Source organism: Glycine soja, chromosome 15 (assembly GCF_004193775.1).
Source record: "Glycine soja cultivar W05 chromosome 15, ASM419377v2, whole genome shotgun sequence".
Taxonomy (NCBI): Eukaryota; Viridiplantae; Streptophyta; class Magnoliopsida; order Fabales; family Fabaceae; genus Glycine; species Glycine soja.
In genome coordinates this window covers 19,386,839-19,440,174 of record NC_041016.1, presented here as the reverse complement: position 1 = coordinate 19,440,174, position 53,336 = coordinate 19,386,839, and the positions used below count along the sequence as shown (strand labels likewise).

The 53,336-nt window shown below is 34.3% G+C and overlaps 1 protein-coding gene and 3 long non-coding RNA genes across 4 annotated transcripts; 3 read left to right on the top strand and 1 right to left on the bottom strand.

Moving 5' to 3' along the window:
- The first annotated feature begins 5,523 nt into the window (after positions 1 to 5,523).
- On the top strand, positions 5,524 to 6,262 carry LOC114387142. Its single transcript, XR_003661245.1, has 3 exons — positions 5,524 to 5,608; positions 6,012 to 6,072; positions 6,183 to 6,262. It is a non-coding gene; the product is annotated as an uncharacterized LOC114387142 (long non-coding RNA).
- Positions 6,263 to 37,556: 31,294 nt separating this feature from the next.
- On the bottom strand, positions 37,557 to 37,921 carry LOC114387439. Its single transcript, XR_003661312.1, has 2 exons — positions 37,880 to 37,921; positions 37,557 to 37,757 (listed from the first exon to the last, which is right to left on the bottom strand). It is a non-coding gene; the product is annotated as an uncharacterized LOC114387439 (long non-coding RNA).
- Positions 37,922 to 40,728: 2,807 nt separating this feature from the next.
- LOC114386450 lies at positions 40,729 to 41,703 on the top strand. The gene is made up of 2 exons (XM_028346454.1): positions 40,729 to 41,329; positions 41,437 to 41,703. Exons 1-2 carry the CDS (start codon positions 40,756 to 40,758, stop codon positions 41,469 to 41,471), a joined length of 609 nt encoding a protein of 202 aa, XP_028202255.1. The 5' UTR covers positions 40,729 to 40,755; the 3' UTR covers positions 41,472 to 41,703.
- A 6,928-nt stretch (positions 41,704 to 48,631) lies between these two features.
- LOC114387134 lies at positions 48,632 to 49,218 on the top strand. Its single transcript, XR_003661243.1, has 3 exons — positions 48,632 to 48,743; positions 48,866 to 49,126; positions 49,155 to 49,218. It is a non-coding gene; the product is annotated as an uncharacterized LOC114387134 (long non-coding RNA).
- The last annotated feature ends 4,118 nt before the right edge of the window (positions 49,219 to 53,336 follow it).

Below are 53,336 nucleotides of genomic sequence, written 5' to 3'. Positions count from 1 at the left end.
GGTCCCGCCAACTTTTTTCGGAGCCACATGAATGTTATTGCTTAGGGTTGTTCATGTGTCCTCCATTTTCGAGTTTGGAGATGTGTTTCATGATTGCCTAAGTGAGGACCCTCAAGGCAATCCTCCATTCTCACCCTTTTTCGGAGCCACATGAATGTTATTGCTTAGGGTTGTTCATGTGTCCTCCATTTTCGAGTTTGGAGTTGTGTTTCATGATTGCCTAAGTGAGGACCCTCAAGGCAATCCTCCATTCTCACCCTTTTTCGGAGCCACATGAATGTTATTGCTTAGGGCTGTTCATGTGTCCTCCATTTTCGAGTTTGGAGCTGTGTTTCATGATTACCTAAGTGAGGACCCTCAAGGCAATCCTCCATTCTCACCCTTTTTCGGATCCACATGAATGTTATTGCTTAGGGCTGTTCATGTGTCCTCCATTTTCGAGTTTGGAGCTATGTTTCATGATTGCCTAAGTGAGGACCCTCAAGGCAATCCTCCATTCTCAGCCTTTTTTGGAGCCACATGAATGTTATTGCTTAGGGCTGTTCATGTGTCCTCCATTTTCGAGTTTGGAGCTGTGTTTCATGATTGCCTAAGTGAGGACCCTCAAGGAAATCCTCCATTCTCGCCCTTTTTCGGAGCCACATGAATGTTATTGCTTAGGGCTGTTCATGTGTCCTCCATTTTCGAGTTTGGAGCTGTGTTTCATGATTGCCTAAGTGAGGACCCTCAAGGCAATCCTCCATTCTCACCCTATTTCGGAGCCACATGAGTGTTATTGCTTAGGGCTGTTCATGTGTCCTCCATTTTCGAGTTTGGAGCTGTGTTTCATGATTGCCTAAGTGAGGACCCTCAAGGCAATCCTCCATTCTCACCCTTTTTCGGAGCCACATGAATGTTATTGCTTAGGGCTGTTCATGTGTCCTCCATTATCAAGCGTGAAGCCTCTGGTGACTAGGAAACACGTTATTCTGTTGTTTTTCGGATCGGTTCCTTCGCCAGATATGTGTATATGTGTATATGTATATTATGTTCGTTGTTCTTGTTGTTGTTTGTATTTTGTTTTGTGCAGAAGAAAAAAAAGGAGTAGAGACGAGAGTCGTCATCACAGAAAGGGCAGGAAGGACGAAATCAGTGTCCTATCTTTGCTTTCCTCTTATCTCCGATGAGAGGTAAGTAAAGAGGGGCAACTGTCATACCCTAATTTCGTCCGAAGATTATTACTTGATGACATGCAACCTTTGGTTAGCCGCTTTGAGATACTTGGCGACCTTTGTTGCACAATAAATGAAGTCCCGAGACATCTCAGAAATCAAAAGAAAGCAGGCTTGCGCGATCCGTGAAATTCCATAATGTGGCGGAAGTCGAAAAGAAGTGTTTTTACGCAATCCGTGAGTTTCCGTAACTTCTTCGAAAGCTAAAAAAGAGTAAATACATAATCCGTAAGGATTCGTAACCTTGCGGAAGGAAAATAAGTATCGTTACGAAATTCGTAAAGTTTCGTAACATTACGGAAAAAGAATTACCAAAAAAAATATAAGGGGGGTGCACTTAGTAAAAAAGGGGGTGCAAATAGCAATCTGGCCCACTTGGGCCTTCCAGATCCTTCCTCCAGAAGGCTGTTGCTTCTGGAGGAAGCAACCTTGCTTGCCTGGGCGAGCTGAGTAGCAAGCTTCTCCCCCATTTTGCTATAAATAGGGGGAGAAGTGAAGAAGAAAAGGGTTCAGCCTCTTAGGCACTTCTCTCTCTCTCGAAATTGCTGAGGAAAATTATTTCCGTGAAGAAAATCCAAGCCGAGGCGCTTCCGTAACGTTTTCGTGAGTAATTACGCGAAGATTCTTGACCGTTCTTCAAGATTCATCGTTCGTTCTTCGTTTTCTTCAGTCTTCAACGGGTAAGTACTTCAAACCGAGCTTTTCAATTCATTTTATGTACCCGTGGTGGTCCACATTTTGTTTCATGTATTTTTATTCTCGTTTTCATTTACTTTTTATACCCCCCTTTTAACGTGCTTAAGCCATTTATTTAAGTCATTTCTCGCCTAATCTAAAAATAAAATAAATTTCCACCGATCGTTTGAATTGTGTCATCCGTTAATTTCGGTTAAAATGAATTCGAACCGTTCGGTCGTGCCGTAACCACGTTGGAAATCAAAAAAGAGGTAAAATAATAATATAATAATCAAAAAATGTCCTTTTAGTAAAATAAACGAAAAATCAATCGGACGTTTTCTCTTTGGGATTTCTCATTCTTAATTGAATTGACTAAATAACTAAAGTGAAATTAAGGCTAAAATCAACTCGCCTAGTCAAGCTCGTCCACAAAAATAGGGTTTTGAAAGTTTATCATTTCAGTTTCTTACCAAGTAAAATGGATCATTTTTAAGGTCCAGCGCCTTAAAATGATCACCCTTCAAGTAAAAAGAATCACTTGATTCACGCATAAGAAAGAACTACGTAGGTCTGATTTCCTCTCCAAAGGAGGGTACGTAGGAGCAAAAGCCCCGCTTTTGTCGACCTCAAAAAAAATAATAATAATAAAAAGAAATAAAAGTTAAGATAACACAATTCCACAATTCTAAAAAATAGACTGTTGTCCTTTGGGACAAACGTGAGAGGTGCTAATACCTTCCTCAAGCGTAAATACAACTCCCGAACTTAGAATTTTCCTTTTGACCAGTTTCCTTCGATTTTTCCGACGTTTTCCACAAATAAACGTTGGTGGCGACTCCGTGCATCTTTCCTCCTTTGGAAAGCGCACCCGTGAGCCTCGCCTTCGCTCGCCCGCGAAGGGCACGTTGCGACAATCGCTCAGTAGGATACATCCAATGTAAAAAGGCCGGCCCACAAAATCAAATATCCTGCACATGGTGAATTATTAAGTGAATCATGATGTAAAAAAACGACGGCAGAAAATACATCTCCAATTCACCAAGAACGATGGAAGCCTTATTCTCCAAGTTATCCAACTGCTGAGGGTCAATAACCTTGCTACGGATAGCATTAAAGAAAAAACACAAGTGACATATGACAAACCTAATATTTTCTAGCAAGATACCATGAACGGCCACTGGCAACAATTGTTGCATTAACACGTGACAATCATGAGATTTCAAACCAGCCAACTTCAAATCCTTAACTCACACAAGGCTTTTAATATTTGAAGAGTATCCTTGTGGCACTTTAAGATTTTTAAGTCAATGACAAAAACTTTTCTTCTCTGCTATTGACATTGTGTAACATGCTGAGGGCAAATACGTTCGATCACCTCATGCAACTTGATGTAGCTGGTCTCGTATACCCTTGTCAACCAAATCTTGACAACATTTCAAACCATTTTTTGTCTTGCCCTTAATGCTAAGAAGGGTGCCAATCAAACTATCACACACATTTTTCTCGACATGCATGACGTCTAGACAATGTCGTACATGTAGATCACACCAGTAAGGAAGATGAAAAAATATTGACCTTTTCTTCCAAATGTTATTCCCAGACGCATCCTTTTTTTGTGTCTTACCAAAGATAGTATCAATGTCTTTCACCCGATCATACACTTCATGTCCACCTAAGGGTTTAGGCACACTTTCAATCTCATTATGTCCATTAAATGCTTTCTTCAATCGCCGATATGGGTGAAAAAGTTTTAAAAATCTTCAGTGCCTTGTGTATACTGTCTTTTTTCCATGTTTAAGTTGAATGTAACTGATGTCTTTCTCACAAATAAGACATGTGTGGTATCCTTTCACACTATATCCGCTCAAATTCCCATAAGTCGGAAAGTCATTTATGGTGCAAAATATCATTGCACATAACCTGAAGCTTTGTTGAACACTCTGATCATAGACATCAACCCCTTCAACCCACTATTTTCTCAAGTCTTCAGTCAAGGGAGTCAAATAGACATTAATATAATTTCCTAGCTATCTTGGACCTGATATCATCATAGACAACATTATGTATTTTTGCTTCATGCACAACCAAGGTGGAAGGTTGTAAATCATTAGCAAAATAGGCCATGAACTATGGTTGGTGCTCAAGTTTCCGAAAGGATTCATTCCATCTGAAGCAAGACCAAGCCTTAGGTTTATGGGATGTTCTCCAAATTCCGGATACAACCGATCAATTTTCTCCCATTGTAGAGAATCAGCTGGATGTCGGAGGAAACCATCATTTATTCTACCATCTACATGCCATCGATGGTATTTTGCATATTCTGCATTACAATATCCTAAACCTTGGTATTATTGGAAAATACCAACAAACCTTTGTTGGATGATTGTTTTTTGTTCTTCCATCATCATTTCATTGGTCATTGTTCAATTTGGATCGTGATACCCCACATGTTGGGTAATTGTGCATTTTCTCAAATTGATTTTTGTACAAAATCAAGTCATTAAGGCCTGCATAAATTTTCTGGTACTCCATACCCATGGGACATAATATTTTCTTTGTCTCGTAGTGACTCTTGGGTAACATGTTATCCTTAGGAAGCATATTTTTCAACAACACAAGCAAGTTAGTGAAGCTTTTTTCACTCCACCTAAATCTGGCCTTCAAGTTGACCAAACCTAACACCGTTATTAACTGAGTGAAGGATGTGCATCCCAAATGCAAAGGCATCTTTGAGTCTGTTTCTAATTTGTCATAATAACTTGCATGAGCTTGCCGAAAACCCTCTTGCCCAAGATCACATATCATGTCTTCCATACGATTTGTTGTTTGTGCATCATTTGACTCAATGTTAGGGGCAATTGACATTTGTGCCAATTTACCATGCCATATCCAATTTGTGTAACTCGGTCTGAAGCCTTCACATAAGATGTGATCTAATGTCATTCACTGACTGATGTCTCCCATTGACACATTCAATCCCATTCAGGAACAACATTTTTTACTTCATTCATTCGTACAGGTTAAGTATGTTATGATCAAGCTGATGAAATTTTGGCAGCATTTCACATTGGTCTCCAAGTACATGAAATGAAAGCGGTCACATCAGCTTACCACATTCAAGTATGCACCCAGAGAACAAAGCAATATGGAGACCATTGAAATCAAATCTAACCCAACATACTTAACCTATGACTGTGAATGAAGTAAAAAAAAAAGTGTTCCCAAACTATCCAAACAGACAATTCAAGATTCAAAACAATGATTAATCCAAACTATTCGTATTAATCACTGTATTGAACCTCAAACGGGAGACTAAGATTCACTCATAATGCATATTATTTAATAATAATAAAAATTCATATATCATGACAATTCTTAGTAACAATTAAGGGGGATACCAACATACATACCTGCAGTGCGGTGATGGTAGGTTAAAAACTATATGAATGTATCTTCACTAAAGCAACAAGAAGATAAATGTGCGTTAACTTCTAATGCCTCTCAAAAAGTATTACCTACAACCAATAGATCGCAAAATGTGTAGGTGACAAACATAAGTAGTAATTTTGAATACATTGAAATGTATATATTGTTATCTAAAAAAAGCTATATACGGATTGACAGAGGTTTTAACAGAGGAAATAAAGAATGCACGTCTAGTTGCTAATCCTGGTTGTTATCCAACTTCTGTTCAACTTCCTCTTGTCCCATTCATAAAGGTCAGCATGCTTACTTTGCACTACACAATGCATATGTGAAATAACTGAACTTTGCACTACACAATGCATATCTAAATTTGTAATGATTCTATTCTAGGACTGTAACTTGTATCTACTAGCTTTGGCTTTGCATTGGCTTCAAATTTATGGTGGGCCTAGGCAGTTAAGCTTGATGAACTTTTCACTTTAACCAGATTTCTCGACTGTTAAGCTAGACTTAAGTACTTAAGATGCTAGATCAAGAGTTGTTTTAAAGGATGGAAGCATTGTCCAAGGACTTAGGCTCCACTTTATGCTTCTTATTTAAAAAAAATGATTTTTCTATATTTATTGATTTTATGATGCTTGAAGTGTTTCAAATCCCCTTTAAGTTTCTTTTTTCTGAGTTTTCTTAGTTTTGCAGGCTAGTCTTATTGAGCTTAAAAATATTATCATTGATGCTAAATCTGGTGTGAGTGGAGCAGGTTAGAATTTTGATGCACATATTTTGTATTTTATTGCATGTATTTCACAAAACATTCTCAGCTCAAGCATGCAATTTCCATGTGGTTTTGTCACTTGGTTCTTGTTGCAGGACGTAGTGCCAAAGAAAATTTATTGTTCACTGAAGTAACTGAAGGTCTCAATTCTTATGGTGTTACCTGACATCGCCATGGTAAGTCTAATATTCTTCTTATTGGATTTATGTATTTCGAATCTTACAACTTCAGCCTAACTAATTCACACAACATATTTTATCTTCCTATTTATACTTTTGTGATATTTTTGAATAAACTAAAATGATATAAGTGAAAGTAATATTATAATAGTCAATTTATGGTTTATCTTGATTCATGGTTTATTGCTTTATCATGCCTGTTTCATAGGGCTGTGGAATGTGCTGTCTTGATTCATGGTTTATTGGTTTATTAGTATACTTTTCGGTTCATGTTTGAATTTCTTGGTTTGACCCTTTATTAATTTCTCCCAAATTTCTGGTGATTTCAGGATGAAGAATTTGTTGTTATGTTGGAAAATGGAGCCATTCCTCAAACTCATAGTGTTAAAAGGACTAATTATGGTTTAATCAATGTTTTTCTAGATCAAATTCCTGGAAGAGCAATCATTATATCTGTTGTATGTTTTAATTTTTTTCTCTCCTGTATATCCAGCTGAAATTGTGCATTTAATGATATTATGATATTATTGTTCATATGACTCTAACTATGTTTATGTGTTGTTGCAGATTGATAATTTAGTGAAGGGAGCTTCAGGTCAAGCTTTACAAAACCTTAATTTGTTAATGGGATTTCCAAAAAATTTGGGACTTCATTACCTGCCTCTTTTTCCTTAGAGTAGTTGTCTTGTCCAACTACAACTCCAAATCTGGAGTCACAGTTCCACCAAAATACTTGATGGAGCAGAGGAAATATTTTCAAGTTATGTATTTTCATCCTCTAGATTGTAATGTGAGATTCTTCAAGAATTTAGAAGGGAATTGGTTATGGCATTGGCAGGGGATACTAACGCAATTTCTATTCTTTCTTTTTTTTTCCCTTTGTCTTGATCGGTAATGTTACAATAAGTCTCGAAGGTGGTGGCATGTAGTTTTCCAAGGTGGGTATCATAAAGTATTTAACAATAAAAAATAATCTAATTTGAAAACTTGTGCCAAAAGATATATCACTCTCATGATATTGTCCAAACAAAACATTGTATCCAAACCAACCCACTTTAGTAAAAGACTGGGAATAATTCAAGCGTATGCTAAATTTTAAATTCTATTAACATATGGTACACATCTTCAACTTTTCAACAAGTGAAGGAACACCGAAGATAAAACTACCTAGATAGTCAAGTTATCATAATTTAAAACAAACTGATTCATGTCAGGAGACAAGAGTCATGATACAACAATTTTATTCGTACAACTAGTGACATTTATGTAGATGAGATAAAATTGTTCTAGCTAAGCACGCTATAGATTTGGATGCTAGTTTAAATGGCCAACATTATGTTCAGAGATTATACAGTACTGATCCAAAAGGATAAATATTTAGGGTCAAATCTGAAATTTCTAATGAATGTTTGTGAGCTAAACTGCAGTTTGTCGATATGCAAGGATTCTAAACCTCTAAGTCAATATTTGTTAAAGATGGTGAAGTTAAAATGAGAGACCGTGCACCTTTAGTTGCTAGGTGTAACATCCAATTTTTTCGTCAATAAATTAAAAAGGGTTTTTTAGTTAAAAAAATAGTTTTAAAAAATGGTGAGGTTTTTATCATTAAATAAATAAGGAGAAATATCTAGGTTAAAATATTGGTTTAAAGGAAAATAAAAAAAAATTTGTTTGATTTATTCATTTTGATAAGAAATAAAATAGAGTTTCTTTTTATAAAATAATAAAAATAAATAGAGTAAATAGTAAGTTGTGAGTACGCTAGCCATAAATAGAGACATGTTAGGTCAGTTTTCAGACTGACGATAAACTCTACGCCTCCTTTTCCTCTTAATTTCATTTTCTCTTTTCCCCTCCCAAAACCTTCTCTTTTTCATGCATACACTCAAACTTGTCTTAGTAAAACGACATGACCACAAGACCACTGACTGGGGGTTGAATTCCCTAGCTCTAACAGGGAGGGAATATGTGCCGTTAGTAGGTAGCTCAAAAAAAGGTTGGCCTAATACTCCCTGCAACTTGGAAACACTTAAGGATGGACCTGGAAAGAATAAAAGATCTAATTCGAGTTGCAAATATCGAGAAAATGTATTCGGGAAAAGGGGGGCCCCCAAGATGGAAGCACATCCAAGAAGAGAAGTGTTGAAAGGCAAGAGGAGGACCGTGTTGCAAATGGCTTTTCAGGTCGGGATTTTAAGTATTATTTGAAGGTAATTAGGTGGTTAGAGTGTGAAGGACACATAGAAAAGAACTTCAGGCATAAATTTCTGACTTGGCACAGCTTAAGAGCCACATCTCAAGAAGTAAGGATTGCGAAAATATACATTGATACATTTCTTGAAGATCCAACATCTCTTGCAGAGCAACTTGTGGACACCTTTTAGATTGTATATCCAGTAAGAGAATGTTGGATCAAATGGCCTCGAAATAATTAAGAAGGGGGGGTTGAATTAATTATTAATGAACCTTTACTAATTAAAAATATATCCTTCTTAATGTTACTAGATTCAATTAGGGTTTTACTATAATGTTAAAAAAGTAAAGAACAGAAATAGAAACTTAACCAAAAGTAAAAGCGATAATTAAAGTGCATAGCGGAAATTAAATAGTATAGGGAAGAAGAAGATAAACATGAGAATTTATACTGGTTCGGCAACAACCTGTGCCTACATCTAGTCCCCAAGCAACCTGTGGTCCTTGAGATTTCTTTTCAACCTTGTTAAAACCTTTACAAGCAAAGATCCACAAGGGATGTACCCTCCCTTGTTCTCTTTGAACAACCAAGTGGATGTACCCTCCACTTGAACTGATCCACAAGAGATGTACCCTCTCTTGTTCTCAGTTACAACAACCCAAGTAGATGTACCCTCTACTTGTACCACAAAGGATGTACCCTCCAATGTGTTAAGATAAAGTTCTCAGACGGTTAGTCCTTTGAATCTTTGTAAAGGGGAAACAAAAGATATCTCAAGCTGTTAGTCCTTTGAAATATTTTGCTTAAGGGAAAAGGAAGAATCAAAAGAATTCTCAAACTGTGTCCTTTTGAATTCTTTGAAAAGGGAGAAGGGAGACACAAAAGAATTTAGGCGGTTAGTCCTTTGTTCTTTTGGAAAAGGGAGAAGAGAGACACAAAAAGAATCCAGGCGATTAGTCCTTGTTGAATTCTTTTTGCAAAGGGAGAAGAGAATGAAAAAGATTAATAGCTCAAGTTTTTGAACAAAGAACTTTTCTTGGAAGAGAAAGTTTTGAACAAAAACTTTTAGAAATATGAAGAGAAGATGAATCAGAAAAAATCTGTTGAAAGAGATGAAAGAAAATATTGAAAGATTAATTGAAAAAGATTATTAAGATCAATAATTAATGTTTCATGTCAAGGTTACATATTTATAATTTCTTGATGACTCAAGTCAAAACTTGTAACTCTTGGCAATTCCTTTAAAACTAATTACTTAAAAAGTTATGACTTTTGAAAGAATCTTCAGAATGAAGTTTTCAAGGTTATTTTGATGATGTCAAAAAATCAAGAGTCAAGCAAATTCCAAAGATTCAAGAATGAAGTTTTCAAGAATCAAGATTCAAGAATCAAGAGAAGAATCAATCAAGATAGGTATTAAAAAAGTTTTTTCAAAACATTGAGTAGCACAAGAAGTTTTCACAAAATCATTACCAAAGAGTTTTACTCTCTAGTAATCGATTACCAGTAGTCAGCATTGTTTTCAAACTGATTTACAAAGCTGTAATCGATTACCATAAACATGTAATCGATTACCAGTGTTTTAAAACATTAAGATTTTCAAAATTCAAAATGAAGAGTCACATCTGTTGATGTGTAATCAATTACACCTTAATGGTAATCGATTACCAGTGACTGTTTTCAAAAAATTCATTTCCAAAAGTTGCAATTCTTCAAGCGACTTGGTTTTGAAGATTCTTTCAAAAGTCATAACTTTTTAAGTAATTAGTTTTAAAGGAATTGCCAAGAGTTACAAGTTTTGACTTGAGTCATCAAGAAATTATAAATATGTGACCTTGGCATGAAACATTAATTATTGATCTTAATCATCTCTTTCAATCAATCTTTCAATATTTTCTTTCATCTCTTTCAACAGATTTTTTATGAATTCTTTTGTGTCTCCCTTCTCCCTTTTCAAAGAATTCAAAAGGACACAGTCTGAGAATTCTTTTGATTCTTCCTTTTCCCTTAAACAAAAGATTTCAAAGGACTAACTTCCTGAGATATCTTTTGTTTCCCCTTTACAAAGATTCAAAGGACTAACCGCATGAGAACTTTGTCTTAACACATTGAAGGATACATCCTTTGTGGTACAAGTAGAGGGTACATCTACTTGGGTTGTTATAACTGAGAACAAGAGAGGGTACATCTCTTGTGGATCAGTTCAAGTGGAGGGTACATCCACTTGGTTGTTCAAAGAGAACAAGGGAGGGTACATCCCTTGTGGATCTATGCTTATAAAGGTTTTCACAAGGTTGAAAAGAAATCTCAAGGACCGCAGGTTGCTTGGGGACTGGATGTAGGCACGGGTTGTTGCCAAACCAGTATAAATTCTTGTGTTTGTCTTCTTCTTCCCTACACTCTTTAATTTCCGTTGTGCACTTTAATTATCGCTTTTACTTTTGGTTAAGTTTCTATTTTTGTTCTTTACTTTCTTAACATTATAGTAAAAGCCTAATTGAATCTAGTAACATTAAGAAGGATAGATTTTTAATTAGTAAAGGTTCATTAATAATTAATTCAACCCCCCTTCTTAATTATTCCAAGGCCACTTGATCCAACAAAGAACATCAGTGGTGCCAGCGGGGTTCTGCATGAAGCTTTGGCATTGACCAGATTTTGTAGGTCCAGCTACTAGCCCCAAGCTTGAGCCCTCCCTGGCTTATCATGCAGTAATTCTTTAGATTTTATATATATATATATATATATTTTTCATTTAGGCAGTTGAAATACATATATTTATTTCAACATTATAATTCATATGATGATGTAAGAATTATAGATTTGCTTTTATTATACAATTACTATTTAAATTGATAATAGTGTATTTTCTTTTCAATTTGCAAATCGGCTATCGTTACACATTTTGGTGGGTAACATTGAAGGATTTAATACTAAATTAATTTATCCGTAGTTTTAGTCTTCTCTAGCTAAAGAGACTCTCAATTTGTTAAAAGTTTTTCGACTCATGGATTCAAGGTCTATTGTTGGTGTGGAACTTTAATCTTCTAACAAATTGGTGTGTTCCTAACTAGTGGAGAGGGCAAACTCAAATCATTCTTTCACAACAGGACTTGCTCACAATGTGGGACTTAGGTATCATATTTTCCCTTTTTTCCTATCAAAATGTCCATGATTTCGATCTATTTCACTCATAAATTGACTGAAACTGAAAGGACTTCCATATAAGTGCATTAGAATGTAAGGATAGTGTTAAAAGGTTTAGGATTTAACTGGCATGATAGGAATCATTTATGGACCAACAATAGGGTCACTTTAGCTGACCAGCAGGCAGCCAACCATAGGGGTCAGGTGCAGTTGAACAACAGTTTCTACCAGTATACCCTGCGCCGCCAGGACCCTAGCCCTTACCCATGGCCTACTCTAGAGTAGTTCGGGGCCACTGTTGCATGGCATGCGGATAGGCCTAATTTTCAGGCGGGGGCAAGTCCCACCTAGGCCCCAGGAGACGAAGACGGAGCTGAGGAAGACAATGACATGGTAGATGTCATGGATTTCTTCCTTTGAGGAGAATGAGCCTCTTGACCGGGACCTTCTAAATTTGTGAACTTGTCTTTATGTTATTTATCGCTTTTAGTATTTTGTTATGTTATTTTGTTGTGATGTCTTGTTTGAAACAAAAAAAAAAACTAAACCAAAAAAAAAATATGCATAGTTTATTTTCTTCGTGTGACCTTTGTTCCTTTGATAAGTGTAGTCTCAGATTACAAATTTTCCTGAGTTTCAAATTTTTCCTATAAACTGACTTGCTTTTTAAAAGAAACAATCATCGGTTTTCTTTGGAAAGTTGGTGGGTCAAAACACAAAAGGTTTTTTTTAAAAAAATGTGAACCTAGAGGGTGAAAACGATGAAAGACTTTCCCGAATGCCAAAATGGACTTGGATGTTTTGTATGACTTGATAAAAGAGCAATCGCCGAAACACTGATTTAGCCTGAATGTGGAAACAGATCCTAAGCCTTAGTGTTTGCGTGGCCACAAAATTTTATATATTTGAGTGTCTGCATGGATATGTGCTATGATTGATTTTGCATGAATTTCTAATTGTCATAATATGCGATTCATAGGGATGATCCGGACATTCTTTTCTTTCTAAGCCCGTGGCCAAATAGTTGTGTCAATATACATTATTTTCTACCATTTGCAAGCCTTTGAGCCAAATATTGATTTTTTCTAGAACCCTGACCTAGGATAGAAGTTTCCAACCATACCTTGGGATAAGAAAGAAGGGGTATCTTCCAAGGGGGGTTTCTATCATCTTTTGGTTAGCGATGTTCATCAAAACAAAAAGCAAAAAAAAAAACATACAAAGAACAAAAACCACAAAGAAAAAAAAGAGAAAAAAAAGAAGGAAAATAGAAAAGGAAAAAACAAATTCTTTGGAACAAACAATGTCTGAACCATGTACAGAGTTGATGTAAAGAGTAAAAAGGAGGAGGAACAATAGTAACTTGGTTAAGACCTGAGGGGACGGGAAGTGATCGCTCGTTTAAGTTACTAACCAAACCTTTGGGTCTGCTCTCTTGTTCCTCACAAAACAAAAGGGAAGAGAAAGGGAAAGACCAAAGCAACCAAAACCAATTTCCTACAAAGTCCGACCTTAGAAAGTCCTATTGATCCATGATGATCATGCATATTATCCTTGATTTGATGGGAAATGACTTGCAAAATCAATTTATGACATATTTGTGATTTGGAATTGAGACGAAAACACTTGCCTATACACCTTGTGCGGTTTTCCTCTATTCGGGGACCCAGTGTTTCTTCTAATGTCCTTTTAGAAACAAAATGCAAATGTCTTAAAACTCATTTTTGGTTATGAGAAATTCTATTTGTATGCTTTCATTCCCCACTAGTCACATTGATTTTAAAAAAATGTGTGTTGTTCTGATCGGTTTCAGGTTTTGTTTCTTTACCAAGCGTGTTCGCGTTTTAGTGAAAGATTTCAAGACTTCAATGTATGTTGTCTAAATATTTCAAGACTTCAATGTCTTATGTCTTTACATTTCTAGACTTCAATGTCTTCTATCTTTACATTTCAAGACTTCAATGTCTTCTGTCTTTACATTTCAAGACTTCATTGTCTTCTGTCTTTACATTTCAAGACTTCAATATTTTCTGTCTTTACAGTTCATGACTTCAATGTCTTCTGTCTTTACATTTCAAGACTTCAATGTCTTATGTCTTTACATTTCAAGACTTTAATGTCTTCTGTCTTTATGTTTCAAGACTTCAATGTATGTTGTCTTTACATTTCAAGATTTCAATGTCTTATGTCTTTACATTTCAAGACTTCAACATCTTTCATCTTTACATTTTCAAGACTTCAGTGTCTTCTGCCTATACATTTCAGAGACTTCAATGTCTTCTGCCATATACTTTCCAAATACTTCAATGTCTTCTGTCTTTACGTTTTAGGACTTCAATGTCTCCTATTTTGCTGTGCAAGACTACAATGTCTTTTGTTTAGTACTTTTGATACTTCATCCGTTTATTCTTTTTTACAAGTTTCACTGCTTTGGTTTTCGCCAGTTGCCGGTTGGATAGCAAGATCACTCGAATGAAATTAGTGTCCTAATCTTTACTTACCTTTTCATTTTCAATGAAAGATAAGTAAAGAGGGGCAACTGTCATACCCTAATTTCGTTCGGGAACTATCATTCATTGATGTTTTGATTCTCGTTAACTAAAAGTTTTTGTTTGACACCATTTTCTGCACAAGGCGGGAGATCATTTGACATTTTGGTCAAGGATGCAGAAAATACCTAAGGGGAGGGGCAAAAGGGTCATTCCAGGCAATTTTCTGGGCCCTGGCTCGCCCAAGCAAGCCTCTGGCTCGCCTGGGCCCCCAAATGGCTTAGGGCTAAAGTAACTAGCTCGCTTGGGCGAGCCAAGTTACTTCAAGGTGAAGTAACAACTCGCCTGGGCGAGCTCCAGCTCGCTTGGGCGAGTTGCAAGTCCACCAGGTGCCCTCATTTCCTATAAATAGGTGTAAGGGAGGCTGAGGAAAGGGTTGGACATTCAGTGATAAGAAAAATCAGAGAGAAGAGGAAGAAGAAAGGGGAGAAAAACGAGGTCGAAGCGCTACCGAATTGCAACTGTAATCGACTTCTACATCATTCTTCGTTCGCCATCCGGTTAGTATTTGTTTTAAGGATTTGGATACGGTCTATGCACCCTTAGGTTCCTCTTTGTTGCTTTGGATACCCTCAATAATCTCTTTTATTCTTGTAAAATAAGTTTCAACCGATCATTTGTGCCGTAAATCATCTTTTTAAAGAGATTGAAAGTTAGTGAACAAAACAAAGATAAAATCAACACATAACCGATTTTTTTCTCCATTAAAGTCACTCGAGATCGTTCAAGGTCCAACGCCTTAACGACCTCTTTTGCTTGTTATTTAAAATGAATCTTTCAAAAGCCTAAAATCAACTCAACACACAACTTTCTCGTTTTAAAGAATTACATAGGTCTGAATTCCTCGTCGCACCTGAGGATACGTAGGAGCAAGGGCAACACCCTTGTCGACCCCAAAAATAAAAAAATATAAAAACGGAAAAGTAAATAATTTTGAAGTCACGTTGCATGTTCGATTAAAGGCTACTATCCCCTGTGATAAGTGCGTGGGGTGCTAATACCTTTCCCATGTGTAAACAACTTTCGAACCCTTATTTTCAAAATCTACAAACCTCTTTTCGATTTTTTCTAATGTTTTCCTTGAATAAACGTTGGTGGCGACTCCCATGTGTTTTCCTTTTTGGAAGACACACCATTTATCTCGCCTCGTCCTCTCGTCGAATGGTTGGTTGCGACAATATGGTAGTGCTAACAAGTGTCCTTTTACAAAGGAGAAGATGCTGAGGTTGTCTAAGAAAGGAAGTTTCTTTAATGTTTTTCTATATTGCAAAATTATTTTCCTTCATTGCTAACCTCTTAAAGGAGACACTTACCTCCTTACACTCCTTCTTAACTATTAAAGGTTGTTCTTCTTTTCTTTTTCTATTCTTTTCCTCATCCCATTTGAGTTTTATTGTACTTGATCCCCAACAACTTGTGAAGGTGTCAAGGGAACAAGTTTGAACTTTTTTCTTCCATTGGTGAGGGTTATTTCATTGGTGAGACCATTGTGGATTTCTTTCTTGTCAAATTTCCATGGTCTACCCAACAAAATGTGCCCTGCTTCCATAGGGATTATATCACATAAAAATTCATCACAGTAGTCTCCTATAGAAAAGGGTATCTTTACTTTTTGATTGACTATAATTTCCCCTTGCTCATTGAGCCACTGAAGCTTGTAAGACTTTGGGTGGGAAATGATAGTGAGACTCAACTTGGATATCAACCTTGTGCTACAACTATTGCAGCAAGGCCCACTATCCACAATGAGAGAACAATTTTTGTTTAAAACCTTGCATCTTGTATGAAAGATGTTCTCTCTTTGGGTTTGGGTTAGGTCACAAGATTGACTCCTAAGGAGCCTTCTCACTATTAGAAGATCACCTTCTTCATAGGGGTAAACCTCTTCAATATGCTCATCACCCTTGGCTTCGCCCTCACTTCCAGTTGAGGAAGGAGAAGAAGTAGCCTCCTCTTGGCTACCATAGATGCCTTAACCCCTCATGATCATGGTTTTCTTTGTGGGGCATTGAGAAGAAATGTGGCCTTTCCCAATACATTTGAAGCACTTGATGTTACTAGTTTTATCTTGTGAACTAGCCTTTGGAGTGATTTCCTCTGTGTTTTTACCCTTAGCATCCTAGGGTTAGAAGGTGGTACTCCTAACACACTTGGAGCTTGGTCCTTCTTTGTATAAGAGTAAGAGGTAGATTTTTTAGAAGATGGCTTTCTCTTTAATTGTTGTTCTACCCTTATAATAAGTTAAACTAGCTCATCTAGGTCCCTATATGGAAGGAGTTTAACCTTGTCTCTTACTTCCATATTTAAACTATTTAGGAACCTAGCAATGCTTGTTCTTTCCTCCACCCTAAGTCTAACTCTTAAAAGAAGTACTTCCACTTGTTTCCTATATTCTTCGATACTCACACTCCTTTATCAAAACCTTTGGAGCTTGTCCATGAGCTCCCTTTCATAGTAGGAGGGAATGTGTCTTTTCCTAAGGGCACTCTTAAGATCATTTCAATACTCTACTGGAGGATCCCCATGATTCCTTCTTTTCATAACAAGGGAAGTTCACCAATAGAGGGCATACCCTTGGAAGCTAAGGGTATCCAATGGAACTTTTCTCTCTTCACTAATATGATGGCAAGCAAAGAGTTGTTCAACCTTCATTTCCCAATCTAGGTAGGCCTCAACATTATCTTTTCCATGGAAATATGAGAAGCTAATGTTAACCTCTTGAGGCCTTTTATCCTTTTCAATTTGTTGGGAGTGATGTTTTGTATGTGACATATGCCGCCCTCCATAATAGTCGCTAAGTTCTTCACTTAAACTCTTGCAAGAGTCATGACTACTATAAGAGTTTTCTCTTTTCATTTCTTTCATTATTTTTCTTATTTCTTTCTCTCTTATTTTCTCTCTTTCATCCTGACTTATTTCTTCCACTCTTTTTTTTTCCTTTTCATTTTCTCTCTTGTTTTTCTTTCCACAATTTAAGGAATCTCAACTCATCTAATATCCTATACAAGGGGTCCTTAGGAGTAGAACCCTCACCATTAACACTAGATGAAGAATGAAGACTCATGTTGGTTCCTAAGTTGTGGTTCTTTCTCGTTGGGTGTTTGAAACCAAAAGGTAAAAGAAACTATGGTTGATACTAGCCAAAATAAACACTAAAAAAGGTGTAAAAGATAAGGTAAAAACTAATTGGTAAAAAGCAAGCTACTAGGAAGTTTGACAATGGAAGGTAGAGGAAATTTAAAGCAAGCTAGACAGTTTCCTATGTCAAGGCTTCGATGACCCTTTGGAGATCCCAACTGACTCTTCACTTAATCTATACGGTTTACACTAACTTATTACACATAAATAGAGGTTTGGGTGGTCTCTTGGAGACTCCCAATACACCCCTGAAGAATGTCCAAATACAAGGAATTGCAATAGAAAAAATTCAACACTCAATTGTTTTATTACAACAAATTTAACAAAGCAATTAAGGTCTTCAAATTTGCCTTTAATGCTTGTTTGCTTTCTCAAGTGTTTCACTCGAAATTTGGTGAGGCTTTGTTTACTTTAAATCCAATGGTGCTCCTAGGATGGTTAACCTCCAAGACTCAAAAATCTTCCTTCAAGCAATGCACAAATTTCCTCTTCCAATCCTTATTGTAGATAACACTTAAACACAAAAAAAGACAAGCAAGAAACCAAAAGATGAAATGAAAGATAAACCAAAAGGAAATTTAACATGAAATTAATTCAATGAGATTAAAGGAAAAATAAAGCAAAAGGACAGCATCACAACCCAAGGTGGAACACAAAGGAAGTCCTATAATGGCACTAGATTAGATAGACAAATTAAAAACAAGACTCAAAGCCAAATTCTAGTTATATCAGTTTGGCAACACATCTAAAGGATGAACAACTCTAAAAAGTCAAATAGGCTTGTAATACAACTCAAAATAATGAACAATTTTCAAGTATATCAAGCATACACATTTTGTTAGATTTTTTTTGTTGTTTTGGACTTGTATTTTGACGTTAATCTTTATCACATTTTCTCGCTCATTTCTTTTTCATTTTTGTTCATTCTTTTTCCATTGTTTTTGTCTAGACATTTATTTTTATCCAGTTAAAATTTCAGCTCAAAACTCAAAGTATTCAAGCCATAGAGGAGTTAAGAAGACAGTTTGGCAAAACTGATAGCAACCAAAATTTCAACCTAGAAATCGAAAGTAGTGTTTATGTTGCTTAAGGCTTGGATAGCTACTATTTGTGTTTGCTTATGCTCAATTATCTTGGATAACACAATTCTAGAGAGATTAAGACTTATTTTGATTCACAAATTCAGCCACAACTCAGCACGACAACTCAATTTCTTCATAGGCATCATATAGGAAACTTAGAAAACAAGAAAAGTTTAACAACAAGACTAATATGAATTGATTTAGAACATGTTATAAAGTAAATAACATGCATGAATTAGACCCAAAATTCAAATGATAGGCTAAAAATTGCAAGAATACATGAACAAATATATCTAGAATTCAATCAACAAAATCAAAATTCAGCACAAATTTAGAACATTATGTGACAATTATTATGACTAAACATAACTCTAAGACAACATGAATGAAGTGATTTACACTTAGATTTTTGTGTTTTCTTTTCCAATCAATATTTTGCAAGAAAATTGAGATATAAGGGTTCAACACAAGAAGACTATGACAGAAAAGTGATAGAACCTAAAATCAACACAAAAATATGATTCAAGAGTAGATCTATAAAATTTGAACCATAGAAAGGCAAGAACAAGTGTAGATCTAAGATTTAATTGGTTTATTTTTTTAATATACTCTAAATAGCACCAAACCATAAGAAAATGGAGGAGATACATGGTGAAGATGATGAAGAACAAGGAACTAAAGTAAATTGACCAAACAAAAGATAGAGGAAGCAAAAAAACATCACCTAGATGAAAATGCTTTTGATACCATGTAATGTAGCTCCATGTAGAACTTGTAGGCCTTGAATATTCTTCATCAATAGAGTCCTTTGCTTCTTGAAGATCATTAGCAGCAGAATGGAGAAGGAGGAAAGCTTATTGCAGATGCCACTTCAAGGAGAAGATGAGTTAAGAACAAGCTCACCACCAGAGGAAGTCATGGATAAGAGCTTGAAGGTATGATAAGATGAGTGGAGGGAGAGGGAGAAAGGGCAACAAAATTTTGAGAGAGAGAAGTGGGAGAATGAGGTCTGAACTTTGAAGTCTAATTTCTCAAAACATCAAAGTTGAAAAATGCACACACAAGACCTCTATTTATAGCCGAAGTCTCACACAAAATTGAAGGAAAATTTGAATTTCTATTCAAATTTCATTTGAATTTGAATTTGAATTTGTGGAGCCAAATTTAGAGCCAAAATTTCCTTTATTATGATTAGTGAATTTCGGCTATGGTTAAACCCACTAATCCAAGATCAAATCCAAGATTCTCCACCAAGTGTGCTTAGGTATCATGAGGCATGTAAAGCATGCAGGAAATGCACAAAGTGTGACCATATGATGTGACAATGGGGTGTAGCAAGCAAATGCTTACCTCCCCCTTAGGCTGGTCCGAGATTTAATTGGATTGGGCTTCTCCCAGTTTAATTAAATTTATCTCCCAACACACATCAAATATTGCACTTAATGCATGTGAAATTATAAAACTACCTATAATAAAAAAACTAGTCTAGGTGCCCTGAAATCCAAAGGCTGAAAAATCCTACATTACTAGGGTACCCTCCCTACACTATGGAGCCCTAAATACAAGGCCCGAAAATATTGAAACCCTAATCTAATATGTACAAAGATAAGTGGGCTCATACTTAGCCCATGGGCCGAAAATCTACCGTAAGGCTCGTGAGAATCCTAAGGCATTCTCCTGCATCTTTGGCTTAATCTTCTTGGAGTCTTCTATCCAATGTCCTTGGGGGGTAGGATTGCATCATTCATACATTTACCTAAAACATAACATGATCATCTTAAATTAGTGCATAGAATAAAGTTAATTACATTATAAAAATGATAAGTCAACTCCATTCAGCAAGAAACATTTGACATTGAAGTTCATTTGAAATGCACGAAGGAAGTTTTGATAGAAACCCATGCTAAAGCGTAACTCTACCAGCGCTTAAGCTTGGTTTCATTTTCTCTTGACAAACTGCACTTAAGTGCATCCTAAAGTTCGCTTAAGGGCCATTTCCTGACAAACCCTCAAACCATGATTAAGCATAGCCCAAAGTGAACTTAGGCGCCATTTCCTAGATAGGTCTACGAGGTCACAATTTTGCTGCTTAAATCCCTTTCAATTGATTCCAAATGAACTCCAACTCAAAATCTTTCAAAGTACAAAATGAATATTGAATTGAAATGCATTTAATGTACTTATAACAATTATTCAACCCACAAAACAAAGATTGATGATGATTTAAGCTTTCTTTACCGATCCAAACTCAAAGAACTAGCTTCGAGAAGAAGGAAGAAAGAAAGTAGGAGACTTTAGGCCCAAGATTGAAGCTTTCTCTCACTCACACAATAGGTTTGCACCATCCATACTACCCAAACCTCCAAAACCAATAGAAACCACATCTAAACCATGAAAATGAACACTTTTATTAACTTTCAAAAGTGCTAATGGAGGAAAAACAAAAATAGAAGATGATAGGAGAAATAGGAGAGTTCCTAATCACCGAACTACCCCTAAAACTCAAATAATACACTGCTACAAGGTCCCTTGAGAAAAAAAATGTAAGGCCTCAAGTTCTCCAATGGAAAAGGTTGTCTTAGAGAAGAAGAAGAGAGTAAAATGAAAGTATTTTGAGTGTGGTTTAGATTTCAACCTCTTTATGCTGAGTATATGACTCTACTTATTCCTTCTTGTAACATGCTAGAAGATATTACCTTTTGTCTCCTTATATTACTAAATTATAAAACTTAGTATATAAGCAATCAAAGTTTAACTAAGTGGAAATTGAAACATAAAACCATACATTGGGAACTAGAAACCATACTAGTCTTCCTCCATGTAAGCAACTCCAAGCTCCAAGCTTCTTCACAAGGCATCATTTGCTAACCTGTAAAACATGAAAACTAAAGAGATGAGTTATAATGTCTCAGTGAGTGTTCTAAGGACTCTATGATGACTTTTTAGTCTAGAGATCTTTTTCCTACCTCTCCAGGCTTCTTTGATCTTTTATTAATTCTCTCTTTCATAACTAATCCTTCATCATAATATCTTTATCTTAGATATGAGATTATACTTTAAATTTTACTTAGGCACTTAGAATTAGCCTACCATGCCAAGTCTAAGGCCATAGGTATACATGAACACTAAACCTTCCTCTAACTCTTTGATCACTCACTAAAGTTACACTTTCCTATCACATCGGATGAGGACATGCCTAATCTCTCTATTCTTTTCTGACTTGCCAACTAGGGCTTACATCACTTCTATATGAGGTATCTAAATTTTCCTACCCCTTAGGGTAGTTCTCATCATGCATACATCCACATCTAATGTGTAGGTCTTAGTTACCTTTCATGCCTAAAAATTAGGCTCATGTATACTCTAACACATACACAAGGAATACATACATACATACATACATACATACATACATACATATATCAAGCATATAGTCATCTTCTAGTTTGTTTATAATTGTGTGGTTTGTGTTATTTTTGTATTTAAGTTACACTTGAGTTTTTTCATTGTCTTATATTGGCTAAGCTCAAGCTAAGAGAGGCATCCCTCTCACTATGATTTCAGGTCTATTACCAGTCAATAGTAACTTCTGTTATCCAAAGACATGTTCAATCCAAACATTCTTCCATCACTGAAGAATGAGTTGTTATTCTTTATGAAGAAACCCCCTTCGCTAGTGAAGCTAGTTGGTTTTACCAATGGGTGTCTGTGAAGGTGGTTGGTTTTCCCCATGGGTGTCTGGGTGACATTCCCTTCGCTCGCCCTTAGGGGGGTCTTCTGACCCTGTCTCTTGCAACTCCTTGTGAGTCTAACTTCCCTTACCTGGAAATCATAACTTTCTCTTTGATACTCTTTCATAATTACCTTTTCATAAAAATTTCATAAACTTATCACTCCTTGGTGACACAAAGGATCCTTAGCCCTTTGCACACCATGATACACAAAGCAAGCAACTCTTGAACATGACTAATATCGAGGAAAGTTCTGCCTTATGTCACTAAGGGGAAACTCTTTTCTAAAAACCTTTATTGAAACTAAAAACCTTTTCTCAAAAACCTTTACTAAAAGCTTAGGGGAAACTCCCCACTCTTTCCTTTTTAGGAATAGGAATAGTTTAAAATGTTTTAGGCATCTTTTATTAAGAAATTCATCATTCCATACAATCCTAAGTATATGCCACAATGCACAAAGAATACAATTACCAACAAGGCAATTATCAACAACAATCAAAACATCATAACATGAAAGATTATATATAAGGAGGAAAGTATAGAATCAACTAAGTCAATATAACTTTTAACTATCCTCAAACAACTCTTTGAACGGTTATTATAAACCTCTTCTCTACCACCCACACTCGCCGAGTGAGCATTACTCGCCCAACTAGCATTGATCACCTAATGAGCATTGTAACTTTGCAAAATCATCAGTTTGTGATATATGCAAAAAAAAAAGGTCAACAATGGTTTCCTAGGTGTCCCTAAGCTCCGAAATCAAGTCCTAAACACTTCTATTACATTTCTAATCGATTAAAATTTTCAAACCACTCATCAATCAAGCCTAATAATCAAAATCACTAAATCTCCTAAATTGGGATTCAAAAGGGGAAAGAAAGGAAAACAAGTACAAACAAGGAACCGATGGAGCTAAGGGGGAAGGACTCACACCGTAACATCCCTGATTTACGGACTTTAGTAATATATAATACATAGACCTTTGATGGGATAGTCTTTATATTTAATGGTAAAATGAGACCCATTGATAGTTTTTCCACTGATGGTTTTCTTGATCCTTCCTTTTTCCATTTTTGTACACTATTCATGGGCATTAGGGAGGATGATGATTTTGAGCTATTTTGCTTTGATATAGAGTTTTCATGTTGAAGTTTAGTGTTATGAAGCATTAGGAATGATTATTTGTGTTTATTAAGAGTTTGGAAGGTTGGGTAGCCATTAATGGTGTTGGAAGCTTGGATTCGCGAGTTGCTGGAAACATAGTTTGACAAAGCAAAAATTTGTGGTTAAGCCAAATTTTACGCCAAAAAGAAGTCTGGAAAAATTTGTCAAAGTGACAGTTTGTGGCTAGGTGAAATTTGTGATAGAGTGAAAGTCTGGAAAAATTTGGCTAAGTGGTATTTTGTTGCTAAGCCAAATTTTAAAGATAATTTTATTTACCTTGAGTACACTTTTTTAGAGTTTTCAAACCAATTCCAAATAGGTATATAATTATTTTACAAACTATATAGAAGGAGTAAAGTTAGTTTTATGAGGATTATTCTACTGTTTAAGATATTACCTTAAAAAGATGAACATAGACAATAATGAGTCTTATAAATGTAGTAGGTTTATCTATCAAATAAGTACTTTATTGTTAAGATGGTTGAATGATTATTGAAATCTTATATCTTAAGTAGAAGAACTTGAATGAAAAATAAATAACTTGTGCGATACACGGGGTAAACATAATATTCATGTTGAATTTGTTTTGTATCTAATGTGAGTTGACCAAATGTAAATATATACATAGTTGTTGCAAACATTAAATGTAGTTAGCTAGATGATATGATGCCAAAACCAAAATGTATCAAAACTTTATTTAAGCCTTTTAATGTTATAGTTAACTTATTTAGTATTGTTTATTTTTTCTTAATATCAAAGTTAACTTATTTATCTTTCATTGATTTCCCAAATCAGTTGTTTTAATCTTGCTCTCTTTTTTTTTTTATATTGAAATCTCTAATCACTGATTTTTGGACGGAAAATATTGATACATATTAAAAGATCATGTATACATTTATTTATTTATTTAAAATTAAAGAAAAATTCATAGTTATTATAATTATATTTTTATATAATTAGAATTAAAATTATAATTAAAGTAGGAATTGAAATAATTTATTGAAAACATATAAAAAATAATAATTTATTGAAAGTAGTAACTTAAGAATTGGATCTTTTAGGAATAATCAGATCGAATATTTTTTTTATCAAACCTTATTTAGAAATAATCATCTTACTCAAAAAATATTTAGGAATAATTATATCTTTTATTAGTAAAATTACTGAAATTTGTAAGGAATATTAATTAGCGGATGTGCTAACTAATATTCAAATTGTAAGAAATTTTTTTAATAAAAAATAAATTTAAACATAATTAACTAATATATAAACATAATAGGCATGTATTAAAAATATTCTCCTTTCCTGGAAATAAAAAATATTCCTCTTCTTTTATCATAATTTTTAACATAAAATAAAAAAGTGAGACATCCTTTAACCAGAGCGTGAGAGTGTGCTAAGAGTCTCGGTCAACAATTGTCTTTTATAAGCATGGACTAAATGACTATTTGGTCTTTCATCTCTTTTATTTTATTCACTTTAGTCCTTTATGTTTTTAAAATATCATTTCATCAATTTAAAATTAGCACCAATAATAATATTTATATTTAGGTACTGACAACTAAAAGTTGCCACAAAGCGACAAATAAGTTTTCCACAAATCCTAATATTTTTCCCAAATTAAAAATCATAAAACCTAATTACATTCTCTTTCACCATGGGAGTTTGGGTTTGGGGTTTTTTTTGGGTGATGTTTTGTAGATTTGTGATGGCAATTGAAAACAATATTGGGTTTTATGAGAGGGGAACTGTCTGATGTGGTGCTGCAGTGGTGTTTCATTTTGTGTGGAGGGAAAAGAAAGGAAGGAGTTACATTTTTTTGGCAATTTTTAGACCTTAATATCATTATCTCATTCATGGTGTCAACTTTGGATGAAGGAGAGGATATTTTGAATCGATTTAAAAATATAAAGGACTACAATAAACTTTTTAAAAGATAAATGATCAAAATAAATAAATAAAATAAAATGAAAAATCAAATAAGTCATTTAAAATTTTATTTTCCTTTATAATTTGGAAGAAGGGAAAACTTTGATCACAGCAATCCTAGTGAATCTTATCACTAATTTTAATTTTCCTTTATAGATTTTAACGCATATAGACAATGAAAGACCATAATTCATAAATAGTTAAAAAAAAGTTATAAACTGTCGACATTCATTTAATTGAAGCATCGTATTGAAAGAAATGTAATTGATTAAGAATAAAATATAAAAGATTGATTAAAGGAGATGTAGCTAAACTATTAGCTAGAGATGAAAGTAGAAGATTGAAGAAAAATATAGCATAATACAGTGTTGATTTGGTAAGATATATGTTAATTAAGCAAGTGAAATATCAAAACCATAATTTTTGCCTCAACTTTTATATACTATAAAAAAAATTAATATATATTTTGGTTTTTGTGAACGACCATGTAACAAGTACATTACAGTTACTAATTTAATAATATCAATTTAATAGATTTTATCTATGAATAGAAAAAAAATACTTTATCACATAGTACTATAATATATATATATATATATATATATATATAATAGAAGATATTTTCAAAGTTCTAATTCATATGCTTTGTAATATTATTCAGTTTCTATTAAAATCAGAACAACTATTGAATTTGAAAAAGAAAACACGTGAAGAAAGATGATTCCATCATGATTTCACTTACTTGTACATTATTCATTGACAATCACTAATGCCACCACCTTAAACTTGTGTATGTTTGTTCTCTTTGAGTTACATATTTAAGATACATATGAGGGAAGATCCAGGAAAGAATTTTGTGAATAAGTTACCAATACAATATTCTCCATCGCTTCCAAATCAAGAGTGGACCAAAAACAATTCCATTGCCAAAAACAAATCCTAATTCAACACTGATAAAATTTCAATCAATTGTACAAGCTAACCTTCCACATTCTTGTCTTGGCAACATCCTTGACAGTTTCTCATCTAGTTTTTCATTTAATGGAGGACCATATAGCTTGCCATTAACTTCAAATGACAAAGCTAGAAATGACTGAATTTGGCTACCTGTTGGGATCTTTCACACCAAATGATTGAAGGAGAGGTTTAAATAAGAAAGGAACAACAAACTTGCAAGTTGCATAGGAATTTCTCCACTCAAATAGTTTCGTGAAAGGATGTCTAACTTCAAGCAATGGACGAGAGAATTCGGAATTGGTGCATCTAATAGATTTCCCTAAAGATTTAAAGTCCACAAACCACACGGAATTGAATCTGTATGAGGAATAGAGCCTCGGAGATTACTATTTTTCAAGTTTATCACCTAAAGAGTTTTACTTTAATCATTAAACACGAGGGAATTACCCCAGAAATAATGTAATAAGGAAACAATGACTAAGAAAATTACTAATAGAGAAAGGAAGGAGAAGGGAAGAGAGAAAAAGAGAGAATATTTTTCTGTTAAAGTTGTTTCCCTTTTTCCTAGCACTCACGAAAAGGTTATAACAACCTTCATACAGGAATTCTTACTGGATTTGAGAACAAGAGTCACTTTTACAAAATTGTAAAATAAACATAAACATAATTCCCTAAATTACTTTTATTTCTGACTAGGATCATATGGGTCAGATGTAGTCTTTTAAATAGAGAGGCCTTTTGGGTCAAATGTAGTCTTTTTGAATAGGGTCATACGGGTCAGATGTAGTCATATGGGTAAGTTGCATTTAACTGAGTTGTGAGAACTCACCTGGCCTTAGACTTTGGTTGTCCCAGCTAGTGAATTAAAAGCTTAGTTTGATAACCTTCAGAGTTTGAAACTTGTCTTTCCCCAAAATGCAAAGAGGCTCGGGTATGACATGGTTTGTGTTGTCCACAGGGAGAGGAACTACCTGTGAAGCCAGTTGGCCATGGCAGGTTTTTAGCAACGAGACAAAGAAGACAGGATGACTGCGTGAAGATGCAAGGAGCTTAAGCTCATACGCGACTATTTCGATTCGACGCAGAATCCACAAAGGTCCATAAAATTGCTTCATAGGATTCTGCGAACTACGATTATGAACAAAGGATTGGCGATAGGGATGCAACTTCACATAAACCTATTGGCCTTCTGTGAATGTTTTGTGGGTCCGCTTAAGATTGCCTAGTTGGGTCTTGCGATTCCTTGCTTGAATGAGGTTAGGTTTTAGTAGCTGGAGGATTTCTTTCTTTTGAGAAAGTAATTCCTCTAACAAAGAAATTTTGGTCACACTAGGTACATGAGAGGCAATAGAAGGAGTCAATTTGCCATATAGAGCTTCAAATGGGGACATACCCATGGCTGAATGATAGGACGAATTGTAGCAAAATTTAGCCAATGGGAGGAAATGGGTGTTGCGGTTCATCACTCACAAAGCAATGCAGGTATGTCTCTAAACATCTGTTCAATACCTTTATTTGGCCATCCGTCTGTGGATGGTCTAAACTTCTATGAGCCAACTGGGTGCCTAAAATCTAAAATAGCTCTTTCCAGAACTTGCTTACAAACAATTTATCTCGATGACTTACAATTGTTTGGGGTATTCCGTGTAAAAAATCTGATAACTATAGCCCAGTAATTTGGTTAACCACTTTTGTTGCTCTGGGGTCTGAATAGCTTGAGTCATAAGGCCTTTCAAGCTCTGCTGATCCATGTAAATTTTGAAAGTGCTCCCCAGCAAATATTGCCTCCATTTCTTAACTGCCTCAATGATATCATACATTTCTTTGATGTAGGTGGAAGAAGTGCAGAGTCATGGACTTATTTTCTTACTAAAAAAGGAATGGGATGATGGTTTTGGGACAAGATAGCACCTATGGCAACATTTAAGGCATCGGTGGTCACCTCAAAATTAAAGGTACTCCAAATTTAGGTAGTTGCGCTAAGGGTAAGTGTAGCATTGCATTTTAATTGGATAAACATCGTATCTGCAGTCGTAGGCCAAGAGAAAGTAGATGATTTTAATAAATCAGTTAGAGGGCTGGCTATAGTGGCATAGTGATGAAAAAATTGCCTATAAAATCCTATTAGACTAAGGAAAACTCGTAGTGTTGTAAAGGAAGTGGGGGTAGACCAATCCATCATAGCTTTGATGTTGTCCAGGTCCACCTGTACCCCTTGATGGCTGATTATGTGTCCCAAATAGTCAACTAATGTTACTCCAAAGAGACACTTAGAAAATTTAGCATAGAACTGGTGTGGGTATAAAAGTAACAAAATTTGCTCAACATGCAATAGATGATCAATCTAATTCAAGCTATAAATAAGAATATCATAAAAACAAAAAAAAAAACAAATTTGCATAAGAAGGGATGCAGAAGGTCATTCATGGCCGCTTGGAAGGTAGAAGGTGCGCTAGTAAGACCAAAAGACATCAATAAAAACTCATAGTGGCCATCAAATGTTCGAAACCCCATTTTCAGAATATGTTCCTCTGCTAATTTGATTTGGTGGTAGCCCGAACATAAGTCAATCCTAGAGAAGAAGGAAGCACCCTTGAGCTCATCCAGTAGCTCATCAATGGTGGGAATGGGGAAACGATCACCATAAGGGCATTAAGGGCCCTATAATCCCCACAAAAACACCACAAACCATCCTTCTTCTTGACTAAGAGAACTGGCGAGGAGTATGGGCTAGGGGTAGGGCGAATGATCCCCTCCTTTAACATGTCAGCAATAAGTGTAGTCATTGTTTTCTTTTGAAAGTGTGGGTAACAATAGGGTTTAATATTAACAGGCTTGGAATTAGGTAAAAGGTGAATAAGATGATCATGGGGTCTAGGGGGAGGTAGGCCAAGGGGTGTGGAGAATACGTGACTAAAATGGTGTAGTATGGTCGCAAGATCGAGTGGTAATCCTTGGAAGTTTAGGGTGGCAGGGGGTTAGGAAACATTTGGGTTCAAAGGTAATGGAAATATGTGGGTGTGTCCAAGGGTAGCATGGTAATGGCATGGCAGGAAACTATGGAATTAGTGTGCAATAATCTAGTAAATTGATGAAATGAGGCATGTATAAGAGGCGGGGAAGAGGTACCCTATAAGGTGAGAGAATTTTCTTGGTGAGAAAAATGGATCATTGTGATAGTGAAATCAGCCTCAAAGAGTCCCAAAGTTTGAAGCAATTGTACCCCTATAACGACATCAACTCCTTGAATGGGAAAAATGTAAAAGGGCACTTGGAAAGTAACTATTTGAACCACCAATGGGATATTAGGGCAAAACCCAGCATATTCAATGTATGCTATGTTGCCCACCATGACCTTAAATGGTTCCGTAGGTGTGGGTACAATGTGCAAAAATTCCACAACACGGTTTTTCAAAATTTTATGTGAGTTGCTTGTGTCGATAAGGACAGAGACTGGGTGACCAAATAATGTGGTTGTGAATCAGAGTGTGTTCAGGGAAGGTTGACCAAGGATGGCTTGTAGAGATAGGTGAAAGCGGTCTAGGCTAGTGTTTTGGGTAGAGCAGGTGTAACATTCCATTTTTCGTAAACTAATTTAAAAATGATTTTTATTTATAAATAAATAGAGTTTTAGAAAAATGATAAGATTTTATTAACAAATAAACAAGGAGATATAATTATTAATTAAAAAAATAGTTTGAAAGAGCATAAAAGGGGTATTTTATTTATTTGTTTGATAGAGAATAAAATAGAGTTTGTTTTTATAAAATAATAAATAAATAAATAGAGTAAACCTAGCTCTAAATAGCGTTAGGTCAATTTTCACACTGACGGTGCCTCTTCTTTCCCTCATTTTCGTTTTTCCCCTTCTCCTCTCAAAATCCTCTCTTTTTACCGCAGACCACCAAACCTGTCTCAGAAAACGACGATTTCAAACTCATTCTCCGTTGGATCATCGTGAAATTTAAGCACCAGGTTCGTAACTCAATTCCGAGCATCCTCCCCATTGGGAATTTTGAAATAATATCGGAGCTGAGAGAAATACCCTTCGCATCGTAGCTTTTTCCTTTCCCATAGAAACCCAAAATTGTTTCACTAAAACTATGATCCGGGACACATTAACCATTGGATTGTAGTGAAATTTTTATATGTTGTTCGAAAGTCAATTCCTCACGTTTTCACCGTTGGGTTTTGCAATGTAATGTCTGTAGAGGGAGAAAGATGAATCTCAAGAAGCAGTATAGAATGAAGACTTCAATCCCTTCTCGTTCTCCCTAGCGTTGGGAACCCTAACAGAGCAACCGGAGGAGGAGCTATAGATAGCACCAAAAACACCACAATTGATAATGGAGAATGCTTTAGCGACTACATTGAGGTAAGGGATGAGTTTATCGCAATTGGGGGTTAAAATAAACATGTGTAGGGATCCTTAGAGGATTAAATTGAGATTTTATGTTGGGATGTTTATTAAATTGCAACTTTTCCTTTATGATCATAAAAACAATATTGATGTCCTGATGCAAATTGGTTGATAAAATAGAGTGTTCTTGGTGTTTCATTATTTTATACCTATGATTTTGATTAATTGATTTGATATAATGGTGCAATATTATTTGAAGGATTTTACTCCCCAGGTTGTGATAACCTTTTGTATAAATTGTTATATTGAGGATAGGAAATGATGATTCAAATTGTGAGTATGTGATAAATTGAACATGTGATGAATGATGAAATACATGTATATTGAGATGTGTATTGTGTTGTGAGCAATGAATTGTGCAATCACACAACTGTAAGACCCTTTAAGGACGATGAGTTTTGCGCGACGAGTGTTATGATGGGATCCATTGTGGGAACCCGACAAGTTTAATCACACGAGCGACGAGTTAAAATAATTTTGAAAACAATTGAGTAGTTGTGTGTATTGCATAGTTCATAGGTAAAGTGTGTATGATTCATGAGATGTGATAACATGCTATTTTGAGACTACACCATTGTGATTGAGATTGAATGTATGTGATAAATTGAGTATACACGTGATTGAGATGTTGTGTGCATTGAATTGTAAACTATGAATTATACAATCGCACGACCATAAGTCCCTTTAAGGGCGATGAGTTAATGCTAAGTCCCTTTAAGGGCGACGAGTTAATGTTAAGTTCCTTTAAGGGAGACGAGTAAATACTAAGTCCCTTTAAGTGCGACGAGATAAACTATTTTGAGAACAATTGAGGAGTTATGTGTTTGTACAGTTCATAGATAGAGTTTGTGTGCTAAAATGTTTTTTGGGTTGGACCTGAATCAGGAGGGAGAGGTCCTGACGGACTCTTCGGAGTGTAGGCCTTGGGGGTCACCCGGTTTGAGTGCTCCTTTGAGCCTATATATGTTGATCCCATATGGTTGGAGCATTCTCGCAAAACACTGTGACCCTGACTGGTCTCCCTATGATCTTACCTAGTGAGAGTGACCTGACTTGCTAGTGTGTGGTTTATCTTGTCATGTACTTCTAGGCGCCCGACGTGGTTTTTCACTGACATGGTACCACATTGCATATAGGATTGAGTCTTAGTGTATATGTTGCATAACGCTTGTATATTGATCGATATTGATTGACTTGGTGATATTGTCAGTTGATCTTTGAGTACATGACTATGGTGAAAATGGATGAAAAGTGTTGTGTTGTGATGTGATGTTGGGCGACAAAATGGTGAAATGACGTGAGCTATATTTAAGTAAGTTTTATTTTGGTTTATATGATATTTATACCTAGCTACATGTTATCTTGCTTCTCTCCATTAGTTAAGAATGTGATAACTCACTCCCTATGTGTTGTTTGTGTTTGGATTCTGTGATGATCTTAAACTTTGTGTTCGGGGGAGAAGATAACTAGGCGAATTGCTTTAAGGAACCTTGTGCTGAAGGACGTCGGGACACAACACTCTAATAGGATGTGACATTGGGGTATAGGGTTTTATATTAATTGTATGAAGTCTTAGACGACCTTGTTTGAGCTGAGATGACTTTATTATTTATTTGGACAAGTTTGAATATGATGTAGAAGAAAGTAAATGTGAGCATTTTATCCCTTTGAAAGGCTTGTATTTTAAAAAAATGTTTTAAAAATACTTTTAATTAATATTTGAATTTCATTCCTTTATTAGGATATATGTGAGGGGTAGAGGGTGTCATAGCAGGGGGTAGGACAAAGTAAGGTTGTAGGCGAGGTTAGCAAGGTCGATGGTATAGGAGGATCCTTTTGATTGAGCAAATAAAGGTTTGCAGGGGCAGAAAAAAGGGAAGGTGCCTCATTATCATCCTCTGTGGTCAATAAAAGCAAAAATTGTTTGCCCTTACAACGATGTCCTCGGTGAAAATGCTCATGACAATTAAAGCATAGGCCGTTGGCACATATAGCATCTTGTTCACCTAGAGTTAGGTATTTAATTTGGAGTGGGGACTTGGTTGAGAAAAGGGTAAGGAGTGTTAATCTGTTGGGTGGTGTAAGTAGCAAGGGAGGATTGGCTTTTTGGGTAGGGCATCCGTAGGGGGTTAGGGAATAAAGTTTGGGTAGCTTGTAGCTTGGTTTCTACTAATTTGGCCAAGCCAATGGCCTGAGAAATGAAGGTAGGGTTGAGGATGGCTAGCTTGTTCCGAATCTCAGGTTTAAGGCTTGAGAGAAACCAATCTAACTTGGCAGTAATAAGTAACTCAACAACCCTATTACCAAGTCATTCAAATTCTCGTGGGTAACCTAAAACTGTGCATGTTTGTTGCAACTTGAAGAGGGCATGTTGGTGATTTTCGAAGGAGGATGGGCCATACCAAAGCTCCAAGGCACGAGTGAATTCTTCCCATGAAGTGAGAAGCTGGTTATGATGAAGCCATTGGAACCAGCCAAGGGCATCACTAGCCATATAACATGAAAGCTGACAAAGGTGATGAGCAGGGGCAATAGAATAGTGTTGAAAAAATTGTTCATCCTGGAATACCCATTCAAGGGGGTTAGAGCCATCAAATGCATGTAAGGATAGTTTTGGGGGTTTAAGCATATTTGTGGGGCAGGGTGGTGGGGTTGGTGGGTTTTGGGTTTTGTTTTTTGTAAGCTGGTCTTGAAGGAGTTGGAAATTTTTGAGGTAGGATTCATGGCGAAAATCCTGGTTAGCTCATAATTCATTGAAGGCCGAAGGCAAAGTTGTAATGGATTCAGTGAGGCGGGTGATTTCAGATTTTTCAATGTGGGATCTAGTCATCATGTGAGGTCAGGGAATGAAAGCACCAATAATAAGAAACAATGGCTAAGAAAATTATTGACAGAGAAAGGAAGGAAAATGGAAGAGAGAGAAAGAGAGAATATTTTTCTGTTAAAGTTATTCCCCTTTTTCCTAGCACTCACGAAAAGGTTATAACAACCTTGACACACGAATTCCTACAGGATCTGAGGACAAGCATCACTCTTACAAAATTGTAAAATAAACATAAACATAATTTCCTAAATTACTTTTATTTCTAACTAGGGTCATATGGGTCAGATGTAGTCTCACTACTAGAAAGCGCGTTTTTAACATTGGTCGAATTGGGTATTCAACATCGGTGTCTGACCGTTCTTGAATGTAACGTAATTGAAAATAAAAACTTTCAACAACGGTTCAAAACTGACCATCGTTGAATGACAGTAATTTCTACAACGCTATCTTCTAAGGCACGACATAGTAACCTGTGGTTTCCACATCGGTGGCTACGCCAGCATCGATGTAGTAAACATGACTTTCTACATCGTTTTAGTGAAACCCCCGATGTAGTAAGCAACAGTTTCAACATCGTTTCCTATGGCAGTATCGATGTAGTAAGCTGGGATTTCAACATTGTTTCCCTTGGCAACATCGATGTGAAAAAACCAAAAACCTGCATATTAAATCATCAGTCTTCTTGATCTAATAATTGTTTATATATATAAAAACTGAGAATCAATGATTCAAATTATTTATATAATGCCTAATGAATACATATAATCAAGTAATAATTAATTAATTAATTAAAACCTAACAATGAGTACTCAAAATTATCTATATTAGTAATAATGAATAAATATAATTGTTAGGCACCTAAAGCAATAGCTATAGATAATCTACTAGAATTATCACACGATGAACATTGCACATTTGACAAGGTTTTTTTATCTATAGAACATTCAGAGATACCATATTCACAAGGAATAAAAAATTATTTTCTTATTAATCAATTATTTAGACATCAAAATTCAAAACAAATAATTTAGAGCTTCTAGTGCAGTAAACCCCTTTAAGCACCACGAAGTGCCTTAAAAAACCACCTTAACAAATAATTTAGATTCAAGAAGTAAGGCTCACATTTTCCTGATCGAGCAAGCAAAACACAGTCAAAGAAAACAATTATGCCAAGAAATGCGAAAAACATGCCGAAACCAATTAGGCCTATGCCAATCCCTGTTCAAGTTCAGACACACGCAGTGTCAAACACTTAAATTAGAATTAACAAAAAAAGAGAACACAGTGGCATTGCTATGCTTATTAATTACTCTTTATCTCAGTTATCTCATAGGCCATAATTGATTAGTCAAAAACTGCACCATAATTGACAAGAAATGGAGAGTAATAACTTCAACTTTTGGAAAATTCACCTTTAATAAGATGAGATGATGCAGAAGAAGGAAGAGGATACTTGATGCTGAATGGATGATGCTGTTTTGGTCTCTATGTTTTGGTCTCGTGGGCTCTAGCCCAAACAAATACCAATAAGCCCAAACAAACAAATTTTTAGTGGTAAAAAAACATAATAATTATTGTTTACTCCGACTACATGAATAAGGCTTTCAACAGTTCTCTAGAAATTATTGTTTACTTCAGAACCTATTGTCATTCTATAGAAATTATAAGAAGAGAAAATTGTTTGTTCTTCTTCTCTAGCATTATAATCTTTTATCTTTTTTATTTATTACTTTGATGTCTTATGCATCATTATTTCTTTCTATTTTTCAACAAGGGAATAATTGAAAATTTAATAACTAATGCTTTCCATAATATATCTCAGGAATCCACAATCAAGTTCTATTGACCGGAAATTTACATATAGCCACACATAATTATTAGAAAGCATCGAAACATTAAATCATGCAATGCTATCTTCAATCTTGAGAATAAAATTAGTCACAAATGGCTGCTCTTGAGAATAAACACTATTGTAGAAGAAGTCCATCCCCGGGTTGAATATGAGTACTGATTTGAGTAAAATCTACCCAATTTAATAAAACATTTTTAATTCTCTAATTAGTATTCTAAGTAATAATAAATAAAACCAATTTAGATATTTTTGAGTAAATTTTTCAATAAACGCCTATAATAGAATAAAACAATTAAGATGATAAAATAAACTAAACTCCTCTAATAAGTTAAAAACAATTTTTGGAGAAATTTAATCAAGAAACTCAGCTATGTTTAATGGTTATTAAGAAGATCACATGAGCATCCAAAAAGAAAAATAACAAAAAATGAAATAAAAGGAAAGGAACAACTGGTATTCGTACTTTTGAGACACCCACTTACTTGAATATTATGTTACAGCTGTCATAACAGAATGTAATATACTACATACTGGATCACAACTAAACCATATTCACCCCAAAAAAAGGCTTAATTATACTTTTGGCTACTTTAATTTGGAATGTAAGATTTTGGTCTCAACTTTTTTAAGTCAACCAAGTCCCTCTAGTCTTGATACCTACCATCTCTCCCAACCCATCTCAGTCACTTCCCAATGCTGCACCTTCCCCTCCCCAACCAGAAACTTCCTCACCTACCACGATTGTATCTCAATCTAATTCTACTTCACCTCCTCCATCCAGACCTACCAATATTCACCTCATGGTTAAAAGGTCCAAAGCTTGAATTCACCCTACACTTCTACTCACACATGTGGAACGCCAAACATGCCCTGCAAGACCCTTAATGGCTTGATGCAATGCATGATGAATATGCAACACTAAAGAGGAATAATACTTGGAGTTTGATCCCTCTGCCCCCTAACAAACTTCCCATTGGCTGCAAATGGCTATTTCACATCAAATTTGCTTAATTATAAAAATAGAAGAACTTAATAGGCTCAAAAATAGAAATCACACAGTCCAAAACTAAAGGAATTAAAAATGCAATTAAGCCAAAAAAATTTAAAAGAAACACTTCATAGAATAAGGCAACGATAATAGACAAGCAACTAAATGGCACAGGTATTATATCTTCTACGATTTGTAGTCATGATAAAATAATTGACTTTGTTTTTAAGAGAAAAAGAGAGATAAATGTGTTTGAGTCCCTGTGTAAATATTTTCATCATTGTTTTCATCCTAAAATACATAATATAAACTTAATTTCTTTGACATATAGGTGACTAGTTCATAAACTTACAGATATATAGGACTAAATGATCGAGAAATAGAAAAGAAAAAAATAACCATGTAAAAAAGATACAACTAAAAGATAACTTGTTATCTCACCAAAAACAGTTAAAGAATTGTGTGTATTATATGCACGAAGGAATTTAAGCTTGAAACATTTTCTGTCCCAACACATATCTTATTCCCATTAGTGAATCCTATTGCATGGTAAGAAGCACATATGGAATCCTCATAGGTATAAGTTCACAAGACAGAAAAAAAGAACTCATTACCTTAAAAAAGGTACACAATTGATGTGAAGAAAATTTCATGATTTTTAATATCAGCAGCAGAAGAAACAAATTTATCACAATAGAAGCCATTGCAAGTGTTTATTTGTTACCCCAAAGATGAAACAAATTAATTTAACAAAAGATATGAAGTGAACACACAACTGTTTTAGTGCTGCTTTTAATTTTCTATATTTTTTAAAAAGTTACATGTCACTGAAGATTAAAATAATCATAATATTCATAGAAAAAACAAAAAAGAAAACCAAGGTATACTAATGGACTATCAGAAGATTTCATTTTAGTATTATACAGCTTTCAAGATGAAGAGTGAGAATGCTTACCACTTGATCTGGGGCATCGTCTTCCTTGCACATCACCCAAGGGACCCCAGTTCCCATTTCCACAGCCATTTTTGCAGCCTAATTCACATAGTTTTGACCAGCAGCTCCTTGCAACTTACTCTGTGCCCCATATTCATTCTCAATCTAAAACAACAAACACATGGTGAATCATGAATGCATCATTAAATAATGAATATTATGTCACATGTACAAGCTATATAAATAATCATGAATTAACTTATTTCATAAACTTATGACCCAACTTAACATAGTTGGGCAGCATTCTCATTTCAGGACATAGAACTGGAAGCAGAGTAAAGTTACACAGCCAGTTTGTCAATAAGTTCTAAATCATCCGTTTAAACTTTTATTATTACAAGATTAACCATGCAAATCAAAATCCAGTGCATGTTCCATTTCATGGAGAGAGAAAAAAACAAAGGAATTAAACATCACATAAAGGTTCAAAATGACAATGAACTTCCACATCTCAAAGATTTATGCATTTATAGCTTCCAACTATTCCAGATCACTGCTCCGGGGTGTCTGAACAAATAGCTGAAGAAAGAAAATTGAACACTTTGATCAGAATACATGAACATAATGTTAGGGTTAATTATTCAGGGGAATGGGGGAGGATTGACTAATATGAAAATAATGAAAAAAGAGAAGAGGCGTACTAGGTTTTTCAGGCTTGGCGTCGACCCATTTGGAGAGAGCAAGCTATAAACAAAATAAAATCAATAGATAGCTAACTTATAGGGATATATGCAGAATTGAAAATGTCACAAGCTTTCTCATAAAAGGCAGCCACATTTTCCTGAAATCATGCCACTTATTATCAATTCAAGCAGCAGTAATACTGTTTATACAAATCTACTTTAAATAAAATAGAAAATACAATTCAAGCAGCAGGCAAATCATTAATTCAACCTTTTGGCTTATCTTTGCTACCAGTAAACTGGTTTCCCATGAAACAAATAGCTTAACTTGCAAGGGGAACAAACCTGGCAAATAGTCCTCTTCATATGGGATGCTTCCAAAATCTTTCACTGCATTATTAAAATCATTATGCCTACAAGAAGAGTGAGATGAATGATGAATCAATTTTCTACTTCTGCAAACAACATGTTCTTAGAATATCTGGCAGAAGATCTTTCATCAGTAGAAAGAAGACTTAAGATAGAAAAATTTCAATTATAGTTCTAATAAATTTAATTTTAGTTAATTACAAAAGACCTCCTTTAAATTTTTGTTTTAGTTCTAGATATTGAAAATTTTCCATTGTTAGTACTCAAATCATGATGCTTTAAAAAACATGTTACCATTAGTCCTCAACTGCATATTCAATAACTCAACTTGCTAAAAATGTTTGTCTTATAATCCAAAGCACACTTATGCAGGGTATTACTGGAGTACTGGATATGAGAATAACAATAAGATTAAGTATCATTGCAAATAAATATAAGCAAATAAACATGAAGGTGGTGAAGATGCAAACGTAGAGGTTGCTCGAGGACTAAGGACTTGTTTGTGCAAGTTTCTCTAATAGTACTTCTAGGAAAAGAAAAATAAGAAGAAAAAAAAAAGAAATGAGTTTCTCCATAAACTAAAATGAGTTCTGTTGGAAGTGCACATTCACCTCCACGTTTTATTAATTAATTAATTTTATTATTTTTGAAAAAATTAGTTATTTTGAATCTGGTCCATTTTCCATCCACATTCATCCCATATCTTTGCAAAATATATTTGCAACCACCTTCAGTAACAAATCATGTACCCATCATCTCACGTACTGATAACTTCTTATCTCACGTCTGATAACTTCCTATCTCACTGATAACAAGTTGAGAGAGCTCTGTGATGGACAGACTCTATAAATAAGATGGGGTGCTCTTAGTTTTGTATCACCAAACCCACTTCTCTATTCAGAAAAAAAAAAATACACCATCTATTTAGAGTGAGTAAGGGTCTGGAAGAACAAAACTGTCTTTCAGGTTCGTGTGTGAGCCGCTTCCCGTTCGATTTGCAATGGCTGGAGGTACACTCGTAATTCCTTTTAATTTTCGTTGTTTGATCTAAATATGCTATTTAAATTTATTTGCATGTTTAGATCAGTGTATGTATATTTTTACATTTGGTATCAGAGCCTATTTGTACCTCTGTCTTGCTTATTGGGTCGTTCCTATGTGGAGTTTATTTTCTGAGTATATGAGTGTTATGTTTTAAGCCTCCTTAATTCAAAATAACATCAAAATTAGGAATGATGTGAGTTTTCTAATTTTTCTATGATTTAAAACGTATTTTTGGGTGTCTAAAATGCATATAATGTGTGGGTTTTTCGAAATTGAGGTAATAATATTTTTTTTTTTTACCACTGCTGGAGGTTGAAGACGAAGTCTTGTGGGTTTTGTTTACTGTGATGGAATTGTTAATATACATTTTAAATCAACAATATTAAACAAAGCATGACTTGGTCTAGTGGTAGATGTGATGTGTATTACCTCATTGTTCTGGGTTTGAATCTTGTTGCTGCCTTTTGTTGTTTGTTTTCGTTTTAATTAATTAAAAGGAAGTATAAATGAAACGAAAAAGCCTTATGCTGGTTTCGAACCCTCACCCTACAAGCATGAAAGGACTCCCTTTGCCGCTAAGCTACTGCAATTTAATTGTTTATTAACTGCAGTTCACGTGTATTTATAACTTTTGAAGGATAAATCATTTATGCACAAACTGTTTAAAAATTGTTTGTCTCTTAAGTTATGTTGAACATGCAATATTATGTTAAATACTGGTATGCATTGGATTTAATCCTTTAAAGTTTATTACATGTTTAATGAATATACGTGCAATGTTATTTTGAATTGGTATACATGTAATTTTTTATGATTCAATATTGAGCACATTTGCATTATTAAGTATGTTTATGCAAGGATTATTTTTTAATGTTAAGTGATTAATATAATTTTATTAAATTAGAGAATAGCCACAACATCTTTAATTGAGTAAAATTATATACTAAATTTATAATCACATTAGAAATATTAATTGTGATTAATCATATGTAATGTGATGAAATCTACCCATAGGAATTTTGTTATATTTGTATGATTAATTAGGATAAATATTAAATTATATTTCTTAATTTACCCACAGGAATTAAGGAAAAGAACATGATTTAATAGTTTTATCATAAAGTTGCATGATGAATCTAATTGAGTAGGACTTTAGCCCACAGGCAAGTTTTGTGTCACTAGATTCATATATTGAGACATGATTTGCATTGGCAAAACATGACATTTGTTTAGTCTCAAACTTTCTTAATGAGCATGTGTGTTTGTTTGCAATTTCACAATCTATGAATATTTCTTGTGACCTTCCCATTTTGAAAGGTGATAATTATAAGGTTTGGAAGGAAAGAGTTCTCCTTCATTTGGGCTGGATGGATATTGACTATGCTATAAGGAAGGATGAGCCACCGGCTATTACTGAAACTAGCGAACCTGATGCTGTTGATCATTATGAAAAGTGGGAGAGATCTAATCGTCTCTCCGTTATGTTCATAAAAACCAACATATCCGCTAGTATCCGGGGTTCAGTTGACCAGTATGATAAGGTCAGAGATCTGTTGAAAGCCATTGATGAACAGTTTACAACCTCTGAGAAGTCACTTGCTAGCACACTCATTATGCAATTCTCTTCCATTAAGCTTACTGGAACGAGAGGTGTGCGTGAACATATCATGCGCTTAAGGGACATAGTGGCTCAGTTGAAAACCTTGGAAGTTACCATGTCTGAATCCTTCCTGGTACATTTCATTTTGTGCACCCTACCTCAACAGTATACACCCTTCAAAATCTCCTACAACACACATAAGGATAAATGGTCTATTAATGAATTGATGACCATGTGTGTTCAAGAAGAGGAGAGATTGATAATGGAAGAGGGTGAAAAGGTAAATTTGACTACTTCTAATTCTGGAAAGGATAGGAAGAAGTCTGTAGGCACCAATAAAGGAAAGATTCCGACTCAACCAACAATTAAAAAGGAGTCAAAGTGTTTCTTCTGTAAAAAGAAAGGACACATGAAGAAAGACTGCCCCAAATTTAAAAGTTGGTTTGAGAAGAAAGGTACACCATTTGCCTTTGTTTGTTATGAATCTAATATGATTAATGTGAATCATAATACATGGTGGATTGACTCTGGTTCTACAATCCATGTTTCTAATACCTTGCAGGGTATGGAAAGCCTAAGGAAGCCAGTGGGAAGTGAGCAGTGCATCTACTCAGGGAGTAGGATGAGCTCACATGTAGAGGCCATTGGAACGTGCGTCTTAGTCTTAAGTAGTGGCTTTAAATTACATTTGGAGAAAGTTTTTTATGTTCCTAGTTTCTGTAAAAACTTAATTTCTGTTTCTAAACTTGCACCTTTGGGATTTTATTTTAATTTTACAGACTTTGGTTTTAATTTACTAAATAAATCTGAAATTATTGGTTGTGGTCAATTGGTTGATGGTCTTTATTCGATTGAATTGCAAAATGACGCTACTTCTATGCACGTTTCTGTTGGGTTAAAACGATGTATTGTGAATGAAGAATCCTCTATGTTGTGGCACCGGAGATTAGGACATATCTCTATTGAAAGAATCAAGCGATTAGTAAATGAAGGAGTACTTAGTACTTTGGATTTCGCTGATTTTGAGACTTGTGTAGATTGCATTAAGGGTAAGCAAACTAACAAGTCTAAAAAGGGTGCAAAGAGGAGTTCTAATTTATTAGAAATCATACATACAGACATATGTTGTCCAGACATGGATGCAAATAGTCCGAAATACTTCATAACCTTTATAGATGATTATTCACGATATATGTATCTCTACTTACTTCATTCTAAGAATGAAGCTTTAGATGCCTTTAAAGTTTTTAAGGCTGAAGTTGAGAAACAATGTGGAAAACAAATTAAGATCGTGAGATCAGATAGAGGTGGGGAGTACTATGGTAGATACACAGAGGATGGACAAGCACCAGGTTCATTTGCGAAATTTCTTCAAGAACATGGGATTGTTGCCCAATACACTATGCCTGGTTCTCCGGATCAGAATGGTGTGGCAGAACGAAGAAATCGAACCTTATTAGACATGGTGAGAAGCATGAGGAGTAATGTAAAGCTTCCTCAATTTTTGTGGATTGATGCTCTTAAGACGACTGCGTATATATTAAACCGAGTTCCAACCAAGGCTGTCTCAAAGACACCTTTTGAATTATTCAAGGGTTGGAAACCAAGTTTGCGACATATACGCGTTTGGGGATGCCCGTCTGAAGTAAGAATCTATAATCCACAAGAGAAGAAACTAGACCCTAAGACTATTACTGGGTATTTCATTGGATATGCTGAAAGGTCTAAAGGGTATAGGTTCTATTGTCCATCCCACAACACTAGGATTGTGGAATCAAGGAATGCAAAGTTTCTTGAAAATGACTTGATCAGTGGGAGTGATCAATTTCAGAACATTTCTTCTGAAAGGGATCACTGTGAAGCTGAACCTTCTGGGACAAGTAATAGGTTGGTAGTCATTCCCACCCCTCAAGTTAAAATGGGTGTTAGACAACCAGTGATTGAAGTTCCACAAGATGTTGAAAGTGATCATGTAGATCGAGTTGTTTGTGAGGAACAACATGATGATATTGAACAAACTGGTGAAGAACCAGTTGAACAAGTTCCTCAGCAAGATGACCAAACAACATTAAGAAGATCTACTAGAATAAAAAAGACAGCAATTCCTAGTGATTATGTAGTGTACCTACAAGAATCAGACTACAACATTGGAGCCGAAAATGATCCTGAGACGTTTTCACAAGCCATGAGTTCTAAGGAATCAAATTTGTGGTATAATGCTATGAGGGATGAGATGGATTCTATGGCATCTAACCAAGTTTGGGATCTCGTTGAGTTGCCTGTTGGTGTAAAAGCCATCGGATGTAGATGGGTCTTCAAAACTAAGAAAGACTCAGAAGGCAACATTGAGAGACATAAGGCAAGACTTGTTGCTAAAGGATTCACTCAAAGAGAAGGAATCGATTACAGAGAGACCTTTTCCCCTGTATCTAAGAAAGACTCTCTTCGAGTAATTCTGGCATTAGTAGCTCATTTTGATCTTGAGCTGCATCAAATGGATGTGAAAACGGCATTCCTGAATGGTGATCTAGAAGAAGAGGTTTACATGAAACAACCTGAGGGATTCTTATCTAGTGTTGGTGAGCACTTAGTCTGCAAGCTTAATAAGTCCATCTATGGATTGAAACAAGCCTCCCGCCAATGGTATTTAAAATTTCATGAGGTCATTTCTTCATTTAGCTTTGAAGAGAATGTCATGGATCACTGTATATACCAGAAGGTCAGTGAGAGTAAGATTTGTTTCCTTGTATTATACGTAGATGACATTCTGCTTGCGACTAATGATAAGGGTATGCTATATGAGGTGAAACAATTTCTCTCAAAGAACTTTGATATGAAGGATATGGGAGAGGCATCTTATGTCATAGGCATAAAGATCCATAGAGAAAGATCTCGAGGCATTTTAGGCTTGTCTCAAGAAACCTATATCAACAAAGTTTTAGAGAGATTTAATATGAAAGATTGTTCACCAAGTGTAGCTCCCATTGTGAAGGGTGACAAACTTGCTTTGAGTCAATGCCCCAAAAATGATTTTGAGCAGGAACACATGAAAAATATTCCATATGCTTCAGCAGTCGGAAGCCTTATGTATGCTCAGGTTTGCACTAGACCTGATATTGCATTCGCTGTTGGAGTTTTGGGAAGATATCAAAGTAATCCAGGTATTGACCACTGGAAAGCTGCAAAGAAAGTGATGAGATATCTTCAAGGAACAAAAGATTACATGCTCATGTACAGACAAACTGATTGTCTGGAAGTGATTGGCTACTCCGACTCAGACTTTGCTGGTTGCGTTGATTCACGAAGATCAACATCTGGTTATATTTTTATGTTAGCCAGTGGAGCTGTATCTTGGAGAAGTGCCAAACAAACCTTGACTGCTACTTCCACTATGGAGGCTGAGTTCATTTCTTGTTTTGAGGCTACCTCGCATGGTGTATGGTTGAAGAGTTTCATATCTGGCCTTAGAGTTGTGGACTCTATTTCTAGGCCATTAAAGTTGTATTGTGACAACTTTGCTGCGGTGTTTATGGCTAAAAATAACAAAAGTGGAAGTCGAAGTAAGCACATCGACATCAAGTACTTAGCCATAAGAGAACGTGTTAAAGAAAAGAAAGTGGTCATTGAACACGTCAACACTGAGTTAATGATTGCTGATCCTTTAACTAAAGGCATGCCACCAAAGAATTTTAAGGATCATGTAGTACGAATGGGACTTGGTTCCATGATGTAATTTCATTGTACGTACATTTGTTATTTTCAATGAAACTCTTATTCAGTTAGATATTTTCTCATATCGTTTTGTGCACATATTTATTTATTTCGAGAAAAATCATTCGATTTAGATATAGAATAAACATATGGTTTATTCATTAAGTTGAGAGCTAGTGTTGAGAGACTTGATATATTGTGGTACATGGAAGATACTACTCATCATCAGAGGACCTATCGCCATGACTCATATATTATGTTTCTTGTTACGGTTGATGTTGGGTTAAATGGACCAAGTGGGAGAATGTTGGAAGTGCACGTTCACCTCCACGTTCTTTTAATTAATTAATTTTATTATTTTTGAAAAAATTAGTTATTTTGAATCTGGTCTATTTTCCATCCCATCCATCCCATATCTTTGCAAAATATATTTGCAACCACCTTCAGTAACAAATCACGTACCCATCATCTCACGTACTGATAACTTCTTATCTCACGTCTGATAACTTCCTATCTCACGTTCTGATAACAAGTTGAGAGAGCTCTGTGATGGACAGACTCTATAAATAGGATGGGGTGCTCTCAGTTTTGTATCACCAAACCCACTTCTCTATTCAGAAAAAAAAAATACACCATCTATTCAGAGTGAGTAAGGGTCTGGAAGAACAAAACTGTCTTTCAGGTTCGTGTGTGAGCCGCTTCCCATTCGATTTGCAATGACTGGAGGTACGCTCGTAATTCCTTTTAATTTCCGTTGTTTGATCTAAATATGCTATTTAAATTTATTTGCATGTTTAGATCAGTGTATGTATATTTTTACAAGTTCTTCATCAACTAACTATTAGCTAATTTAATTTATACACGTCCTCTCATCTTTTAAAGAAATTATATAAGAGAATTTTTAAAAATTAAATTAAATAATTGAAAGCTCATTTTAACTTATAATGAAACTCATTTTCTTTTTTACTTCTTATTTTTTCCCTTATGAAGAAACTCATTTTCTTTTTTTACTTCTTATTTTTTCCCTTAGAAGTATTTTTAGAAAAATACTTCCAAATAGATCCTAACTCTGAGCAAGTGCCATGTTTCTCCCAACGAAAAATAAAAGGTATATAAGTCATTTCAAACACCACCCCTTAATTTAAAAGTGAGGTTCTAAATAAGGGTTAAGCCTCAAAGGGTAGATAAGTTATTGTACAACTTATCTATATAATAGATGGGGTGACCCATGTCATGCACGGGTCAAATATTCTTTTTAAATTTGCATTAATAGTTATTTACAGTTAAAGTATAATATTTCTAATTATTAATTACTGTTGTCCATTATCAATATATAGTTGATTGTATAAATTTTTAACTAAGATTTTTAAAATACAATGAATGATAGAAGTAAAATTTAGTTAGCTTATGTAAGACAGTAATTTAAATAATTATCCTGAAATAATATTTCAAACAATCTAAAATAAGAGTTATTAGTTACAATAAAACAAAATATTTTTATGAAATGACATTTTTAAATTAAATTCTAAATTCAAGCTTTGCATGATATACATGAAGTATAATGTAAAAAAATGATAAAAATAATACGAATTTCGTGTTACATATCAATCATGTATCATAAAGTATAATAAAATTTAAATCATTAATTATTATTTTCCAATATAAATAATTGAAAAAAATATTTGATACTTATTATATTTAAAACAAAAAGATGAGGAAAAATAAAAATAAGAATTGAAACTATTACTAATATTTATAATATGTATAGTAGCATTAATTTTTTCTTCTATAATTAAGTATAATAATAGGTAAGGTATGAGTAGTATACTGTAGTACATATTCCCAAACTTATACTTTAAAAAAAATGACATACCCAAATTCATACATGCGTGAAAGTTAACTTTAATTTTCAATCACTTTGTGTTGAATACCTAATTGTTCATACTTATATTCGTTATCCACACTTTAATTAGTAAATAACAAAATTAGTTAAAAATACGATAGTTATTAACTTAAAATCTCATTTAAGATCTTTCAAAATACATAATCTTTTAAATTGTAATAAGATTTTGGAATAATTAAAAATTATTTTCAATGAAAGTCTGTGCAAGAATTTTGAATTATGATAAAATGTCATTGAATTTTTGTATTTTTCTTTTCTAAATTTTATTACTTAATATATAAATTAATATAATAGTGAAAATTATTTAATTTGCCTAAATTAATTATCATCTAAATTTATATATTTTATCAATTAAAATTATTTGACTTAATTTGCTAATATATATTTACCATTTAAAGTTATTTAAATATTTATTAAAATAAGTCCACTTTTAAATAAAAAAAATATTTAAAGTAATACATATTATGGAGTACCATTTTTTGGGGGGTGAATTTATGGAGTACCATTTAGATAACAACGTAAACAACGATAAAAAAAATATTATAATATTTAATCAAAACAATTACCTTGTAAACATCATCTTTAATTTAATAAATGTTTGCGGAATATTTAACACTTTTTTTTAATCAATCTATATAATGCGTTAAAATAAAGGAGTTTTCATTTTAAATAAAAATTATAATTTAATATCATATTAAAACTATAATAGATAAAATCAGTTAATTTTCCTAAAGTTTTTTATTTAATTAATAAATGTTTAAATATTTAAACTAATTTAATAATGTAAGCGGGGGGGGGGGGGGGGGGGGGAGTACCATTTAAATATTTTATTTTCTGAGTGGAATACCATTTAAATAACAACTTGATAATGATAAAAAAACACCGTAATATCTAATCGAAGCAATAAACTTTTAAACATTATCATTTACTTGATATCATCTAATATATTTTATAAAAACAATTTAATGAATGTTTGCAGAATATTTTAACAAAATACTTCTCAAATTTAATTATTTTCTAACTAAATAAAGGTCATGTTAAATTATTTTTGTAAGTTATTAATTTAATTAAAAAAATTTAAAAATCAATATTTGTTTATTTTTTATAACACCAAGAAGTCATAACACTACTAGAAAAACAACATTCTACTACTAGAAGACGACATCGGTTATTCGGGGACCGTTGTAAAATACACGTGGTGACATTTTTGTAAATATCACAAAACGAACGACATCGTTCTTGGCAAAGACCGTAGTGGTATTTGAGTGGCTCATTAAACGATTACGTTGCCATAAACAATGTCGTAGTATACTCATACAAGCATTCAATATAACATCGCTTGTTAACACAACACATCTTTGATTGTATTTTTTAAATTGTATTTTATCTCCAAAAACCTTCATCTCAGAACCCTAGCTGCGTAACCCCCTTCATCCCTAGCCGCGTAACCCCCTTCATCTCAGAAAAAGGTCTTCATCTCCGCTGTCATGGCCTCCGTCATGGCGAAACTATGTTGTGGGTCATATGTGTCCAATCAGATGTTCCATTTCTCCTCCTTCTTTCGCACCGAAGTTTCAATTGTTGTTGTTAGAGTTTTTCCTTGTCGTTGGAGAGAGACGTGTTGGATTCGTGATGACAACCCTATCCCTGACCACGACCTTTGCCTTTGCCCATGTATGGAGTTTTCCTATCCTCTGCTTTTTTTTTTAGGTTAAATAATTATTCACAATGATTTAACAGCAATGAATGATATCATAAGTCTTCTTTCTACTGATGAAATATCTTCCGCCAGATATTCTAAGAACATATTGTTTGCAGAAGTAGAAAATTGATTCATCATTCATCTTACTCTTCTTGTAGGCATAATGATTTTAATATTGCAGTGAAAGATTTTGGAAGCATCCCATATGAAGAGGACTGTTTGCCAGATTTGTTCGCCTTGCAAGTTAAGATATTTGTTTCATGGGAAACCAGTTTACTGGTAGCAAAGATAAGCCAAAAGGTTGAATTAATGATTTGCTTGTAGCTTGAATTGTATTTTCTATTTTATTTAAAGTAGATTTGTATAAACAGTACTACTGCTGCTCAAATTGATAATAAGTAGCATGATTTCAGGAAAATGTGGCTGCCTTTTATGAGAAAGCTTGTGACATTTTCAATTCTGCATATATCCCTGTAAGTTAGCTATCTATTGATTTTATTTTGTTTATAGCTTGCTCTCTCCAAATGGGTCGACGCCAAGCCTGAAAAACCTAGTATGCCTCTTCTCTTTTTTCATTATTTTCATATTAGTCAATCCTCCCCCATTCCCCTGAATAATTAACCCTAACATTATGTTCATGTATTATGATCAAAGTGTTCAATTTTCTTTCTTCAGCTATTTGTTCAGACACCCCAGAGCGGTGATCTGGAATAGTTGGAAGTTATAAATGCATAAATCTTTGAGATGTGGAAGTTCATTGTCATTTTGAACCTTTCTGTGATGTTTAATTCCTTTGTTTTTTTCTCTCTCCATGAAATGGAACATGCACTGGATTTTGATTTGCATGGTTAATCTTGTAATAATAAAAGTTTAAACGGATGATTTAGAACTTATTGACAAACTGGCTGTGTAACTTTACTCTGCTTCCAGTTCCAGGTCCTGAAATGAGAAATTCCAGTTCCAGGTCCTGAAATGAGAAAGCTGCCCAACTATGTTAAGTTGGGTCATAAGTTTATGAAATAAGTTAATTCATGATTATTTATATAGCTTGTACATGTGACATAATATTCATTATTTAATGATGCATTTATGATTCACCATGTGTTTGTTGTTTTAGATTGAGAATGAATATGGGGCACAGAGTAAGTTGCAAGGAGCTACTGGTCAAAACTATGTGAATTGGGCTGCAAAACTGGCTGTGGAAATGGGAACTGGGGTCCCTTGGGTGATGTGCAAGGAAGACAATGCCCCATATCTAGTGGTAAGCATTCTCACTCTTCATCTTGAAAGCTGTATAATACTAAAATGAAATCTTCTGATAGTCCATTAGCATACCTTGGTTTTCTTTTTGTTTTTTCTATGAATATTATGATTATTTTAATCTTCAATGACATGTAACTTTTTAAAAAATATAGAAAATTAAAAGCAGCACTCAGACAGTTGTGTGTTCACTTCATTTCTTTTGTTAAATTAATTTTTTTCATCTTTGGGGTAACAGATAAACACTTGCACTGGCTTCTATTGTGATAAATTTGTTTCTTCTGCTGTTGATATTAAAAATCATGAAATTTTCTTCACATCAATTGTGTACTTTTTTTTAAGGTGAATGAGATCTTTTTTTCTCTCTTGTGAACTTATACCTGGGAGGATTCCATATTTGCTTCTTACCATGCAATAGGATTCACTAATGGAAGTAAGATATATGTTGGGACAGAAAATGTTTCAAGCTTAAATTCCTTCGTGCATATAATACACACAATTCTTTAATTGTTTTTGGTGAGATAACAAAATAGGTTATAAAAAAGAACATGGTGTAATTTAAAAATAAATGTGAAAACAAAAATTAATACATAAAAGAAATAAATACTCATGGCATCATAACATGTAACTATCTCCCTGGACAAATAGAAAGGGGGGCAGGCAGGGGTCCTAGCCCTGAGGGAATGCAAAGAATGGAAGATCCCTTCCTCATAACCTTAATTATTGTTGTTGAAGTAATCGTTACTTAGTTTGTTGTTTTTGATTTTGTTATTTAGCTTGAAAAAAGTTACATTGTTTTTTTTATACTTAATTCTGATAGTCTGATAACTATTAGTGACTTACCTACCCACTTTTATATAAATTGGCTTCCCCTTATTAAAAAAATAAGAAAGAATAATATAGATTTTTTCTTGAGAGCTATTCTCTCTCTAACTTCTTGAAACCTCTCATATAATTGATTCCATCATCATATATTCATGTTAGTGTGATAACTTAATTATAAGAAATTTTGATTGATTCCACCTGTGATAGTGTAATAATAAGGATTGTGTAATTATATGAGATCATGTTCTTTTATTTTTTGACAATCATATCAAATAAAATCATGTTATATATTTTCCTTTATTAACTAGTTTCTACTCTCTCTCTCTCTCTCTCTCTCTCTCTCTATATATATATATATATATATATATATTATTGTATCATTGTACAAATTAGTAAACAAATACATCTTTTACTCCATTTCTTGTGTTTATTTTCTACTAATAGTATTGTGAATGCTTTCGGTTAATATTTCAAATTATTTTTTAAAAGTAATTATTTTCTTGTAATTATTGTGTGCTATGGATCTAAAACAAAAAACAAAAAAAAAAAAATTCTAGCCCCTTTTAACAAAGTTATGGAGTTGTCCCTGACTATCTCCAACATTTTTCGTATAGTTTTTTTAAAATGGATTGAACTCTAATACAAGACTAAGGAATATGAGGGTTGTCTCTAGAAAGCAAACTTATTTCTTTTGAGTCCCTTCATCGATGATTTGCTAATAATAAAAAAATTAAAATAAAAACAAGAAACATAATTTAATCATTCAAAATAAATAAATTATGTTTTGATAAAAGTATGGTGATGCCTATCATCATTAATCAACTCCACCTTATCAAAATTTTGCTATTAAATTGAAAGTATAGCAAAAAATCGCAACAAAATAAAATAATGAAAAGATAGAGAAAAAGGGAATGAATTAGAATAACAACCAATCATATTATGGTAAACGAAAATGATAATTCTTGACTTTTTTTCCCATGAAATGTAGAGTAGAAGGTGAGAAACATTTTAACCAGTTTAGTTTCCAAAATACAGTGTAAAGAGACTGAAAATTAAGTCAGTACTAGAGTCCAAGCGGAAGAGAAATGTGAAAAGAGAATGAAAGAGTGAGAGTTGATTGAGATGAGTTTTTTACCCAAATAATTTTTAAAAGATGAATTATTTACCCAAATAATACATCTAAAAAATTATTTATATGGATGACACAAAACACTATTCCCAATTTCTCACCTTTTATTTGTTTAATTTTTGCTTTTGTAGTTAATCAATTTTTAAACGTGGTTTTTTTTTTCTTCTTAAAACTCAATTAAGAAATCAGTTTTTTCTTAACCGGTTTTTTTGAATGGTTTAGACAATGTTTTTTGAATTATTTTAAATTTCTTTGTTTATTAATGTGTGTGTATATATATATATATATATATATATATATATATATATATATATATATATTAATTTTTTATAAAAATTATTATTTGCATATGTTGTTGTTAATTTTATATTAAATTTATTTTTTTTAAAATTCTTTATAAAGTTGTTAATTCCTTCCTATGACACATTGTGCACGTAGAATCTTTGTTGTTATTCCTTAAATAAAACATTCAAGATAGATGACATAATGGCATAATTTGAAACCAACTTTATATAGATAATTTGCATGATTGAAGATGAGGAAAAAAAATAAAAATAAAAACTTAGATAAATAACTAAGAGACTAACATGATTAAAGTAGATAATCTAAAGAAATGTGATAACTAGTTTGAGCAATGACTACACATATTCATCATGCATTAGAGTAGCGATCTCATCAACAATTTTTAGTTTTCTTGGTTTGTGCAACAAGGCAAGGGTTTTGTTCAAGTGGTCGGCAAGCATATCGATTCGCACAAGTATTATAAAACGATTAGACCGAGTATCATATCCTCAGGAAATTTGTTTCATCTAGGCCATGTACATTCAATATGTAAACACTTATAAGGATTGAAATAAAAGCAAATGTTGAGTCTGTACTGTAAAATCTATTTGAACTTTACATGAATGAGCCTAACTCTAGTCTTTGTTCTTGATTCCTCAACAAACTTGTTCTAAAAGAGTTGTACTAAGCCTACAGTGTAAAATGGACTAGATCATTGCACTCCATTCCTAGACATACAAATTTCTAGCTTGCTCTATCAAGTTCTAAGGTTTTAAAGCATTTTCCAATACTAAAAAGCCTAACTACACATACAAATGGGTAGCCACCAGCATGTAAAATAAGCATAGATAGAAGCAATGAATACAGAGAAATAACATTAAATAGATAGTGAGAATATTACATCAAGATGTTCAATAGTAACTCCCCAACAAAGAGGTTTAGCCTTCCATTATAAGCAAAGCTTTAAAACTACAAGAAAGAAACTATTTTTGCTGAAAGAAATTGGAAGAAGATGATGGAAAATGTCTCCTCCAGCTTTTAAACCCTAAATCTCTCTGTTTTCCTGGAGCTAAGCTCCCTTTTGCTGCTCTCAACCGATTCTCTCTTGAAATTCCACCAACTTCAGTGTTTTAAAGGCTCTTGGACTCTTCAGCTTTTGAAGGCTCGCTCAGTAAGCATGTCTCGCTGAGCGAGAGTTAGTGAACTTTCGCTTAGCGAGAGTCAGCGCGCTGAGCGCAAGAAGAGACAACGACCTCGCTGGGCGGGCTGGATGCACGCTGGGCGCGCAGATCTCTGACTTATCCCCTTCTAGGATTTCCCATCCGCTAAGTGAGCTGGATGCCTCACTAAGCGGATGCATCTCGCTGGACGGATCTGCCTCGCTAAGCGAGTCATCAGTTGCTTTAACCTTCTATACTTTCGCCTGAAACTAAGTTGGATTCAACATTAGGTCACAAAAATGGAGTTTCTACCCTATAAAATCACACAATAAAGAAAATATGTACAATTTCTACAAAAAGAACCATAAATTGGAGGCATAATGCTATTTCCTTGCAAATTTTCAATACCAAACTAACTTACGAATAACAACTAACGAACTCCCCCAAATTTACAGTTTTGCTTGTCCTCAAGCAAAGAAATAACAGTTTA

Excerpts from the sequence above, each read along its gene's own strand:
- LOC114386450 (XM_028346454.1), top strand. The coding sequence starts at position 40,756 with ATGTTCATAAAAACCAACATATCCGCTAGTATCCGGGGTTCAGTTGAC. Across the intron at positions 41,330-41,436 it reads AAGTTGGTTTGAGAAGAAAG|GGTATGGAAAGCCTAAGGAA; the intron begins GTACACCATTTG and ends AATACCTTGCAG.